Source organism: Andrographis paniculata, unplaced genomic scaffold (genome assembly GCF_009805555.1).
Source record: "Andrographis paniculata isolate CXL003 unplaced genomic scaffold, ASM980555v1 Contig9END, whole genome shotgun sequence".
Taxonomy (NCBI): Eukaryota; Viridiplantae; Streptophyta; class Magnoliopsida; order Lamiales; family Acanthaceae; genus Andrographis; species Andrographis paniculata.
The window spans coordinates 2,380,031-2,452,119 of record NW_026137639.1 but is presented as its reverse complement, the minus strand read 5'-3'; the positions used below and the strand labels follow the sequence as shown (position 1 = coordinate 2,452,119).

The 72,089-nt window shown below is 28.9% G+C and overlaps 3 protein-coding genes and 2 long non-coding RNA genes across 12 annotated transcripts in view; all 5 read right to left on the bottom strand.

Moving 5' to 3' along the window:
* The window catches only part of LOC127244430 (uncharacterized), a 1,675-nt gene extending 1,205 nt beyond the window's left edge, over positions 1 to 470 (bottom strand). The window contains exon 1 of the long non-coding RNA XR_007837193.1: positions 181 to 470. This is a non-coding gene — a long non-coding RNA (uncharacterized LOC127244430). The remainder of the gene's footprint in view (positions 1 to 180) is intronic.
* Positions 471 to 6,687: 6,217 nt separating this feature from the next.
* LOC127244429 (homeobox-leucine zipper protein REVOLUTA-like) lies at positions 6,688 to 13,864 on the bottom strand. Of its 6 annotated transcripts, none has more exons than XM_051264964.1 (19): positions 13,099 to 13,864; positions 12,657 to 13,027; positions 12,214 to 12,373; positions 11,844 to 11,929; positions 11,660 to 11,750; positions 10,355 to 10,450; positions 10,150 to 10,263; positions 9,988 to 10,071; positions 9,714 to 9,869; positions 9,557 to 9,631; positions 9,233 to 9,339; positions 8,937 to 9,111; positions 8,671 to 8,859; positions 8,469 to 8,549; positions 8,216 to 8,350; positions 7,780 to 8,108; positions 7,446 to 7,551; positions 7,152 to 7,304; positions 6,688 to 7,038 (listed from the first exon to the last, which is right to left on the bottom strand). In XM_051264964.1, the coding sequence occupies exons 2-19, from the start codon at positions 12,893 to 12,895 to the stop codon at positions 6,889 to 6,891; spliced, it is 2,526 nt and encodes an 841-aa protein (XP_051120921.1). In that variant the 5' UTR covers positions 12,896 to 13,027; positions 13,099 to 13,864; the 3' UTR covers positions 6,688 to 6,888. The 6 variants fall into 6 exon arrangements, with proteins under 6 accessions (XP_051120921.1, XP_051120920.1, XP_051120924.1 ...); XM_051264963.1 differs by having other exon boundaries at positions 12,657 to 12,924; XM_051264967.1 differs by having other exon boundaries at positions 12,657 to 12,920.
* Positions 13,865 to 34,167: 20,303 nt separating this feature from the next.
* LOC127244037 (uncharacterized) lies at positions 34,168 to 38,077 on the bottom strand. 2 transcript variants are annotated; one of them, XR_007837085.1, is made up of 3 exons: positions 37,836 to 38,077; positions 37,318 to 37,441; positions 34,168 to 36,037 (listed from the first exon to the last, which is right to left on the bottom strand). It is a non-coding gene; the product is annotated as an uncharacterized LOC127244037 (long non-coding RNA). The 2 variants fall into 2 exon arrangements; XR_007837086.1 differs by having other exon boundaries at positions 37,841 to 38,076.
* A 595-nt stretch (positions 38,078 to 38,672) lies between these two features.
* Positions 38,673 to 41,957, bottom strand: LOC127244183 (double-stranded RNA-binding protein 2). The gene is made up of 3 exons (XM_051264603.1): positions 41,559 to 41,957; positions 40,097 to 40,316; positions 38,673 to 39,550 (listed from the first exon to the last, which is right to left on the bottom strand). Exons 1-3 carry the CDS (start codon positions 41,802 to 41,804, stop codon positions 38,964 to 38,966), a joined length of 1,053 nt encoding a protein of 350 aa, XP_051120560.1. The 5' UTR covers positions 41,805 to 41,957; the 3' UTR covers positions 38,673 to 38,963.
* A 4,106-nt stretch (positions 41,958 to 46,063) lies between these two features.
* Positions 46,064 to 63,382, bottom strand: LOC127244471 (protein DETOXIFICATION 21-like). Of its 2 annotated transcripts, XM_051265029.1 has the most exons (10): positions 62,701 to 63,382; positions 51,967 to 52,263; positions 51,194 to 51,735; positions 51,027 to 51,113; positions 50,469 to 50,525; positions 50,147 to 50,385; positions 48,971 to 49,089; positions 48,802 to 48,888; positions 48,623 to 48,720; positions 46,064 to 46,209 (listed from the first exon to the last, which is right to left on the bottom strand). In XM_051265029.1, the coding sequence occupies exons 1-9, from the start codon at positions 63,124 to 63,126 to the stop codon at positions 48,640 to 48,642; spliced, it is 1,935 nt and encodes a 644-aa protein (XP_051120986.1). In that variant the 5' UTR covers positions 63,127 to 63,382; the 3' UTR covers positions 46,064 to 46,209; positions 48,623 to 48,639. The 2 variants fall into 2 exon arrangements, with proteins under 2 accessions (XP_051120986.1, XP_051120985.1); XM_051265028.1 differs by lacking the exon at positions 46,064 to 46,209 and having other exon boundaries at positions 48,520 to 48,720.
* Between the last annotated feature and the right edge of the window lie 8,707 nt (positions 63,383 to 72,089).

Below are 72,089 nucleotides of genomic sequence, written 5' to 3'. Positions count from 1 at the left end.
GCAAAGACGGGCTGTGGACAGAATATATATATATATATAACAACAAGCTAGAAAATTAGAACAAAGAACAATAAATATAATAAGACTCCGGAAAATTAGAACAAAAAAATTCTAAAATCTTACTGAACTTGTTTTTTTCTTCAAACACTAACAACCCAATTTCTAACAAATAAAGTGTACCAGTAGAAGAGAAACCAGTGACGATAAAAAGAAGCCCTAAATCAACAAAGGTGGAGAGGAAAAAGGACGACGACGGCGGCGGTGACGGACTGAACGGCGGGCGGCGAACGGCGATCACGGATGGCGATGCTCTAGTGAACAGAGGGAACGGTGGAAGAATAGCTATTTAGAGGAAATTAGAATAATGTGGATTTGGGGTCAATATGTAAAGTTTTAAAAGTTTTTTAAAATTTTTAGAAAAATAAATTAAAAAAAAATAATAAAATTAAAAGACATGCGCTTCTCCTTCCTAGTGGTAGATAGGGGCGACAACGTTTGCTTTTGGACAGGCTATCCGAAGCCCCTTTTAGTTTGATTAGTTTAATTAGATATTTGACTAGTTAATTCGCAAACTGATTAGTATTGGCTCTTCTTCTTCATAGATAAAATATAACTATATTGTATTTTTAAAATATTCAATTATATTATTTCAAGGTTCGAATTTTTTATAATTTTTATTATTGATTATAGAAAATTATAAAAATATTATTAATATATTTATTTTAGTATTTTAAGTTATTTTTATGAAAAAATATATTCTCTTCGTCCCATAAGTAAATATTCATTTGTTTTTTATACGTAATTTTAGAAATATTAGTATTATATTGGAATATTAGTAGGAATAAAGTAGAAATGACTAAAATAATATTATTAGTATGTGTGATATAAAGGTAATGACATTTGTGTAATATATTGTAAGTTGCAAGGGTATTTGTAATGTTAGGTAGATAGTACAGTTACTAAAAAAAGGAAATTGATACTTTGTTATGGGACGAACTAAAATGAAAAAAATGGATACTTTGTTATGGGACGGAGGGAGTATATATTTTTACAGAAAAATATAAAATAAATGTTTTATTAAAAAAATATAAACTATAAAAAAAATCAAATTTCTAATATATGTATTTTCATTATATTAATTATTAATTAATTTATTACTACAATTTTTGATAAATTTATTTTATTTTATTTTTTAATATAAAATATATAATAAATTAATAGTATTTATATCTTTTCTTAATTTAATAAATTAAAATATTATATATAAAATAATTAATAATTTTAATTACTTAAAAATTTAAAATTTAAAATTATAATTTATTATAAAAAATAAAAAATAAAAATATATATGTAAAGAAAATAATTAATACTAGTATTTAAGGGTAAATATGAAATTAAAATAATTCAAGTGAAAACGTTAGTGTTATAAAAGGCGTTGTATAATAATTTTTCATAAATTAGCTTTTACGGTAAAGTTACCAAATATTCAAATTAATTTTTTGACAAAGTAAAAAGATAAGCTAAAAGTTATTAAAAACCTAATTACCAAATACCCCTTCTAAAGCCATGAGACAAATTATATTGAATAATATATGACCAGTCTTAATTTTATTTATTTTTATAAAATTAATATGTTTATAAAATAGTGATATATTAATTTATAATATATTTGATTCTTGTTATATGTAGTTACTTTCTTTCAATTAAAATTATAATTCATATTTTTAAATATAAAAATAAATTTTAAAATATGATATATTTAAACATATGTGGCTTTGAAAAAAAAGTAAAAATTAATTAAAAAAAATGTTAATGTGTTATCCTATATGGCAAAAAAAATGAATATAGGTTAAAGATCGATCAAAAATTTAAATTTTTTTATTGCTATATTATTTTTTTATTGCTATATTATTTTTGTAGATATTGATTAAAATCTAAAAGTCGGTCAATTTCGTCGTTATCTTAAAAAGTCAATATTTAAAGTTGATCAAATATTACTTACAGAATAGAAGTTCGTCAAACCCGATATAAAATAATATTTAAAATTAATTTATCACCGACAACAAAAACATAATAATTTTTGTAAGTTTTGGGTGAATATAGCCCTGATTTTTTCAAATTCATCCCAAAAGAAAATGTAAAATGTTAGAATATGAAATTTAAATTCTCTATTTTAATCATAAGATATCGTACATATTTATAATGACGGACAAATCATCTAAATAATGTAAGAATCTTACAAATCTCTTAAATGGGATAACTATCATAAATATAATATATTGTTTCTAAATATATTTTAACATCTCTACTTAAACTCAAGATATGATCGAATAAACTTGAGTTTGTCAAAAGTGACCGAAAAAGATATAGTCGAGATCTTTCACGTACAAATTTGAATTCGCCAAGATTGACTGAGAGTGATGTAGTCGTCCACTAGATCAGAGTCGGAAACAGAACTCTCAACACCGTTAGAGTTGGAAACATGATTTGCTTGCTCACAACAGAACTAGAGCAAAATACAGGACTCGCTCACTCTATAAAGCTAGAGTCGAAAACAGGACTCGCTCGCTCACAACAGAGCTAGAGTCGGACACAGGACTCCCTCGCTCTCAATAGAGTTAGAGTCGAAAACAGGACTCTCAACGACGCTAGAGTCGAAAGTAGACTCTGTCAGTGGAATAGTAGAGACGGAGATGACATGAGAATAACATAATGATAATGGATAGAAGCAAATACATTAATTAAATATAAAAATATATACGGGATATAACGAGTCATGGAGGTACCCAAAGAGAATTTGACTGTGATACCATATTAGAATATAAAACTGAAATTCTCTCTTTCAATTATAAGAATTCGTACATATTTATAATGACGCACAAATCATCTAAATCATGCAAGAATCTTACAAATCTTTTAAATGATATAACTACTATAAATATAATATATTACTTCTAAATATATTTTAACATAAAAAAAAATAGAAACAATATGTATACTGTATAATAATTTATAAGTTTGTTTGTTTGGAGTCTCGATTACATCTTGCATTGTTCATCATTCATTTTTCTATCATCGAAACAATTACATAAAAAACCTATGTTTCATTATGAACATTACATCAAGAATTCAAACTTCATAATAATAATAATAATAATAATAATAATAGTAATAAATAACGTCATTTACCTATTTACATAACAATAAACAAAAAAATTCAATTCATTTTTTTATTCCTAAAATTATCCCCAAACAAACCATAGAATCTTTAAGTGATTATTTTGTTACATAGGAAGCACAAAAAAAGGTTGTAGAGCATCCATATTTCTAAGTAAATTAACAAGCTACCGATAAGAAAATGTCAATTCTCAGAATTTGAAAATATTTAAATGAAAGGTGATAATATTAATATTAGACATGTTTTTCTAGCAATTTCTATAAGCATTTTTCTCGTGTCTTTTTTGTGCAAATTGATGTGTCTTAATAATTTTGAAGTATTTCAGATACGAAAATAGACACAAATTTTACATTTCGAAAGGATGCATGTGAATTAAAAAAAATTATGTGCTAGATGGTTCATTACATAGCCGCAACGCACTGAAAGGAAAGAAGGCAAGGCCAATTGTCTCTCTATTAGAAGGAAGCCGAATTGACTAAGATTCAAATCTCAATCTGTGTCAAAAGTCATCATGACTGTTTATTACAAATTAGCATCGGTAGGATTGAGCGGTAATAAGTTAAATCATAAGCTGTCAATGACATATATTATCTTCTAAAAGTTGGGTTGGTGCCTATAAATAGAATCTAACCTAGAGTTCATTTATCAAGATCTTACAATTTCAAACTCGCATTTTGTTGGAGAAAGAGTTCAACTTGTAAGGAACTCTGGACGTTAGATGCGGCGTAGTTGACAACACTTGTGATAGAATTCGCGTGCTTGCCACCATTCCATTTCAATTATGCACTTAGGTAAATTACAAGTTTTTTTTTTTTTTTTTTTTTTTTGTTTTTTTTTTAAAGTGTAATCCGCAATTGCAATTTTTAATTCCAACAATACTTAAGTAATAAATTATCATGTTTCTCCATCACACTCTCATTCATGAATGGCATAAACTTGAGATAACAGCCGCAAAATACTTTAAGCTATTGAGACTTAAAGCGCATATAAATCACTTAACTAAATCTAATTAGATGAATTCGAAAAGAAATCACGATGGTAGGTAGACCCAAGATATTCATGAAAGAAGCTCTTTGCACGCAATTTAACTTAAAAAATATAATAAAAAAGTAGGTAGCACTATAATTAATTGATTCATCACTTGCAAGTGTCAATGAGAACGACTCGTAGGACAATGAAGTATGCATCTAATAATAGATCATCCGCTCAATAATCAATAATTAGTGTAACTCTACAGAGTACATGTAGATGGAAGAGTCCCAAAATCGCGAGGTACATTAGCAAGCAGATATCTCTCATGTTCACTCTCACGCAACACTCTAAACGCACAAAGTATATACGTACTCCCTCCGTCCCATAATAAAGTATCCATTTACTATTTACATCATTGTACTTAATATTAAAAATATCATTACATTTGTATAATTTTTTGTACAAATGTCATTATATTAGCATTATAAGACACACACAGTATATTGGATTCACCTTCACTCACATTATGAAAATTAAAATACACAATCGTGCTTATAACATGTTGTTATATTAATATAAGATTAATCAATAAAAATATTGTACACACCCAAAATTAATTGGACCGGCCCAGTACAAGTGCAGCCCAAATCATAGAGGTTCGCGCCCAGCAGATGGTCCAAATCAGCGAAGGGGCCTCCGGACCCGACTAGCCTAAGGATCCAGCTGGCCTGGTGAATTTGGAGCAGTCCAACGAAGGCAAGAATGTCACTGGTTAGAAAGTTGTTGGACCTGTTGGAAAAGATCTTATTCAAACAAATTTTAAAAAATAACTATTTAAAGAAGAGAGAGCAAAACAAAAAGAGACACCATTCACCGTGAATCTTCTTCTTCAATTTAATTTTTTCTCTGCAATTTTTTCATGGCTTTATTTTTACATTAATTTTTTATCATCGCGAGATAACCCAAATCCTTTCTTGAGGAAACCGGGGGAATCTTCAAACAAATCAATTCCAATAAGCTTTTCTGATTAAGCCGTCAGTGACAATTTTTTAACAACAACAAATATTAATTATCTCTACCGTTAATTCTTATTTTATATATTTTATATAAATATATATATATGTATGTGGCGATTTTTGTATATATATAGTATATATGTTGTGTGTTATGTATCGTGTGTGTATATATATATATATATATGGATGTATGTATGACTATTAAATGAAGTTATTGTAAATTTTTTCATTTAACTTCATATATATATATATATATATATATAAGACTACATAATTGAATAAAATAGCATACAATTTTCCATCAATTTTCCATCAATGCATCGATACTATACATATGCATTAATTAATAAAGTAGCCACGTATTGGCTACGTTTTGTATCTACACAAGCTATATAACACTTTTAAAATTGATTTTTTTTTTTGTATTTTTTATTTTTATAATAATAATTTCAATATGATGCACAATAAAAAGAAACTAATACCAAATTCTAACTCATAAACCAATTGTCGTCGCATCCCATAAGGAATAATTTAATAATATGAGAGTAAAATTATCACGATAAAATTATGAGTTTAAATCTTCGATATTTTTAAATTTTACCTGTCACACATAATTCAATTAATATAACTTATTAAGTTTACCCAGAACATAATCGACCACTAACTAAAAAAATCCCCTATTGTCCCGAGTTCTAAAATTTTCACCCAACTTGGGCCGATCCCGCCTCCATAACAGATCATCTATCAATGAGAACCTAATGTAACAAACATTAGAATAAAGCAATGTATCAGTAAATGGGCAAACAATCAATAATTAAATCTAGCAATTGAAAACCCACGAGATTATAGGGATGGCAATGGGTCGGGTCCAACCAGATCCACCCCAAATCGAACCTGATCATACCTGGATCCGATCTGAACAATATCGGACAAGACCCGATTGACCCGACAAATAATTCTTAAAATTTAACTTAAAATTTGACTCCCACCCGAACACAGACCCGACATATATTAAAATTTATATATTTTATTCAAAAATATTATAATAATAAATAAATAAATAAAACTAGAAATATATATTATTAACAATTAATTTTTTTCATATATATAATTAATATATTATATTCCTCGGATACAGTTCCATTGGATACAGATCCAAGTAAGTCCACCCTTGGACCTGAGACCCGGATCCCATAAGCGTACACAATACCCGACCCGATACCCGAATAATTAGACCTGACCCCTTGGACCCGAGATCCGGATCCTATAAGAGTATACAACACCCAACCCAGATCCGGACCCGATACCCGAATAATTAGTCCTGACCCCAATCCCAAATAAATAAGTCGAATCTCGGATCTACTGTACCCATTGCCATCCCTACATGGTCACCTTGAATAGAATTGAGTTGATTGAGGTTGGCTATACACACAATTCTGCAACTACCAACTTTTAAGGAAGAAGCATAAAGCATATCATATGCATTTGCATTTAAATAAAATAAAATAAAATAAAAATAAGTGACTACACACACACACACTCAGCTGAACAATAAATTCTTCAATAACATCATCAACACAGCAAATTTAGATTCAAACCATCAAACCTTTCACAGCAAAAACTGCAAATCTCACCCCAAGTAACAATCATACGCTAAAACTCTTACACAAACACATACACATACTCATGTAAATATATATATATATATGTATATTGCCGCAATTAGATGAAGGACCAATTCACAAACGAAAAGGCAAGGCAGTGGACAGTGGTCTCATCTGCTGCAAACACTTTCCACACGATGGCTTGCTCGAATGACACATGCCGGCCCATAGTTGATATGCAGATACCACTCGGTAGGTGCGCGAAGCCCTGTTTCACATAGGTTTTGTTTATTTTCACGTTGCACTCATTATAGAAATGCAAAATATGCTGAACTTATATGTTATATCACATGGAAATTGCGCCAACAGAGTTAGAAGTACCTGTTGCATGATCTTGGCGAACTCTGAAAACAATGCCTTACGCCCCGACTCATCAAATATCTTATCTAGCATGATGTCTTGTAGTGCAACTAGGGTAGTTTCCAGCATGTCTAAGCCTGCCTGATTTGCAAATATGAGAACCGGCATAGCCTGCTAAGGGGAATGGGCGAAAGATTAACAAAAGTTAGAAAAGGGGGGCAGCGTATAGGGAAATGACACATAGAAAACACGGGTATATAATGTGGAAGCTGATTGTGGGGCGCAATCACACAACCAATCCAAAGAACTGTGTACCTTCAATGAGCAGCATAGGATGGCATCTTGGTGATGCCAAAGTGTTTTTAACAATGATTCACTACTCTCCGAGTTTGCCTTCACCAAATCAGTTCCTGCATGATAGCTGTAAAACAATGGAGAATTAGTCCCAAAATGCAAACTCAATTGATCGAATAGGGCTGGCAAAAGCATGAATTATTTATTACTACTAAATTTGTCCATTCGCTGTTTCAGTTGCTTCCGAGTTCAACTTGATCAAGCATAAAACACTCTTGAAACACAAATCTCAACATTTCATAGAAATTCTCAATTCAGTGCAATTAAGTTTGGGGACCGTAAGTTAGAGCAGTACCTATAGCTCTGACAGATCCAATGTGCGAGAGTATGAGCTTCGGGTGATCCCTGAGATAGCTTTGGACCCATTGTAGGGCCTAATCCTGATGGGGATATGGCTGAGGCAACCCTTTGGACAGAGGAAACAACGGTGCGGACATATTGGCGTGCCATAGTTGCAACATTATCCTGTAAATTATTCTCAAAAGGGAATTGGAATGCAATTGTCAAAACTGATCGGGAATTGCAAGACAAGCCACCAGCTTCAGTGCCATTGCTGGTTTCCAGTTCAAGTGTTGATGTCAGATCTAGTGTTTTGTGTGGAGTCAATGCATTCTGCCAGTCACCCTTCACATGGATTAAATCACCATTTAGAAATTTTTTGAATTATAATGTCATCTCAGAATAGAAGCAAGAAGAGAATGTGCATATGTAATGGAGAATGGTTCCTTAACTGGTTTTGAATCAAGAGGGATTATCCGGAAACCTGAAGGGAGTAGTGGTGCGTCATCCGGAAACATCTCGTCGATTGGTGCAAAAACTAGCTCAGAGCAGGCTCCAACAGCATTCTCATCAATTCCGCTGCACATCTGCAGACAGAATATGGATTAGAAAGTGTAAATCATACATATTCAGCTTTGTTGAACGTTCATGAATTGTTCATTCTGTGAATTCACTGAATTGTGGAAGGATCCAAGAAGGAAGCACCTGTAAAAGATGAATGTCCCTTGATGCAAAGCCATCCTCATGACTAAGTGAATGTCCTTCCAATCGAACAACTTCAAGCATCTGGAGTTAAACAAATCAACCGTTAATGCAATTACATAGTTGAACTTAAAATGAAATTCAAATAATTGAACACAGAGATCACATTATTAGATTCAAGTAAAAACATATATAGATTAGTTACCTCTTCATGTTCAATTGTGTGACCAAGGGGCATGATTATCTGGCTTCCAGTAAATCTCATGGGTCTCATTCCTGGATATGAATACGTGCCTGCTTGCAAAGAAGCAGCAGCATATGCATCTATGTTGAAATCCGCCCACTCCGAGCGGTGCTCCCGCAAAAATCGAACCAACACTGCTGGAGGGACATTCTGGCAAAGAAAAACCCAACATCAGATACAAGTGTTAATCGAGGGAGAACGAACATCTGATGATCCATCAAGAGAACCTGAAGCAGCATAGATGCTTTAGCACAGAGAATGCCTCCGAGCAAAGAAAGGGCATTTAATCCAGTTGTGAGGTGCTTTGCTGAATTTATGGCAACAACTACATCTTCTGCACCATCACAGTTCAATAAGGACCACCCATCATCGTTGAATCCATTGATAGCATCATTAAAGCCTCTGTCAAAGCAGTAAATATATTAATGATCACTTGTGACACACCCTACCCACAAGCCGGCTACAAAATGCATAACAAAATTGACACTGTGGGGCCTTAGTGAGATAAACTTGAGCAAATTACCTGCTTAGTCTCTGACTAAAAGTTCGCAGAACGGCTGGTTGTCTGCCAAGGCCATACACTATCTCTCCGCTCATCTCCTGCGCAATCTGCCTGATATATCTCAGTGCCTGCACAAGTAAAGACCAGTAAAGTGTAAAGAACAAATAAGTACATCAGTGATATATCCATTGTGTTTAATTTGAAATTGTTTTAGATTCGAGTCTGGAGCCAAAAATCCGAGATATTAGAATGCACTGCGTAATGCACTCAACCATAACTGTTATAAATTTGAGTCTTTGAAACCAAAAATCCTAGACATATGAATGTGCTGTGTAAAGCACTCACTGCGATTGTGATTCTTTGTGCTACAACTTTTGATGATTTGTACAGTGGCCGTAACACCTCTGGCACACTCCATGCCTAGGAAGACAATGTAATGAATTTGTCAATCAAGCAGTATTGTATTAACTAAATTCGAGGAGTTCATAATCAACTAAGGTACCTGCAGATTAAGGTGATCTACAATGTGAATAATCGATCCTCCACCCTCACATGGACGAATTAAATATCCCGACGGAAGCATTTCAGCTCTAACAAACTGGGATGCTGCAGATTCAGTTGGCCCAGCCCCGGTACCGGAAAGTGATCTTTCGCATACCTTCACGGATTAAAGAAGATATTTTAAAATATATTGGCACTAACAAGTCTGATGGTGGGAAAAAAATCATCAGCCAAAAATCAGAAAATTAACAAGCAAAGGTTGCACATATGGTTACCACAAAACTGCCATTCTCCAGCGTGGTTGTGTATCTTATAGTCCAAAAATCCCGAGCAGGAGCCAGAGTAGTTGGCGCATATGTCTGGAAATTACAGATTTAAGTTCTGATACAAAATGTAGATGCAAACCACAAATGATAATTACGTATAACACTGTCAACCTGTGTATACAAGAGCTCGATGGTTCCTCCATTTCCAGCAGGAAACATAGTGAACACCTCAAGGCTACGGCAGTCACGGAACCAACACGGGCGATCTTTAAGGATCTCAGCAATCTGTAGAAAGATAATATATATATATATAAGGGCTTGAGAATTAGATGCCAAATTAATGATGCTGATAATGGTACCCCAACTGCTTTATCACCTTTGTAGGTTCTAAACTAACAAGACCGCAAGCTCGGGCTGCCACTCCACTACAGCTCTGTGAAATGGCAAAGATCCCAACTGAATCCGGACCAGGCTGTTCAGAAAGGAGAAGGTTTAAGATAAAATTCTAATATCTTTGCTTGATTGGATATAAAATTCTAATTATTACCTAGTTTATAGTGTACATGCAGAATATTATTACAGTGTACTTTATATGTATGTATAAATAAATTCTGGCTTTTATGCATATAATTACATTCTCATTCGATCAACAGAGTACCTTATATATATCTATATATATAAATATATATATATATATATGAACAACAAAATGTCAAAAACAGACTATAATTTTTCGCATGGCATCAAAATTATGATTATCCAATTCTTCCCCAAATATTTATCTTCAGTTCCACCTCAAAAGACTCATATTCATCCCAAAGTTGAACATTTAACTGCCAATATGTTACTACTAAGTGGCTCCTGAACTTGGACATAAAGTAGTGGATTAGTGTTTCAAACCCATTAAGCGTATTTTACGGCAGTAGGATTATTTGTGCAGTCACGAAATCAGGGATCAGATTGTGTAGAATTATTTGTCCCATCTCATCTGATAGCTAGATTTGCCTCGACTGTTTCTCTTCCTTCCACTTTTCTCATATTAAGGGATGTTACTTCAGTGGATTCATATCAGTACTCTTGACTTTGGTGATGCTGCTATTGCTTATTCCAGCCACACTGACAATCAGAGTCATTATTAAGTGACATCAAGAAATATTTTCTCAAGAATGCTCAGATTTCTCCTTCTAATACAAAGATGTTGGGATTTTCCAACAGTTTAGGTTTGAGTCCTAGATTGTGGTATTTAGGTTGAAAAGTTTCATCTTGCTCCCCATGTATATGCTAGTATTAGAATTTAATTCGAGTTGATTATCCCCCATTTCAATTGTATTTCTATGCCAGCGGAATTTGGTCAAAGAAATGCATATCTAAATATCATGTAGGCATACAGTAGTCTTGATCATCTTGCACTTTAGTCTGCTAGTTAGTATAAGTGTGACAGGAACAAAATCTAGACATGAACCTTAACCCCATGTTGGCTCATGGACACAACTAAAGACTCAAAACACTCATCAAATAATGGTATCCTAACCTCACATCTTCAGCCAAACCATGACCACTTCTCATTTAAGTTGACTTCAAACATCAAGTTCTAATTTTATTGCTCTTAGCAATAAAGATTAACAGCTGAATAGGACAAAGAATCAAATAAACATTTGATTGAAATTTATAAGAGTCAAACCTTCATCCCAGGCATCTGGACCCAATCAACAGCAGTTCCTGTAGCCTTTGAAAGGAACTCTGCCAATGTCTCCTCTGCAATAGAAAGAAGTCTGCAAAAAGCAGATACAGTTAAAATTTACAGTTAATATAATCCAGTACGTATGATACACAACAATAAAAATCGGACAGATTGGATCATGTACCCAGCAGGGTTGTTAGTGTCCCTGAGAGAATGCCGAGTTGTAGTGACAGCTGACTCACAACTTCCATCCGTAGTTGGCACAGGTGCCTAAAGAAATCCCATAAGACAAAGAAATTTCAAAAAGCTACAAGCAAAAAGAAGCCTACAACCAATCCCGCAACTTTATGATAGATTAACCAAAATGCATCTTACTACAGGAAGGAAGGTTCATTTTTTTACAACAAAAATTCATAGCATAAATCCCCAACAATGCACAAGTGTTCGTATTGCTAAAAGTGATGTTTATGCTTAACGATAGAGGAATTTGCATAGGTAAACAATATTAAACACCATGTATCCATAGTTTAGCATGTCAGGGAGGAATTGCTTACGCCGTGCAACTGCTGCCGCATGTAACCGTTCTCACACACCAGCTGCGACACCTGCTTCTGAAGGCGATCGTTTTCCTCCATTAGCAGCTTGTTCATTGCTGTCAATTTCCTGTTCACACTCTGAAGTCTAGATGATTCCTTACGCTGCTTTTCCCGACACCTACATCCATTGTAAACAGCCAATCAATTCAAGCCCATTACTGACCCACATTTGGGTTTTGTTTTGCACCCAAATCAAATCCACCTTAAAATCTGTTAATTCTAACCTAACTTACAATTTCCAAACATCCTCAAAAACATCAAGATCCTGATCAGTTAAGTCCCACAGATGTATTTGGAAAGAAACCGAAAAACCAATAACATATCAAACAACACAAACCCAAGAAAAATAATTCATCCCCAACGTAAATCATAAATATTAGAATTCAGGGACTTGAATTCACCGGCGGTTCTGAAACCAGACTTTGATCTGCTTGGGCTCAATGTTGGAGAGTATGGGGCACTCCCTAATCAGCTGCTGCCGCCGCAACGAGCTCGGCTTTGGGCACTCTGCATAGACTCTCTCCAAAGCCTCTAGCTGCTCCGCAGTGTATCGGACATACTTCCCGCCGGAATCAAGATGTTTGGTAATGCTCCCACTGCTACTCTCTCTCTCCCTGTGCTGCGGTGCCACCATAGCCATTTCTCCAACCACAATCCTTCAAACCCTTACTGACAAAGATTCCCTCAATCAGACTTTTAGAATAAAACCAATTGTTCAATGATTAGAACAATCCCACTTCCCATCCCAATCCAGTAGATGAAAATGGACGATCTGGATTGAGAAAGAAGATTCAAGAGCCCCTTCAGAAAAGCTAATAAGAAACACACTTCACCACCACTTACCTTATGGAATAAGATAAACAGCAAAAATAGCACAACGAAAGCTAAGCAGCCTTTGTTTGTATAAACCACACGCAACCCGACAAAATAATTTCTCTCTTTTTCTCTCTCTCTCTTCCTTCTGCCTTTGTTTTTCCCCCTCACAGGAAACCGCTTTCAAGTATCAATAGGTAGGAGGAATCAGAAATACTCCTACGATTAATTAATAAGCACACAATCTGAGCTTCCCGAATTTCACCCTACTTTGCTACGACGAAACCCTAATTTTTCCCACCCCAGTTTGCTCTGACTACTGTGGTCTAGAAGTCCTTCAATTTTTTTTCCCCTTTTCACCTCTGCTACTGTTGGGTTACTCCATTCAATTTACTTAGGCAATCCATCAATAGCTGCACCTAATCAATGAGATAGTATTTGATAACCAACCTGAATTGCAGAAACAAACGGTGGAAAATCAGGGTTTCTAAAAGAGGTGCGAATGGGTGTTCTCACTGAAAGTTGTCAGAGGAAGATCTAGGAGAATAAAACAGAGGAGAAGAGAACAACAGCAACAAGCCACAACCACCTTCCAGACATGGCAGTCCACGACGAAATTCCCACTGCAAATGGGGATGAGGGAAAAGGAACGCGACAAGAGAAAAAAAACACGGAGGAGAGAATTGAAGGGAAGAGTGAATGCAAACGATACACGAGCTGAGGCGCAAAAAAGGAGATCGGCGATCGCAGGAGAGGGAGACGGATTGAAGGTGGGGGAGAGAAAAAGGGGGTGGGGGTGGGTGAGGGGAGAGAGGGTGTACTGTGTACAGTGGTGGGGCGGGGAAACGCTCGGAAATCGAAAAGGACACAAGTCTTTATTTATTATGTATATATAATAAATGTAATATGTTTGCTGTAGTGTTGCTTATGTCAGTCTTTATTACTGTATCATTTTTTTTAGTAGGTTAAACTATTTTTTTTAATTCACTCACATGTCCTAAGATAAAAAAAAAAAAAATTATCTAAGTTCAAATAATAAAATTTAGGAAAAAATAGTTAAAAAACATACCCATTAATTTATTTTCTATAGAAAATTTGAAATGAAAAAAATAAAAATAAAAATGTTGTATGGTGTGTTTTCTTTTAAAAATATTATTATATTTTTTAAAAAAAATTAATATATTATTATATTTTTTTACTTTTTCTGTGTCATTAATTTCCTTTTTTACGTAATTTTAGAAATATTAATATTATATTAGGATATAGTAAAAATAAAGTAAAAATATTAAAATAACCTCATTAGTACGTGTGGTATAAAAGTAATGACATTTGTGTAATATATTGTAAGTTGTAAGGGTATTTTTAATGTTCGTAGAAAGTACAATTACTAAAAAAGAAAATAGATATTTTGTTATGAGACGAACCAAAATAGAAAAATGAATAGATTGTTAAGAGACGGATGCAGTATATCTATGTTTATTTAATGGTATTACAAAGTAATTTTAAAAAATCATAGAATATTAATTATACAAAACTCATTTTTAGTACAATCACTAAAAAAAAAAAATTGATATTTTGTTATAGGACGGACCAAAATAGAAAAATGAATATATTGTTAAGAGAGGATGTAGTATATCTATGTTTATTTAATGGTATTACAAAGTAATTTTAAAAACTCATAGAATATTAATTATACAAAAGAATATAGGGTGTGTTTGTTTGGGGGATTGGATTTAATTTCCACTATTCATTCCATTTTCTCCCAAAAACATCAAATCAAACACCTATTTTTTTTATCTTTTATATTATACTAAAAATCAATTTCACATTCAAAACATCACAACAACACCTATTTATATCACATCATACAACTATTTAAATTCAAAATTTTTACTATTTAAATCCCAACTCAAAATCCAAACCCCCAAACAAACACACCCCAAATAAGTTTTAAATATCATAAAAACGAGCATATTTTATTTGAAACACATATAACTGTATACAAAATAGTTCACAATAATTCATTTTTTAACTAAAACATTTTCTAATTCTTTTATGTCCTTTTCCACCGTCGTCTTTCTTGTTGTATCTCCTGTAAAACTTATGGTTATTACTGGCCCTAATTCTCAACGACCGGTAGGGCTGACCAGGTCATGCATGTGCTTGAGGCTGCAAAAGTTTAAGTGCTTGCGGTGGTTATACAATCTGTACCGGTTGGTCACGTGGCACATTTTTCAAAATTTGTTGACCATGTGCAATATCGGTGATTGACTATTAGTATCCTCTTAAGGTAATGCGAAAGGTACTTGTATGATTCTATTTTAAAAAATAACTTTGTTAAATAATTATATTTTGATATGTCCATGCATATCGATATATTAAAATTTTGTGCTAATAAAAATAATGAATTTAATCAATTATCCTTACTCTGGCAATTCATAATCTGCTAGCGGGTCTTCTGTAATTAAAGTAAAATATACTATTATCCATTCATATTTGTACACAAGTATAAAATTCGAATATTTAATAAGTTACAACTTACATGTTGATCATCGGTGATTTCTTGAAATACTCCTGTATACAATAAAAATTTTGTATTACATACCACAAAAATACATACTCCTGTATACAATAAAAATTTTGTATTACATACCACAAAAATACATACTCCCTTCGTCCCAATAAAGTTGTCTTGTTTTTCTATTTTTGTTCGTCCAGAAACAATTGTTTTATTTATTTATTTAGTAATTGTGGTCACCATTTTATAACAAAATTATTCATGCTTTTCCAAACTACCATATTTATTACTATAACCTATTTTTTAAAATCATTCAAAAAGCAAGAATATTTTAGTATTTACCTTCTATTTTATACCCACTTTCAATTAAATAATATTATTGTTTAATTCTCGTGTCCATTCTCAATAAAACTTCTTTTCTGGGACAGAGGAAGTATATTACAATAGTTTTCATAGGTAAAAAATTAGATCTTATCATAAAATTATGAACAGAGGTACAATTACACCATAAGAATAAAAAAAAAGAATAAAATAATATTACTAGCAATTATTATCTTTCTTTATAAATCTTTGAAAAAAATAATAAAGAAATTCTTCGAAAATTTACTAAAAGAAAAAATTACCTCTTCCAATCTTGTTATTCATATTTAAATAAGAAAATTGAAATTCTGCATAATAATAATCAATAATATAGTCAATATATATATACTTTATTGAATAAATTGATATATATACTTCTCATGAAAATAAGAACAATAAAAAAAACTAAAATTTTCACAATACCTACCAAAGACTATTGTATACAAGAAAATTAGAAAATAATTTTATTAATTTACAATTCACACAAACCTGTATATTTATAATCATACAATGCATTTTACCTTTTACTATTACAGATTACATAAAAGTGAATTCAGATTTTTTGAGATAACAAAGCATATCTCTTTCTAGTAACGGATAAAAGAAAAATAAATTACAGTTACTTTGTTTTTATCTCGATATTACATAATATTTGATCAATTGCATTGATTTTGGATTTGTGATTTTTACTATTCATAAAATAATTTCTCAAAAAATTATTAAATTAAATATTTTTTTATTACACTATAACTTAATTTACTTTCAAAATATCATGTTAGTATCTATTTACAGCACACATCAAACAATTATTTTCATTAAAAAATTTATGATTTTAACACTAAAAACTTAACCCTCAAACTTACAACCAAACAACCAATTGGAAAAAAAATAAATATTATTATCAAACAATAATTTACTTTATTTAAGATACTCCCTCCCTCGGTCTCATATCTATATATCTATTTATTTTTTGTACGAATTTTTAGAAATATTATTATTATATTATGATGTAGTATAAATAAAGTAAAAAAACTAAACTAATCTTATTAATATTGTATGATATAAAGGTAATGACATTTGTGTAATATATTATAAATGCGAATAGTATTTATAATGTTAAGTAAATAGTAGAATTGCTAAAAAATAAAATTGATAGATTGTTAAGGGACAAGCAAATAGAAAAATAATAGATTCTTAACGGACAGAGAGAGTATAAATTAATTTTATAAAAGTGGTTGAGTTTTAAATATAGATAAATATATTTAGATTTTTAGAAAATAGACGGAAGTAAAAGGGTTTGAGTGTGTCTACATAATGTGGTTTCATAGGTTATCTAGTTAATTAAGTTAGATTTATATTCGTTAAATATATTTTAATTTAGTAAATTTTACGTAATAGAAATGTGTTCAGTAAAGTAGGATGGACAAAAGTGAAAAATATGCATGAGACGGATGAAATATTTTAGTTTTAAATAGTAATATTTTGCATTGAAATAATTATTTGATCAAGTTGGATAGCATGCTGAATTTCATCATTTAGCATTGCTGAAATAAATTTTAGCTTTTGATAGCTTAATTACATAAATTACTTTTTATTTAATTAAGATAATTAGATTGTTAAGAATAATTCAGTTTTATGTTGAATTAATTAACATATCAGCATAGGATTTTAAACTCTTATTTGATGTAATATATTGATGTGGTATTTTAAATATAATATTAAATTTTAATGTACTATAAGAAATAAAAAAATATATTTAATTTTATATATATATTTTTTTAAATTAAGAATAGTAAAATCAAAATTAAAAATAAACACATAATGTTTAATTTTTTTTAGAAAAATATAATTTAGTTTTAATAAAAATTATATTAAGATTATTATTCACAAAAAAAAAGTAAAAATAAAAATTCACTAACTAAATAAGGTAATAGATTTTCTTACTATTTTAATTGAATTCTCTATTTTATGAAAAAGAAAAATAAAATTTCATTATCTAATTATAGAGAAATCTGCAAAAATAACCTCATATTTACTAAATTATTATTTTTTATTTTTTATTTATCTCGCTGCCAAAACATATTCTAAACATTTACTAAAGTCGCCAGCCATTTCTGTCCGCCGCACATAATGTTTACACAATTGTTGTCTCATGTGCGGCCAAAGGACGGAAATGACAAATTTTTTTTTTAAATTTATATAATATATTTTGTCAGTAAAATAAATAAAAGACAAAAATTATAATTTAATACATATGGAGGATAATTTTGACATTTTTCCTTCTAATTACATTTTAGGAAAAATGTTGAAGTATTTATTAATAATTAAATTAACTTCTGTTTACAGGTCTTATACAGAAGGATAAATTTAAATAATAATGATTTAATTAATAGATATGACTAAATAATATTCATTCCGTTCCACATAAAATATATTTTTTTTTTTCATTTCGGTTTTACATAATTTGTTATTTTCTTTTTTCAAAATATAATTATACACGTTAATTTATATATATTAAATTTTATAATTTATAATTTTCTTAATCTTAATTAGATTATTTAGTTATTTTAATATTAATTTATCATTATTTTTATTATACAACAATAATTTTTATTAATACACTTCACAATTACTTATTAATTATAATTTGTCAATTCCCGTATGTACATTAATATAGACATATTATCCCAAATGGGGGGAGTAATAATTTAATTTATTAAATATGTTTAAATAATATTATAAATAATATTAACCAAAATATATATCTAACTATTTCAACCATCTGTCTCAGGCTCAAGTTGGTAATGTGGAAACCAACTTAAGAAAGTAAATCCTAACAGGCAGAAACTCCGGATAGAAAATTTAAACCAAACCATTAAAAAAAAATTTGAAAACAACTTGACAGATGAATTGAAAACAATTTTCTGAAAATTATTGGGCACTAGACACACTTGCACAGGTGGCAAAAGTCGACAATAACAATATTGTTTGATTGGAGTTGACCGATGCATGTACGACAACAAAAATGTTGATCGCTGTTGACAAATTGTCGACCAATACAAGTTACTCACACATATTGTTACCGACGATGATATTTAGTGGCAAGTGTCGTATCATAATTAAGAATACGGTGGTGGTGGTGACGCAAGTCAGATGCATTCCAAAATTGACAACGAGTGGTACCAAAATGACATATATATTTTTGAAGTGACAGTCAATCTCAAATTCAAAAAGTAGTCTTCCAAGTGCATTGCCTATTATAGGGACGAATATGGAGAAAACATGGCTTTGATAACATATTATATCTTAGGAGAAATTCTAAGATATTTATTATTAATAAAATTATAATCTATTTATAGTTCTTATACAAAATGATAAATTCAAATAATAATAACATAACATAGTAGAGATTGCCAAATAATACTAACTTATTTAATAGGTATGCTTAAATAATAATTACTTCCCTGTCACTTAAATTTGTGTTTAGCTTCTTTTTTTTTTTTTTTTTTTTTCATCTAAAAATATTTTATTTTTTTATTTAATAAAAATTATACTAATTTTTTTTTATATTTTTTTACCATAAAAAGCAAAAAATCCACACTATACTTAAATTGAGCATATTTTTTTGACGAAATAAATATTAGATCTAAATTTGTGATGGAATAAATATTAAATCTAAATAATATGAACAAATATAACTATTTGAAATATATGCCGATGATGACGATGATGATGATGATGATGATGATAATAATAATAATAATAATAATATGTTAGATGACAGAATATTCTATATAGTGTCGTTACTACTTTAAATATTGATAGACAATACATAAAATATAAAATACATAAGATATAAACAAATATAGTGTTTGTTTGAGGGATTGGATTTTAAATAGACTATTCATTCTATTTTTTTTCTTTAAAAACATCAAATCAAACACCTACTTTTTATTTTTTTATATTATAATAAAAATCAATTTTACATTCAAAATATTACATCAACACTTATTTATATCACATTATACAACTATTCAAATTCAAAATTTTTACTATTCAAATCTCAACTCAAAATCCAAACACTCAAACAAACACGCCATAAGTAATATAAGTAATAAACATATTCTTACGAGCGCGTAATTTTAATTAATATAATATATATTGACCTGTACAAATAAATACTATACTAATTCGACATACTCAGTGACCTAAACCTCCCCTAATAATAATAATAATAATAATATAATGGGTCTCATTGTATTGAAGTAAACTTGTGATCGTGAGGTCATTAATTTAAATTCCTGGTCCTTCAAGTCCACATGTCACACATTTGTCTAATATAATTTATATTATCGGACCTAATTTGTAGGATATTAGATTCGACCGGAGATTTACCCAGAACACATTCGTCAAGTAGCGAGTAGCGACTGCGGATTCTATATTATAAAAAAATATAATAATAATAATAATAATAGTAGGATGGAATTGAAAAGAATTAGGACAGCAGTAGCAGCAGAGAAGAAATGAAGATGATTGGTTAATTTGTAGTAAGTTTGTTTGTTAGTACTTACTCGACTAGTCCATTTCCAACCAAGTTTTACCTTTCATTTCATTTCCTGCTCTTTTGCTTCCTAACTAATTCAAATTCCTTCTGTCCCTCCTTCCCTTTAGTCACAATCACACTACAATTTGTTTTTTTTTTTCTTTTTTAAATCCAATTTCACTTTTGGTTCATTTCCACTATCATTTAATCAAATTTATTCTTATTAATTTTTTTATTTATTTATCTTATTTTTTTTATTATTATTTTTATTATTTTTACATGTGAACATGTCTGTGTTTACATACAAGAATTGAAATAACTGTATTTTGTAGCTGATTAGACCAACACGAACTTCTTATACCAAGGGGTGTGTTTACATGTCAGATTATGATTTTTTTGTTTTGGTTTTGAACAGTAAAATTTTGAATTGAAATAATTGTTTAATATGATGTAAATATGTATTGATGTGATGTTTTGAATATAATTTTAAATTTTAGTGTAATAAAATAAATAAAAAATAAACATTTGATTTAATGTTTTTAAAAGGAAGAGAAAATTAAAATAGTAAAATCAGATATAAAATTCCACGACTAAACACAACTTTTTACTAGGTCCGTATTAACATATTCCTTCAAATCTCAATAGATATACCAAAAGTGATAAAAATAAATACAAACAAATAATTGGAATCAATTATAATAAATTCTTTTTTTTCAATAAGATTGAAATTGATTAAATAATATGATAAAATAAAACAAAAAATAAAATTTGCTCTTTTTATTTATTTTTATTTTTTATTTTTATTTTGTTTTTAATTGCAGCTACTGCCCCACCTCCACCATCCACTCTCTCTTATCTCAATCAACCCACCCCACCCCTCATATATCTGTTCATATAGTTTGTCTAAAAAAATTTGTCTCATTTTTTCCTTTTTGAAAAAAAATAATTGTGGGGCCCACCACCAAATCAAATATTATTATTATTATTATTATTATTATTATTATTATTATTGTTGTTATTATTATTTGTGAACTTATACAAATTTTTTTTAGAATACTTTGAATCAAAATCCAATAAAAATGATTGGTTCATTCAAAATTAACATCACTTTTGTTTTTTAGTATTAACATCACCTTTTTAAAATTGTATTAACGTCAAATTTTTTATTTTTTTTTAAGTATTAACATATTTTCGTATAACTATAAGAGGAATGCTTAAAAATAAGATTTCTCGTAGGTAACTATGCATAGAACAAAAATATAGAATATGTAAATTCTAACCGTGGGAGTGGTGTTGATCGGTAATTTCACACGTGCCGTCGTTTGTCGTGAAATTTCCGTGGCCAATCGGTTTTAGGCCGAAGAATTCAATGATGGGGTGGCGTTGATCGGTAATGACCAAAAAAGTGAGAAATAGTGGACAATGATGTTGATTTTTTGTAGGAAGAAATACCATATATATTAAAATTTGTAGAACTATATTAATAATGAAATTCATGGATTATAAATAAATTTGATATAAATTTGATAAACTCAAATAATAACAACATAACTCAAATAATAGAAATCTAATACTCCCTCCGTCCCATTGAAAGGTTATCATTTTTCATTTTCGTCCGTTCCAAAATAAAGTTACGATTTCCTAATTTAGTAATTGTACTATCTACTTCACATAATAAATACCATTTCAACTTACAATATATTACACAAATGCCATTACTTTATATACATGATACTAATAGGGGTGTTTTTGTCTTTTTTACTACAATCCAATATAATATTAATATGCAAAAATCTACGTGCAAAAAGCAAACGTCATCTTCCAATGGGATGGAGGGAGTATAAATCATAAAACAAAATAATCAAACAATATATATATATATATCCAAACAATTTTTAGGTACATTTAGGGGTTTTTACTATCTTTTCTAACACAAAAATATTATTTTTGTTAGATTCATGAAAATATAAGACAACACATATTGTATACAATGCTAGTATGTATTGTTAATTTTATTTTATGTGTTTTGTGTCAAATAAATATTATGTGTTGAAATCAATTATACATATATATTGTATGTACTATTGTCATATACTAGTAGTTCATATATTGTATTCATATTATACAAATATATTCTCCCTCCGTCCCAACTCTATTTATTCTTTTTTATCATTTTCGTTAATCCAACTCAAAAATATTAATTTTTAATTATAATAAAAGTAATCATATTTAAGTACCATAATATCCTAAATTTTTACAAAAAAGAAAATATTTATTTTATTTGTACTGTCAACTAGATATCAATTATTATTATTTTTTTATAATTGTAAATATATCGTGTTTCAATTAGATAAATAGGAATTTTATCTCTTATATTGTAATTTCTAAACCAAGATCGACAACATGACATTCTCAAAAAACATTCAATCATCTAAAAGAACTTAAAGAGTCTTTTTATTTATCACAAAAGTAATCGTTCGGACTTAATTCACCCTATTATCAACAGAATCACCAACGGACACACATCAAAGACCCAAACCACAAATGACATGTCTAGAAAATGCAACATACACGCAAACCCGAACCCTAATATAAGAAAACATCGCCGAATGAAAGCCTAACAACATTCAGACAAAGTTACACCGTGAACACACAAAAAAGACATAAATCGAACAATCAAACCGTAGAAGAAAAATAATCTTTCAACTCGCCGGACAAACTCACTAGAAAATGTAGGCTCAATCGTTGGAATCGTATTAGAATCGCGTTGGGAGAGTTTAGGGGTTTTTAGAGTGAGAAAAAGTATATCGAGTGAACCCATATGTTCTCATTCCAGTTCAAAACAGTTACCAACAATATATGTATCAGAACTGGTAAGTAGATACAAAGGGCAAGATTATTAAAGACCTCGATCTGACGGCAAACAACGATTCTCACAGAGATGGATCGGGTCACGGGTTGTGAGTCCAGGCTTCAATTGGACGGGTTGGTTGTGTGTGTATTAGGCCTCATAAATTACTGGCCCAAAATTCATCACAAATTTCCACCTTTTTTTGCATAGAGATTATGAGCTACCAGGTGTCACCACTGTCCTAACCGACATTGCTTCCAATATTTATACCTGCGAACTTATTAACAAAGTTTAGTAATCAAAAGTTTAAAGTAACATATAAAAAAATTTAAACTTTTAGTATTAAAATAGTATTTAAATAAGATTCCAATTTTTTACAATTTCAAAAACAAATTTTCTAATCAAAAGTATCAATGTATACTGTTTTCTTACACAATTCAAATTCCGTAACTAAAAAATTGTTGTTCCTATGTCCACAGGGTTATATTTGAAATGTATCTTTTCAAATTTTACTAGGCCTTTAGACATTACATCGCGTATAAAATAAAAACAAACATCTATGTGTTTAGTATGATCATGATAAATTGGATTTTTACATAGTTGTATACCTAATTAACTATCCAAAAGAACCGTTATGTTATTATGCAAGTATTTTAATTCATTGAAAAGACCTTTTAGTCATAGAGCTTCTTTTAAGGCTTAAGTTATAGCAATATATTCCGACTCCATCATAGGAAGAGCCACAATATGTTGTAGTTGAGATTTCCAACTAATGCAAGATCTACATAACGTAAACAAGTATGAAGTAGTAGACTTTCTAGTATCCCTATCATTTGTATTGTTAGAATCAACATAACCAATTAGTTTTATGTTGTTTACATTTCTATCAAACACACACTTAAGTGCATTCCAATGATCAATGCCGGGGTTAGACATATATCGACTTAAACTACTCGCCGCGTAAGCTAAGTCTGGCCTAGTACATACTATCAAGTACATGATTGACCCTTTAGCGTTAGAATATGAGACATCTTTCATATAGTTTAACTCACTTTCAGATTTTTTGAACATTGACTTTTAGAAAAAAACTATTTCGACGCTAAAGGCACATTAGAAAATTTTGCATCACTCATAGAATTTTTTTTTTAAGATTTTCCTAATGTAAGAGGATTGATTTCAAATATAGTGCATAGTCCTTTCTATCTTTATTTATTTTCATGCCTAATATAGTACTTTCGCATCCCCTAAATTCTTTATTTCATTTTTTCCTATGGCATTTAATCACATTGTTGATTGTATCCAAGTTAGGATTCATAAAAAATGTCATCAACTTAAATAAATAAGAAAATAGGACAATCATAAACCTATTTTAAAATAAATGCAAGAATCAAATTGGCTTCGAACAAACTTCAATGAATTCATACACTCGTCAAACTTAATGTTCCATTGTGTAGGGGATTGTTTCAAGCTATCAAGTGATATTTTTCAAAATAAATACATGATTTTTTTTTTTTCATCTATAAAACATTTCAGTTGTCGCATGTAAATCTTTTCATACAAGAAAACAGTTTTAACGTCCAATTGATTTAATTTTCAATCAAAGTATGCAACTAGAGCTTGCATGAACCTAATCATAGTGTACTTAACTACCGGTGCAAATATTTCATTGTAATCTATTCTCTTTTTTTTAGTGTATCCCTTAGCAACTAGTTTGGCTTTAAACCTAATCTCATTATCTTATTGTTTTATTTTGTAAAACAACTTACATTCAACTATGGATCCATTAGGAAATCTATGGACTAATTCTCAAGTTTCTTATCATCTCTTTAAACTTAATTTATTCATTTATTGCTTTAACCCGTTCATCTTTATATTTTGATTTTATTGCCTCACTATATGTTTTTTGTTCATTTCCATTTAAAGAATCAAAAACACCAAATGTAAATGAAGTAATATCAAAATCATCAAACCTAGACGGTTGTCTAATTATCCTTCCAATCTTATCTCTAGTCAATTAATAGTTTTCTATGCTTGAAGGCTACCTTCATTTAGATCTGAATCTGAAAAATCAAAATTTATACCTAAATCAGATTGATTTTTCTAACTTTCAGAATCTAAAACAATTTTGGTTAGATTTTGAAAGTTTTCAGAATTTAAATCTGGTCTGGATAGATTTTGGAAATTTTTGCAATTTGTTTCCCAAATCAAATTCAGATTCTGGACAGCTCGGAGCATTATCGGATTCAAAAATGAAGTTTTCAATATGAGTATAATGTTGCTCCACCTCATTTGAGGTTTTATCCAAATCACTAGGTATTTCACTAGTTTCATTTGACACATTATTCTTCAATTAAGGCATTTCATTTTTATTAAATATAACATCCCAATTTACAAACTTTTTAAAAATCTGGTTAAGTAGTTAGCCACAACCTATACCCCTTAATTCCCTCGGGATATCCTAAGAAAATGCATTTTATGACTCTAGATTCCAACTTATTATTAGAAATAGGAATAAATGCGGAACATCCAAAAAATCTAAGATTGGACAAATCTACATCTCTACCATACCAAATCGATTTGGAGAAGCTCCTTCAAGGGGACAGACTGTGACCTATTGATTAATAGGCTGCCGTGACCATAATTTCTCATTTAAATTGTTTGCAACCCGAAGGAAGCAAATGCTTTTAACCCTCTCTAATAGGGTCCTGTTCATCCGTTTGACAACTTCATTTTGTTGGAGTGTATAAAAAACGTTTCTATGACGTTTTATTATATTTTATATACAAAAGTTGTCAAACTAAGTATTACAAAATTTTAAACCATTGTCGGTCACAAACATTTAATCTATTTGTCCATTTGATTTTCAAGTAAAATCTTTTAATTTTTGAATATTTCAAAATATCGAATTTTTGCTTCATCAAGAAAATCAACATTTTTTTAGAAAAATCATCAATTATAAAAAAAAATATCTACTCCCACAACGTGTAGGTTCGCTAGAAGGACCCCACACATCAGCATATAAATACTATAAAATATCTTTTCAAAGTATTTGGTTTTTCAACGGTTTTTGATAAAGTAGCACCTTATGATGGTTACCATACACACAATTATCACAAAAGAGAATAGTTGATAATTTTTCATTACCAGAATAACCCGATTTATGCAATATTTCATGACTTCTATTACTAAGATGTCCTAGCCTCTTATGCCAAAGTTCGAGATCATCGATAGATGAATTTACTATATTTTCAGATTTATTAATTGGCAAAGCCGAGGTAACATATAAGTTAGTTTTTAGATCCGCTTTGAAAATAACTAAAGCACCTTTTGTAATTTTCATGCAATTTTTCCCTCAATTCCCTTCTAACCTCATAGAAGATAAACCGCTGTATGATAGCAAATTATTAGACAAATTAAAGACATGTCTAAAATTCAAAAGTTTAAGCACATAATCGGAATTCAATTTCATTATAACGGTTCATATTCCTTCAACATTGTACGTTCATCTGCCATAGACACATTACAATTTAACAAAATTTTATATTTCAAAAAAATATTTTTAAATACTATCATATGATACGTATGTGCAAACGGAATCTAAAAGCCATTCATTTTTATCAAAAGAAGTCACATTGGAAGGACAACAAATACATCCCTTAACATTTATCAGTTAAAGTCATATTGGCATGGTCATTAGTAGAAGTGTTAGCCGGATTACTCACATTATTATTATTATTATTATTATTATTATTATTAGAGTTATGATTTTTCTTAGGACATTTTCTAATTAAATGAGAATGACCGTCTCAATTAAAACAACGTTTTACATACTTAGAGAGGGTTTGAGATCTATTCTTTGACTTGCTTCTAGACTTCTTATTATGTTAACTATTGTGAAAATTATTCCTTTACTTATTGTTATTGGAAGAAGATTCATTCTTTTTAAGTTTAAATGAAGATCTACTCCTAACATGCATCACCTCTCAATGATTTCATTATTATTATTATTAACTTTATAAAATTGTAAGTCTACTTCTTTACTCTTTAAGTCATTTATCACTACATCTAGTGTTATTGCATCACTCCCATACTTAATAGCCGATTTTACATCCGAGTAATTTTATGTCTTGTATAAGTTTGGTAAAAACATCGTGATTTTCATCTATAAATTTTGAAAGATCCAATCTAAAATTTAAAACATTTTCTAACAAATGAATAGGATTTGGAAGAGAAATTTCAGTGTGCATTTGATTTAGCTTATCCCATAAGTCTTTGGCCGATTCATAAACTCCAATTTTTCTAATCACATGGTCCGCAAGATTAATATAATGCATGATGAAGCTAATTCAACCATCTTCGCAAGAGAAATATCAATTGTATGATCGACTTCAACAACTTTAATCAATCTTTGCAACACTAGGACACTATGCATTTTCTGTTTTCAAATAGCAAAATCTATTTTACCATCAAAATATTGAATATTGTAATACACTGGACTTACCACTTTTTCTACATCTGAATTTGAAGAAATTTCTCTATGAAATCAGATTTTAACAAGAAAACACCTCAAATATTAAGAATATGGACACAAACACTCCAAATAAACAACTAACATTTTGAACAAATAGAATGCTTAGCTACCACAACAACAAAACAAGACGAATGCAAGTAGAAATCAATTTTCAAGAGCTATAGAATATTAACTAAATCACGAGTTAGTTTCTTAAGAAACTAAATCACGAGTTAGTTTCTTAAGAAACTAACTCATCAGACTATTCATATTCTACCAAATTCCCAACAGATTCAGCTAAAAATTGCTAAAAATTAATCTAAAAAACATAAACATCCACTGCCCAATTTTGGAATTTAATCGGAATGAAATTTATTACCGACTCTAAGCTCCGCAACAAGTTTTGTCAATCTTTTAGGATTCATTTCGATGTCAACCTATAAAACCTTTTAAACTATGCAGTTAATACACGAGTTAGTATAGTTTGGATGACAATGAACTATTTAAAGCGTGAATAACCAAATTGAACCTAACTTGAAACTTATTTACAAAAAACTTTATGGATTTTACAAATAAGAAACAAGTTGTTCAAAAAATACCGAACACGATTTCAAAATTATCAATATATATATATATATATATAGAACAGGAACTCGGTTTCAAACTTTCAAAAAAAAAAAGAACAATAAAAAACGGTTTCAATATTTCAAAAAATGGAGAAGAAAAACTCGTTTCAAGTTTTCGCAAAAAAATAGAACAAACCACCCAATGAACTCTGATACCACTTGTAATTCCTATATCAAGATCGAAAACATAACGTTCTCACAAAACATTTAGTCATCTAAAAGAAACTTAAATAATTTTTCTATTTATGACATAAGCAATCGTCAAACTCAATTTACCATATTAGCAACAAAACAACCAACAAACACACATTCAAGACCCAAATCACAAATGACATGCCTTGGAAATGCAACATACATGCAAAGCCGAACCTAATCTAAAGAAACATCGCCGAATTTAAACCCAACAACATCGAAAACAAAGTTACACCGTGAACACACACAAAAGACATAAATCGAACAGTCAGACCGTATTAAAGAAGAAGGAGAATCTCCCAACTTGCCGAAAAAAATCACTGGAAAATGCATGCCCAATCGTCGGAATCATGTTTGAATCTTGTCAGGAGAGGGTAAGGGATTTTAGAGTGAGAAAGAGTGTGTATCGAGTGAACTAATCTGTTCTCATTCCGGTTCAAAGCAAAACTCAGCAATATATATCAAAACCGGTAAGTAGATCCAAGGGGCAAGATTAAAGCCTTATATCTGACGGCAGACAACGATTCTCACAGAGATGGGTCGGGTCGGGTCGCGGGCTTCAATTGGGCGGGTCGTTTGTATGTATTAGGCCTCATAAATCACTGACCCAAAATTCATAACATATATACAGGTAAGTGATTTTATCCAAAAAAAAAAAAATTCAAAAAATCTTTAATTGGATTGGTATGACCTCTCAAATTATACCATCAATTTTTGTCGCTTTGTTACCTCGAACATTTATCAAGGTTATAAGTAGAGTAAGACTATCTAAAAAAGACATAATTGTTTATAATTTGTTTGTAATATGAAAACTATGCATTATTTTATTTTATCTTTTTATGGTTTAGAAATTGAGCAATTCTTCCTCGTGTTTTTTAAAATACTGGATAGAATCTGTAAAACTCTTATGCTCGAACAACATCGCCAATCCATTAAATTTAGATGTTTAAGGGATTTTTTATAATATAAACTTTAAATACAAAAGAATATTGCACAATTTCTAAATCACGATGAATGAAGCAAACTTTTTAAATTACAAGTTAATATGTTATAAATAATTTCATCTAAAGAAAATGTAATATGTAAAATTTTATTTCACTGCAGTCGTATACACACTTTCTTTAGAAGAAGTAGGAATTGAAAAACTAAAGCTCTGTTTAAATAGAAGTTTTGAAAAAAATTTATAAACAATTAAAATTAGATTGTTAAGATAATATTTTGTGAAAAGAAATATATTTAATATAAAAATTTTGGAAAAATTACTATTTATAAATAGTACAAAAAATTTCAAAAGTATAATATATTATATTCCTTCAAATCAATGTAGTTATATCGTGCTTCCTCCGTCCCGAAACAATAATCCTATTTGCGTTTGGCATAAGATTTAAATAATAATAATAATATATTGAAAATTGGTATAAAATAGATAGTAAAAGACTAAAATATACTTGTGAGTGTATTTGTGTTAAAAATAATAATATTTGTGTAATAATAATGAGAAAATAGGAATATTTTTACGAAGATATTATTATTTATAAAAATAAGACTACTATTTTAGAACGAACAAAAATAAAAAAAATAATACTATTATTTTGAAAAAAAAAAGTATAAGAACAATAATAATAATAATAACAACAACAACAACAACAATAATAATAATAATAATAATAATAATAATAATAATAATATTTATAATTGAGGGTTAGACAGGGAGGGAGGAGTCTTTGTTCAATTGAAAATGTGTGCATAAATTTCTTTGGATCATCCTTTTTTATATTTATATTGGATGTAGATAAAAGAGTATATTGAAAATATCAAAATATATCATAATACCATATTAAATTTTTAAGCATCTATAAATAAATAGTAATCATTATTAATTCAAAAAATTTGACATATATATCGAAATGCTGCCTACTTCGAAAATAAAAATTAAGAACTTGTTTATAAAGAGATACATAGTAGTGTGAGGAGAGAATTTGTAGTTGAAAAAATGCTCATTTTTTAAAAATATTTCATTTTTCAAAAAGTTAGAAATGCAATTTACAGAAGAAAGTTAATCAAACACACAATAATTGAGGGTGTTTTCCCTTTCTTTACTTTATACAATACACAATTAAATATTTATTCTGGAAAAAAGTTTATTTTGTATTTTTTTGGTATAGATATGTTATTTTATGTTATGTACAAAGAAAAAGTATGTAAGATAATATAAAAAATAAAATTTTATATTGAATTATTAATTTTTTACAAATTGATATAATACATACATATATTATATATTTTGCACTATGCTATATATTAATTTTTTAAAAAGTATTAATTAAAAAATATATCATTTTTTTTATTATTTTTTATCGTATGAACCCGCTCATAGCTATACCAATTTTTTATTAGAATATTATACTAACAAAATTAAATAGAAATCACAATGAAATATATTTGGAAATAAAAATTATAAAAAATTAAAAACTCAGAATATTGAAAAGACAAATAAACAGTCCGTTAGAAAAAGCATACAAAAGATTGATAAGGAAGAGCATGAAAGCAGACAACATAAGTGCTGGATGAATGTATTTTAGTACAAATCAATGGTGAATGATGATTGTCATTGTTATTTTTTTTTTATTAAATGTTACATTTAAATTATTTAAATTTTAAAATCCAAAAATGGTGGGGGGGGGGGGGGGGGTTGGGGGTTGGAGGGTGGCCATCCCTGTTATTTTCTTGACCCAATGCTATTTTTTGTTATTAATTATTCCCTCCGTCCTATATACCATCTCCACGTTGCTATTTTTCTCCGTCTCACATTTCATGTCATTTTTTTTTAAAATAATTGCACACTTTAATTTCATTTTAAATCTTTTAATTTATTTTTTTTAATTTTAATTAAACTAATTAGTTATTTTAATATTAATTTATAATTATTTATATTATAGGATAATTATTTTCACTAATATATTTTTAATTATCTACTAATTACACTCCTTACCGTGTAGCATACAAAGTATATAAGACGGAAGAAGTATTATATTTCTTGCATCGGGCCCACGTGGCTGTATGGATGGGCCCTCATGAATGTATTGATAATAATATAATATTATTATTATTATATTTCTTGCATCGGGCCCACGTGGCTGTATGGGTGGGCCCTCATGAATGTATTGTTTGCTTCAGACAATAGACGGATGACGTGGACAATGGTTGGTGTCTTTGTAATGGAGACTTTTGCCCCACAAATTTTCGGCTCATTCACACATCCCAATATCGCCTTTGCTTTCAAATACTAGTATTTTTTATTTTTTATTTTTTATTTTTTTTATCGGAGCTTTCATATACTATTTGCTTCAAAGTATTATGGGTGTATTCGATTTCAATTAATTATTTTGATTTTTTTTTTTATAAATTTGTGTTGAGTTTAATAAATTTTAATAATTGATTCAGATTAATTTTTATAGATTTAGGTGAATTTTTTTTAAAAAAATTATATATATTTTGTAGTATTACTGAATAATTCTTTTCTTGACATATATAATTATATATATTTATATCAAACTCAAAGTTTTATAAATATAATATATTTAAAATTAAATTTATTATATTTTCATAAAATAAAATAAATATTAAGAAATTAATGATACTCCCTCCGTCCTATAACAAAGTATCTATTTTTTTATTTTAGTCCGTTTCATAACAAATTATTCATTTCCATTTTTAAGTAACTGTACTATCTACCTAACATTATAAATACCCTTACAACTTACAATATATTACACAAATGTCATTACATTTATATCACACGTACTAACAAGATTATTTTAGTCATTTTTACTTTATTCCTGCTATATCTCAATATAATACTAATATTTCTAAAACTACGTGCAATAAACAAATGGATACTTCTTTCTGGGACGGAGGAAGTATATAAGTATGGATAATGTAAAAGTATTGTAATATATAATATTATTATAATGTATATTAATATTTTTAATTTTATAATTTTTAGTATTATATTATCATTTAATATATCAAATTATTTTTATATATTTTTATTAATTATTATTATTATTATTTATAACTTTTTTACATAAAAAAAATAAATATATAACTAAAATAAAAAAACATAACTTATGATTTTTGAAAAAAATATTAAAATTAAAAAGTAAATAAATATAATCTAATCGTTCAACGAAATATATATATAAGTATCTATTTGACTTTTACTGAAATAACAATATAGTGTATTCTATAATTGAAAATAAAGAACAACTGCATAATGATAATATGTTGGATTTGATAATTTTTTTTAAAAAAAGACGATAGTATTAAATATTTATTATAATAATAATTTTTTTAATATTATATTTATAATATAAAAATATATATTTTAAAAAAATTGATAATAATTTACTAATATATTTTAGTTTCAAATTATTATTTTTATTCAAATTATAACTTATACAACAACAATAATAATAATAATAATAATAATAATAATCTATCGAAATCTCTACTTATCCGGACAAATTTTATACTATACAAATTTTTCATAATTTTTCATCAAAATTCAATAAAATTCATAAATTAGAGTTTTAAGTTCAAGGATTGTTAAATATCTTGAGATTTTAAAAGATTAAAAGAAATAAGTCAATATTTTGAAAGACTTTTAAAAGTTTGGACTTAATACCTTCAATTTTAAAAACTTTTTTAGAAATCTTGATTGAATACACTCAAATTTTAAAAGTTCAACAAAATCGAAGACTTTTTCCACGGCGGAGTCCTCTCGATGATGGCAGGGGCTGGCGGCTCCTCGGTGAACCAGCATCGAACACCGGCGGACAATAGCAACTCCGACAGTTGAACAATGACTTCCTCCGGCGACTCTCAGATGATTCGACAAGAACGATTTGGAAAATTTTTTGTTGGCTCAGTCTACAATCTAATGACTCACTTAGGGACTAATTCAACTACTTCCAAACCAAACCTACGTATTTGATCTAGAACCCTAACTTTAATCGACCAATTTTCCCAATAACTTATAAAGAATATGCAAATGAACAACTTACCTGAAGGAATCAAACGAGAACGATTGCAATTTTGGCATAGAAGATAACCCCCAAAACCCACCAAGAAGAATCGCAAAGAAGAAGATGAAAGCCACAAAGAACCGTAATTCTATTTTTCAACCCCTGAACCGAAAAGAGAGGAGGAGAGATATAAGGTGCGGGTCGGGTCGAGGTTATTGAACCGGACCGGGTTGTAGGGTTTGGGTTGCAGGTCGGGTTTGGATAATGGGCCAAGTTTCAACATTCTCCACCAATTTTGCTCTCGTATGAATGCATCATAGCCAAGTGATCATTTTCGCCTAGTCGAGTCGCATGAGAATTGCCCTTAAAGATTCACCAATACACTATGAACCTACACTCACAACAAATGTTAAGTAAACTTTGTACTCGCAAACAAACATTTGTCCTACATAAAGTAATAGTTCATTAAAAAAAAAAAAAACAATTTAACGCTAAAATAGGCAATAGCTCTGCTAAAATTATCATTGGATCGAATCTACATCACATCTATTTCACCATTTTTCTGAAGATTATAAGTAAAGAAAATTTTTGGTAAAATATTTTTCATTCTATCTCATTTAATATATCCTCATATAAGTTGCGTTATGCAAGTTGTATTGTTTTCATTTCGTATAAGACAGTAGAAGGATCATCATTTTCAAATTTCAAACCATAATTTTTTAAAGTGTGGTGAGTCATTGATTTCAACTAGACACATTCTCATCTAGCTTCATGTATTGCTATTATTTCAGAATATTCAAAGATGTTGCGGTTAAAGTTTGTTTTTAGTGGATATCCAGATACCATTGTACAGTCTGAGACTTGCCTTTATGTGGGTCAGAAAGATATCCATCATATGTATATCCAATCAATTCATGTCGAATGTTCTTAAAATATAATAACCGAGCTCATCATTCCTTGGAGATAACAAAAAATATGTGTAATTACTTTCCAATATCGTTGTGTTGACATTGCACTAAATTCTACTAATAAATTTACAGAAAATGTTATATCTGATCTTGTAAGAGGTTGAACAATGTTTTCTATTAGAGTAGCGTATGTTAGGGTGTGCCTCAGATATCTCATGGGTTGTTTATGTGAGGTGTTCGGGTTCACAAACTGCATTTGTGTTGCTATCATTGGTAATACTCGGTTGTTGATTCAAGCAAGATTCTTGAAGATCATCCAGAAGTGTTGCCACACGATTGCCTTCACAAGTGTCACAGAAATCATCATACACGCTATTGGTAGGGCCAAACTTAGGCAGGGGCATATGTAAGTCAGTTATGGAGCCAATAGAATAAAAGGGAAACACAAACTCATAGAAGGTAACTTCAAATGAGACGAAAAAGATTGAGAATGTTTTAAGGTAAGGACCTTACAACCTTTTTTATTCTCAGCATAACCAATAAAACAATGAGTCGCCTTTGGATGGAACTTATCTGAAGTATTTAAATTAGTCACATAGCAAAGGCATCCAAAGACCTTTAAACTTTTTAGATCTGGTTTTCAGTTATAGATAACTTGAAAGGGACTCAGTTTATCAAGGAGAGGAGTAGGTAACCTATTTATTATATAAACAGCTGCAAGGACACAATCCTCACAAATTTTGGCAGGACAACAGCTTTAAAACATGAGGGCTCTAGCAACGTTTAGAATGTGCCTATATTTACGCTCAACAACACTACTTTTCTAAGGACTATAGGTACATGAAGTTTGATGCACTATTCCAAAATTACCAAACAGATCAGCAAGACGAGAATTCACAAACTTTGTTCTATTGTCGACATAAAAATCTTGATAATTTTATCAAACTGATTTTCAATCAAAGAAACTGTTTCAGGCACGTAAAAACTTCAGACTTACTCTCCATGAAGAAGACCCAAGTAGCACGTAAAAATTATCTACAAGTGTTAAAAAGTACTTGAAACCATACCTGGTTTGAATGTGATACGGATCCCAAACATCACCATGCACAAGGTCAAATAGAACTTTTGACTTATGTGAACTGAGAGGAAATGGTGTTCTAAATTGTTTTTCCACGTGGAAAATGTCACAAACTAGTTCTGAAGGGTTAAAAAAGATCAAGATCTGAATTAAGCATACCAAATACCTCAAAGAGGGGATGTCTAAGGTGAAGATGACACAAGATATAGTTGTTGCCCACTTCAGCATTGGAGTTGAACAGGCCATAGAGGAAACTTATGGAGCTATGTATTCTGTACAAACCCCCCACAATATTTTGCAGAACTTAAGACACTTCCATCTACAAACAGCCTTTAAAAAATTTACAGCTGCAACACCTAGTGAAACAATTATTCCAACAGACAACAGATTCAAAGTGAAATAAGGGACAACAAAGACATCTTCTAGCATGATATTGTTGTTCAAATATATTTTTCCAGACTCAACTATTGTTGCTTATTTTTCTGTAGGAAAATTGAGACGTATAGGCCTATTCTTGACAGGTCTAACATCAAACAATAAGTGTTTGTTTGCTACCATATGATTTGTAGCCCTTTAATCTACAATCCAATCCCTAGAAAAAAATGAATTAAACAAATGAGCAACTGACATACTTGATATATTGAGCCGGGGCGAGTCAAAACCATTTTTTTTTTCTGTAACAACTTGATCAATTTATCACAAAACTCAGAAGTTAGAGACATCTTTGAAGAAGTTAAAACAGGTTCAGCATTTACACCTTTAACAGATAAGGCATTAGCAACAGCAGAGGCAGTTTTAATAGTTTTTGAAATCTATTTTTATTTGGATAAACCTATTAGCTAATAACATCTTTCAATCAAGTGACCAGGGCGACCACAATGTGAGCATTTAAGAGTTGAATTTTTTGTATTAGATTTTATAGCTCTTTTAACAGCAAAGACTGTTGTATTTTTAGACAAAGGTATTTCACCACATATTTGTTTATGAGATTCTTCTTGACTTACTGTGTTAAAAGCTTTCATAACATTTAAAGGTGGATTCATAGCAAGTATGGTGCTCCTAACAATTGAAAATCTATCACTTAAGTTCATGAGAAATTGAGCCAAATAAAGTTTGCTCATATCTATCTAAAGATGATTTAGCATTACACACACAAGGATCAACTGCCTTAGTAACAGCGGTATGATCTCATAGTTGTTTCAGTTTTGTATAGTATGTGTCAATATTGTCATTCATTTTCTTATAATTTGTTATTATTTTAAAACTATATATATTGGTACTACTATTCTTTTCATAAGTGTTGTTAAGCTGCCTTCACATATCCAAGGCATTGGTACAAAAGATAAGAGAAGTATATATTGATTTATCAACAAAGTTTAGCAACCAAGACATGAGAATAGCATCACACATGTACCATTTTTCAGCAAGTTTAGCGTAGGAACATGAACATTGCCTTCTACAAATTTAAGCTTGTTTTTTCCTTTCAAAGCAATCGTTATAGCTCTATTTCAAATAACGTAATTCTCACAGCCAGTGCGTACACAGAAAATTAAAGACGTATTAGATAATTGTGATTGATGCAAATATAGAGAATCAAGGTAGTTTGAGCGAATAAGCAAAGGATTAAAAGACATACCGGAGGCATGATTGGTGAGTTCAACCATGGTGAGCAAGGAGAACACAAGGCAATCGAAGCAGTTAGAAACTTGCCTTAGGACTTCTACTTACCACAAACAGGGAAAAGGATCGAAGAACAACACCTGAAAATAAAAGCGAAGGTGTTAGCAAAGCTTTAATACCATGATAGAAATTGAAAAACCAAAAATACACACTAAAAATAGTTTTGAGTGAGCAACAGCTACGCTTATTCAAGTATTTATTTGAAATTATTGGTGTACAAGGAGGCGAGATAAGTAGAGCTCATCTACAATCTAAAATGATCTAAAGTGAATTGCAGCACATGAATTAACCAAAAGAAAACACTATGTTCACAAGGGGATATTATTAACCAAAAATAGATTTAATCAAGTCACAAAATAGTTAGAGAATTTGAACGATGCAACCATGGGTGATTACAGAATCAACAAACAGACCATCAACTGTGCTTTCTTTAACCTTGGACACTAGGTGTAAGAGATTAAGTTATGCAATCACCTTACCAGCAACACTTAATCTTTGTAAGGAAAGAAAATTGAGAAAACATAGCAGAATAAAAGAGAGAAGATGATAGTGAGTGAAAGTGGGAGAATATCCACTCGAAGATCGATTAAGATAAAATAGAAGCGTAATAGAGTGTTGCGATTCAAATACACTAGAAGAACAAGTGTTAAGTGTGAGTATGAAATGTATGAATGAGAGTGAAGATAATGGCAAAAAGTGTGCAGTGCGTGGTGATGGAGGTGTGTGGAAGACGTCGATGATGAAGATGATAGAATCAGTTAGGACACACAATCTATATATAGATATATGTATACATATTTGGTCCAACCCACAAGTAAGAGCATATAAATATATTTGGTCCAATAACCCTTAGGCCCAAGCGTGAATTTTGTCCAATTGTTAATACCAATAGAACATAATTTAGGTTATAGTTGAGCCCATGATCTTAGGATAGTAAAACGTGGGTATGCGTGAAACAGGTTTGAATATCTACCTACTATACTAAACTAAACTATGTTGTTTGTGGTCATGTGCACGTCATGTGCTCAAAGAAAGAAAGGAAATAAGTCATCCAGCCAGCCAATTACAGTACAGAACATTCCATTGCAATAACCTCACCTCAATCTGCGAGTAATATTCCATCCTTCACGTTGTATTTAATATTAAAAATATTTTTATATTTATATAATTTTTTGCACAAATATTATTGTATTAGTATTATAAGACACGTATTTTTGCAATTTTTTTTTTAATTTATACTACATTTTAATATAATAATTAATATTTAAATATCAACACGTAAAAAATAAATAGAACTCTTAGAGCCAGACATAGGCAGTATAATCTTTAATAATAAGAAGAGTAGAACTGAGAACTTGAGTTTTGGGCAAAGACAACAACAATAACAAGAACGATGACGATACAGACACCCACACACACAAGATTACAAAACAAAACATCATCGATCGATCCATCAGACTCACTCGCTCACTCCTGTAATAATCTACTGCTACATACCACTACTACAACATTTCAAACGATGGAAGAAGAATCGAAGCCAAGCCAATCCAAGCAACGCCGGACAATTGGTTGTTTACAATACATATTGCATTACCATCATCATCATATCTCGAGCTGTTCCAGGCACCTCACGGCAGTCGATTCATCCACATCATCCACACACTCGTGGTTATCCTTTTCCAAACTACGTCGTGGTGGTGGTGGTGGCGGGCGAGCAGAGAAAACCGGGACAGCCTGCCGGACGGTGATTGGAGGAGCAACCTGCTGCTGGTGCTGCTGCATTACTCTACCGGAGAAAACAGGGACGGATGTTCGCAGAGTGACAGGCGGAGCAAGTCCACGGTAAGCCGGCCTACACAGTCTGCTGCTGTTGCTGTTGTTGTTGTGATGGGGGTGGATCATATTGTTCGTTGTAGACGACAATTGGATGCGGGAAGGAGGGGGCTTCTGGGAGAACAATGGGAGGATTTTCGAGGTGTGCATCGCCGGACGTTGTGGGCTGGACGGGCGCGGATTCATGCTGTGGAATGGTAGCAAGAGGGTGCTTAAGTCTGCTGTTCCTGAGTTTTGCTTTGCTCGGTAGCTCTGCAATGCCCTCGCGATTCTGATCTGTTCTTGCTCGTCGTTGTTGTTGTTGCTGTTGCTGTTCTCGTGTTCTGATGATGAAAAACTTGAATCTTGCTGTGCCACTGCTCGAAAGAATAAGAATAAAGCAAACCGTTATGACAAACTTGCTCGGGTTAGAATCATCATGATATGCAAGAAAATGATCAAATATGGGAATATAAGATTAGGGAATAAATATTCTTTCCGTCTATCAAATTTATTTCACTTATCAAAACCAACAGCGACTCATGCTAATAATCAACCTAAATGCATTCAAAGTAGTTTTATTTCGAAATATTTTAATCAATAATATTACGGTTGCATATTACCGCAAGCTTAACATATCATATAAAATGGCCACATTTCGTATACGGTACACAAAGAGTTGAAGAATTTAAACTGCTAACACAAACTCCGCTCAGGTTAAAATTAAAGCTATTATCGCTTAAGCCCAAAACTTTACAACTTCTTGTATATACAACTATCTAAGTTTATTGCTTAAGCCTAAATTTTACGGGGGGGCCTTGTAAAAACAAGTATCTAAGGATCTAACGAACTCCTGAATATTGCAAGACTAATTCCAAACTTAAGATCAATTTCAAAATCTGCGAAAAAGCAACTTAGCTTACATTGTTTTAAAGACAACCAAGCTGCTAGCGCTGCATTCTTCTCGGCTTGCTTCTTGTTCTTTGCCGGCTCTCCCCTGAACGTGATTCCGGCTAATTCAACAGTCCCTGTAAATACCGGCAAGTGCCCTAAACCGGACCTGATTGTCGTGTAATAAGGCAGAGGAGAGCCAACTCTCTGAGCAATCTCCTGCAACAGGTTTTTGTACACTCCGGTCTCATCCTAAATGCAAAATGTACAACCAACAATCAAACTAAGAAACAAACTTCAACAACCCAGCCCATAATTCATTATAACGGCCAAGAATGCAGATCACAGAAAGATCAGATGAGGATCAATGTAATAAATACAAGCACATGGAAGGAGCAGCATCACATTAAATTGAAGGAGACAAGACTTAAATTGTACCATTTTTCTTCTGGGGAAAAAAAAAAAATTGGTTAAAAAATTCACACTGAACAGAGAGCCGACAATTAATTTAAAGCTCCATCTCTACCACTGCCTGCTTGCATTCATTAAATGAAAAAGAAGCATATATAGATATGTATGTAGTCAACAATTTCAATTGTGGACATCTATATCACATTTCAGCAATCATACAACCAACCAGTATTTATTGTAATTTAAATACTAATTGTCTTTTTTATGAGATGTTAGGTATACATCACTTGCAATTTTCAGAGTGTTCATACTTGATTAATGTCAGACATTTATTAACAGTAGTAAGTATGGATTAAGCTTTGCTAGAATGGATACACCTAATCAGGCGGTCTTCTTCTTCATCACCCCTTCAACATAACCGATTGACAAGAAGATTTAAATTCAGAAATTATCCGCAGTCGGTTCTTGCTTTTTTATCATTTGACTGCTTCATCTTCAAGTTCAACTTAAGTTTTCTAAATAGAGTAGAACTAAAATCGGAGCTACAGTTTGATTAAGACTAGAAACTAATTTCTAGAAGAGGGATTGTAGACATGGTTAGGTAAAGGTGAAATGAGTTAGTGGAAAATGGAGGTAGCACGTAGATTTCGTTTCTGCACTAATCTATGGTTCCTTCTCACCATCAACCCTCAATCTAAAACCTATACTTTGCTATGTCGTTCCTCTTTCTTCGTGATTCTACTGCAACCAAAAACTCACCTCCATTAAAGCAAGAAAGCTTTTCCTGGTAATTCCTCTACAGACAGGGGCATTATCGTCATTTGACAAATGCCACAACCAGAAGACGACTGTTCCGCGCAGTTACCGCGCACGTTAGCCGTCATCCTCCCATCAAGGACGATGACACGAGAGACAACGACGCGATTTTGAGAGAAATCGTCGAGAAATCGAATTCGATCTCCGCAACCACTTTTCTAACGTTTTTTCCACACCAACAGTATTTCTAATCTAAATCTGAAGAGTAAAATAGCCGCCGGCGACGGAATAAACACGAAAGGGAGAGGAGAACAGTAAAAACCGTACCAGAATACGGGCGGCGAGAGAATGCGAGGGGCCGCGGGACGAGAGCGAGGCGAGGGCGGCCTCGGCGGCGGAGTGCTCCGCCTGGCGCAGAGTGGAACAGTACTGCGGACTCTCAAAGTTCTCGCCGTTGAAATTGACGACCGCCTTGAACCGCGGCGCGTGGTCGGGACCCTCCCTGACGCACGTGTACGACGGCAGATTGAAGCAGCTCCTCTGCGCCAGCTCCTGCAGCTGGTTCTTATACATCTCTCCACACCTCCGATCGATCCTCTCCTCACCTCTCCTCTCCGACGCTTACACCGCTGCTCTTTCCGATCGGCGTTGCGCCGCAGCTCTCCGCCTTCTTCTTCCGGTGAGGTTTGTGAGAATGCGAAAATGAGGCGAATAATAATGGCGGTTTCTATATACTGTGTATATATATATATTATATAAATATTAATATATCTGTACGTATAGTGTATGTATACGTAGCGAGTCAACTCAAATCAGAGTATTGAAATAAATGAGATTCTGAAATTATAATTTCGTTCTTATCGATTTTCCATTTGTTTCTTTTATATATATATATATATATAGACAAAAGTGTCATATCTCCTTCATGGTTTTTAAATTCAGCATAAATTTTTCCTTTATTTTAAAAATTGCATGACGCTATTTTATATTTTAAAAAATATTGCAGGAAATTACTATGTAGTTTCGAAACTTAGCATAAATCTCCACTTTACTTTTAAAAAAAATCTATAACGCTCCCTTATATTTTAAAAAATATTGCATGAAATCCCTTGTCATGCAAAACATATAGATAGGAAATCATCTATTTATCACATGAGGAAATTTTCATGATGGCGGAGTTTCATGCAATGTTTTTTAAAGTAGAAAAAGGTACCATGCAATTTTTAAAGTATAAGAATATTTTACGCTGAATTTCGAAATTGACTTATAAGCAATTTTACAGATATATATATATAATTATTTTTTATTTGTACAAATTAATAATAAAATTGTATTCAAAATTAATTCAAAACATATAATTCTGCTATTTTTGTTTATTTAATTCACAATTTTATTTAAAGATATTTCAAAATTGTAAATGCGGTTAGGTCTCAAAAGACTGGGAATTAATTAGTGGTGAGGTTAATGGCAATGATGGTGATTAAACATCAGGCAGAGGAGGGCAAAAAGGTAAAAACGAAAGTCAATGAGAGAAGGTTAGTGGGGAACAGCTATAATAATCACCTCCGCGTTTAATCGACTTTGACTCCCCAATTCCCCAAAATGCCCCTCCCTTCCCATGCAATTAATTATATATATACTCTATAACTTTTAAATTTATCAATTCTTGTCCACATATTTTTAATATATCTGGAGATTTTTTATTTTTTATTTTTTTTTATTTATTTTTTTTTTTACATAAAAATTCGCAATGGCGGGATATTTTGATTTCACCAACTCTTGTTTGGATGACTTTTGAGGTTATAATTTTGTATTTACTAGTAAGATTTTGATTTGGATTTTGATTTTAAATAGTAAATTTTGAATAGAAGTAATTGTTTGATGTGATATAAATATATATTGATGTGATGTTTTGAATGTAAAATTTAATTTTAATCAATATACTCTCTTTGTCCTTTATTTATGTATCCGTTTGTTTTTTGCACGGAGTTTTAAGAATATTAATATTCTATTGGGATGTAGTATGAATAAAGTAAAAAAGACCAAAATAACCTTATTAGTATTGTATGATATAAAAGTAATGACATTTGTGTAATACTCCCTCCGTCCCATAAATATAGTCTTAGGGTGTGTTTGTTTGGGGGTTTGGATTTTGAGTTGGGATTTGAACAGTATAAATTTTGAATTTGAATAGTTGTATGATGTGATATAAATAGGTGTTGATGTGATGTTTAGAATGTAAAATTGATTTTTAGTATAATATAAAAAATAAAAAATAGGTGTTTGATTTGATGTTTTTGGGGGAAAAAAATTGGATGAATAGTATAAATACAATCCAATCCCCCAAACAAACACACCCTTAATTGAGTTGGACACGGGATTTAAAAAAATATTAATATTATATTGATAGTGGGTAAAAAGTATAGATAAAAGACTTTTTTTTACCTTTGTGAGTGTATTAGTGTAAAAAATAGTGACAATTGTGTAATAAAAATGAAAACGTAGGGATAGTTTTACGGTGATATGATTATTTATGAAAATAAAACTATTGTTTTGGGAGGACAAAAATGATAAACAAGACTATTGTATTTGGACGAAGAGAATATATTGTAAGTTGTAAGAGTATTTTTAATATTAGTAGAAAGTACAACACTAAAAAGAGGAAATGAATACTTGGGGCGGAGCAAAATAAAAAAAAAAAAAAAATTGATAAATTGTTAAGGGACGGAGAGAGTAATAAATAAAAGTAGGAATTTGATTTAACGTTTTGGAGGAAAATAAAATTTGAATAGTAAAATCGAAAATCAAATGTGACGAGTAAACAAACCTGAGATTTAGTGGTATTTTGGAATTTGAAGTAATTTAGAATATGATTTGTGAAATGGTGTTTGAATAAATACTAAAAGGTGTATTATTATAAAATTCTACTCCCCTCCCTCACATAATTTGTCTCTATTTTTTTTTCGTCCGTCTCACATAATTTGTCCTTTCTATTTTTAAAAATATAATTATACACTTTAATCGCATTTTAAATTTTAAATTTTATAATTTTTTAATTTTAATTAAACTATTTATTTATCTTAAACTTAATATATAATTATTTTTACTAAATAATAATTATTTTTACTAATATACTTCTTAATTACTTACTAATTATGCTTTACCTAAATTCTTGTGTCTACATTAATACACTCATATTACATGGGACGGAGGGAGTATTTAGTAGTTATAATATGTATGGATAAGGGAATGTTTGATTGTAAGTTGAACAGATCCTACATTCTCATTTAATTTAATATTTTTAACTATTTATCAAAAAATGTTTGAAGTAAAATTCATTTATCATTTTTATCCATTTCTATCTTGTCTGATTTATCAAACAAAATTTTTAGTTTAAATTTTTTAAATATATCGACAAAAATATAAATTATTTCTTTAAATTAACAAACTTTGTTTTTTCTTTAATAAAAAAGTATGCAAAATATATGAATTTGAAATGGGCCGTGATAGTCCAACACAAAAATAAGCAAGTATATATATATATATTATAAATTGTTTTATATTAATTATTTGTAAATGTATTTTTATTTATTTATATCATAAAAAATTTAATCTTCTAAAAAATAAAATTCAGATTGAATATCTTTTATTTACATATAATTCTTAAGAAATTTAAAATATATTATATATATATTTATTTTTAATTAAATATATATATATATATATATATTACATTATAATTTAATTTATAACCAAACAACCGCCATTATAGTAATATTTCATAACGTACTACTGCCAAATCAAATGGAATATAAAAAACTATGAAAAGAATTAATGAAACATTAACAAAATATATGAAATTTTATATTAAAGTCTCTACAATGATATTGCATGCTAGTAGACTAGTATTTTTATTTCTATTTTTATTTTTTCTTTTAACTATAGTCTCCACATTCACCATTTTCGGTGACAAATTTTTGTATAAAAAATCATGCAAATGAGATTATGTGTTTGTTTGGGAGTTTGGATTTTGAGTTGGGATTTGAATAGTAAAAATTTTGAATTTATATAGTTGTATAATGTGATATAAATAGGTGTTGACGTGATGTTTTAAATGTAAAATTAATTTTTAGTATAATATAAAAATGAAAAATAGGTGTTTGATTTGATGTTTTTTTAGGAAAACATTGGATGACCAGAGTAAATCCAATCCAATCCCCCAAACAAACACACCCCTTAGGACCATTTTGTTAACTCTATAAAGAGATAGATTAAACACTGTCAAAATAATGGTCATTTTAAGCGAATTTTTATCCATAATAATTTTATTTTTTTTGTAAAAATTAATTTTTGTATCAGATATTTTTGTAACAAGTTGTTTTTGTTTTTTTTTTTTTGGCCAACCCTTTTTTATTTGATTAATAATGTTTTTTTTTTTGTTTCTTAACTAGTCTATTGTAACAAATTTTATACCATAATAAAAATCGTTACAAATGTTAGAATAATTATTGTTACGATTTTTTTATTTAAAGAAATGTTTGCTATAAATAAATCGAAAATACATTATTAGCGTTACAAAAACCATTACAATAAGATTTTTCACGAACTTTATAAGTGTGTTGACCGTTCAATTTATTAAAAAAATATTGGTACAGAGAATTTCGATAGTTCGAGTATATGCACCGGTTAAAATCCGGTACAAAATTACTACAGATAATTTTTTATAACGAAAAATACCTATTTGTAACAGTTTTTAGAATGTTACAAATAAGCATTTTTTTTTATTTTTGCATCGAGAATATTTATCTGACGAATTGTGAGTTAATTATTGATAAATACGGATTATTTACATTAACAAACTAGAACTAAAGTGTTTAGCAAGTGTAAAAATACAAACGCGAGCTTCGCATTTTGCGACCACTCATTGCAGCTCGCAAATAGCAACAAATCAAATATTTTCGAAATGGCAGGTTGCGACCTGAAATACAAAATAAATACCGAGGTATATCAATTGATATAAAATAGATTAAAGCACTTCTTTTCTAGAAACTTTGGCACAATTAATGTATTGTTTGTCGGGTCTAGTTTGCAGGGTATTAGGTTCAACCGAGAGTTTACCCAATGCGCACTTTCGGGTAGCAGCTGCGGATTCTCACGTCATCAAACAAAAAAGAAAAGCTAGAAATAATGATTGGTAGAGATTAATCTTCGTCAAAGTAGGCATATTTAAGGTGGTCGGATAGTTTCTTCGGCTCGCATTTGGGTTTTCTTTCACTACTCGTGGGTGGTGGTTCATTCGGAATAGATTCGAATGGAGGTTCGCAATCATCTTCGTGATTAGCAAGCTTCTAATAAGATGATTTTTCATCACATAATTTATAAAATTAGAGTTAATTGCGAGGTGATTCCTCCTCAAACAAACCACAAATTAAATCATGATTGAAAGTGTTAATATCAATGATTTCAAATGATTTTGGATCAAGTATGCAATATTGCTTCTTTCATAAGGTAAATAACGTTGTCTTCGCCAAATTGTAATATTAGTTCTCCTTTGGCGATATTGATGTTATCTTATACAGAGAAAAAGGTCTCCCTAAAATTAGTGAAGTATTCTTATTCTCATTTATTTTGATAACTATGAAATAGGAAAAATAAATTTATGAATAATTCCTTTGAAATTTTAACCAAATTTTTTTATACTTTAGTAATATGAATTTGTTGAATTAACTTTGTTAGAAAATATCGTCGACTTATGGTCAAATAGTATTGGGTTTGTATATAAGAAAATATATATGTAAGTATATATGAGTTTCTATTTTCTTACATATATAGGTAAGAAAATAGTATTTGGATTTGATATATTTCTAATATGAGTTTGTTGAAGTAACTTTGTTAAAAAATATCAATGACTTATTTTCATATATTCAAATATTTTCGATACTAACGTATATATCAATTATATATTTAACTATGAAACATACTTGAATGTATGAAAATATCAATAACTTACACTTTAATAATATGAGTTTGTTGAAATAACTTTATTAGAAAAATAAGTGTTTGTAATAATTTATTTGATAAAAATTATGGTAAAAAAAAAAAAATTAGAATTATTTTATATGAATATAATAATAATATTTTTGTTTAATATCTATTTAAAATTTATTTTGAATTACTTTGAAAAGTAATTATATACATATTATCTTAATCAACCAAATATAAAGTAATAAGAATTAGATATGCTATTGCTAAAAACTAATTTATAATTTTAAAAATAAAACTAAATATATATATATATATATATATAATTTATAATAAAATAACATTATATGAAATTATATACATATTATAATGAAATCACAATTAAATTTTAATGGATTATTATATATTATATTCATATACTTAGAAAGAAAAAAATCTATAAAACAAATTATATAATTTATAATGTGATTATAAAGGATATTTTGGGTTTAAAAAAAGTAATAATATCGTATAATCTAACAAAGTAAACATAATACGATAATTTGATCTATTGTTTAATCTATCAAAACATTATATTCATTAATCTTTTGATTATTTAATCTATTAAAACAATATTTAGTATTATAATACAATTATTCGAAGTAAAAGCCCATAGTATTATAGTTGTGGGTCCACAAGTATTAGAATTGGGCGGAAACATTCAAGTGCTAAGTCATCGAAATAGAATTTATATTGTTTTGTACCGTAACAAAAATTATAAAAATATATATGTAAGCATAGAGTTTGTTCATAGGGATTGTTTGTTTGGAGTTCGAATTTTGAATTTCGGATTTGAATAGCAAAAAGATTGAATTGAAATAATGTAATATAAATAAGTTGTTAATATTATATTTTGAATGTAAATTAAATTTTTTAGTATAATATATAAAATAAAAGATAGATGTTTGATTTTTTTGGGATGAATAGTAAAATCCAAAACAAAAATTAGGTATAGTATCGGTAATATACAACATAATATTTTGTGTTGAATAAATAATTTTTACGAATGTATAAAATATATGTGTTATATATATATGTTTTTATTTTATATTACCTCCGTCCGGCTCAATGCGTCTCATTTATTTTTTGCATGTTGATATTCGAATATTAATTATTACATGAAAATATAATACAAATTAAGGAAAAATGATAAATAATATTTTTAATGTTAAATACAATGATACAAAAAGTAAACGAGACTTTTAGAGCAAGACGGATGAAGTATTAATATATGTATATTATTTATTTTTTTACTAATATTTATGAAAAATTGTAGTACCAAAATCACTATATAAGTGAACAATAATGTAACAAAAGTAATACTCTTAAACATAGTGATGATTTAATAAAAGTTGTAGGCTTACTCTTACCTCTTGGATTCTCTCCATCACATTATTGTGTTTTCTGCTATTTCAGCAGATTCATCTTCAACAAACCACTTGTTCACTCTTATTTTAGCAATGGCTGCCTAAAAGACACAATTCAGGATTCAGAAAATAACCACATTTCTATATCTAAAATTCGACAATTTTCTCGAAGAGCCGCGCACCTGTTTATCCCAATCGGTTCTCCGGGTTATAATGAGTAAGGCGATAGTTTGGACCAACGTTCCGACAAGCATTCCAATCCAAACTCCCTGCAAAAACTCAAGGTCCGGCGATCAAGCACGTGCAATGCATAAGATGGACTGTGAGATTGCGCGAATGAACATGACAGACCTCGACTTGCAATCCAATGGTGTAACCAAGTACGAAGCCGAGAGGTATTCCTAGCAAATAATACGACGCGAGGTTCACATAAACAACAGTGGACTGCCAACCGGCTCCGATAGCCACACCTGCGCCGTGTTTGATGATTTCATCGAAAGCCAACAAAGAATGGATCACTTCAAAATATATAAATAAATAAATAAATGATGCACATCCCTTTAAGTTTAAATTTTATTGGGTAAATTATATAACACTTATATAAATAAAAGACCTAAAATATTTTAAATAACTTTTTAAAAATAAATAAATAATTGATCAATAATTTATTTTATAATTTTGTGTAAATTATATAATATCCCCTTGTGTTTTTAGTAAAATGTACAAAACACCTGTGTTTTATTTATTGTGTGAAATCCCTTGTGTTAATGTAAAGTTTATACGAAACACTCTTCTTGTCCAAAACTGATATTTAGTTCTAAATAAATACCTAAATTACGCAAATTTTATACAAATAAAAAGCGCAAAATATCTTAAATAATTTTTTTGCATTAAATAAATAATTTATTAATCCTTTATTTTATAGTTTTTGAGAAAAATTGTTGTCTATTTTTATAATAATTTTAAAAATAAATGATTGATCAATTATTTATTTATTTATTTTATTAAAAAAATTATTTAAGATATTTTACGTTTTTTATTTGTATAAAACTTACGTAATTTAGGTCTTTATTTCGAACCAAATATCAATTTTGGACAAGAAGGGTATTTAATGCAAACTTTTCGTTAACATAAGAGAGTTTCACGTAATAAATAAATAAAAACAAGGTGGTTTATGCATTTTCAGTAAAACACAAAAATGTGTTATATAATTTACCCTATAATTTTTATAAAAATCATATAACAATGTTTCTAAAAAAAACTATAAAATGAAAGATTAATCAATTATTTATTTATTTATTTTATTCAAAATAATTATTTAAGATATTTAAATATAAAACTTGTATGATTCAATACATATTTACAATCAAATATCAGTTTTTTTTTTAAAAACAAAATAGACAGGAGTTTGACACAATAAATAAAATTATAATATTTTATATAGTTTTACTAAAACACGTTATATAATTTATTCAATTTCATTCAACAACAACGATATTGGAAATTACGAAGGGGCATCGATCTTACCAGACAGAACGGGCTGAACGCTGTTCAGGAGTATGGAAAATGCAAGAAGAGGCGATAATCGAGCAACTTCTGCTGCTACAGCTTTGTCCTCGGTGAATATATAAGCTACGCGTTCGCGGAGGAAGAGGAAGATCACAAACAGCACAAAACCAATTGCAAATGAAGTAAGCACAATGTTCACAACAGAGAACTTTGCAGCTTTCGAATCTCCCATGCCAAGTTCATTCGCAACACGAACACTGCAAATATGGATCGCAATCGACAAAGTTATTACATGATTATCGGCTACGAGAATATGCAATCACAACAATATTACAAATACCTAGCCGCAGACAAGAATCCGAGTGATATCATCATCTCCCAGCCATTGATATTAAGGCTGAAATGAATGCAAGTCTTAGATTCCATTTCTATATATAAAAAACCCAAAGGAGAATAAAAACTTAGGTAAATTATACAGTATTTCCTTGTATTTTTAATATAAAATTTGCACAAAATACTCTATTACAGCTAAGTTTTATAAAGATAAATAACTTAAAGTGTTTTAAATAATACTTTTTTTGAATAAAATAAATATTTATTTTTATAATTTTTGTAAAAAATCAGATAAAAATTTGTCTTAAAAAAATTATAAAATAAAGAATTAATCAATTTTTTTTATTTATTTTATTCAAAAAAAGATTATTTTAAGATATTTTACCTTTTTTTTATTTGTATAAAACTTGTATAAACAATGAGAGTATTTCGAACAAATTTTACATTAACACAAAGAGATTTCACGCAATAAAATAAAATATATAGTTTTTTTTGTATAGTTTTACTAAAAAGACAAAGGACCTCTTATATAATTTGCCCTAAGATAAAAGGGAAGCAATTCTACCAAATCGAAAGGGCATCGATTTCGACCTCTGCATTTTTCAAGTTTCCTGTGAGAAGAATCAATATAGCATTGTACCATAGTTCAAGACTGCACCAATATAACAAAAAACCCATTAGTATCGAGCATTTAATCGAGCCTTTTAACAAGAACAAGCCTGCCTTTCTTACCAGAGCATTGCACCAGAGGACAAAGACAGCTTGATGGCCGGAAAAAGATCTTCGAATGCTAATGTCGAAAAGCCTTTCCATGTTTTTCGACATCCTCCAGAGATAACAAACAAAAGCTGTCCCAAATTCGGAATCCAGTATGCCAAAATAGTCGAAATTAGAGCGCCTGTTAGTCCATACCCAAGCTTGAAAGTCAAAAGCCAAGAGAGGATCATGTGGATTGTTAATGACGCAGCTGCCAAGTATGAAATGATCCTGTTCTTGCTCTGCGCTTGCAAGAACATTTGGCAGCTATACGACACCATGAATGAATACACAACTGGAATAAACCACAGAGCAATTTTTCCAGCAACTTCACTGATAATTTCATCCTGCCCTAATGATTTCAATATAGGAGTTGAGAAAACATAAATAGGTACGATTAGAGTTGCAGTAATGGTTAGAACAATCCACGATCTCTGTAGATATATCCCCAGCATATGGTATTGCTTGGCGCCGTACGCCTGTCCGCATAGGGTTTCGAATCCACTGGCAACCCCAAGCTGCACAATCAAAATCGGCAAGTAAATCACAAAGCTCTGTTCGTCAATTTGACAATTTCCACTACCGAATCTGAATCGTTTCAATTATTACTTTCAAACACAGATGCTCAATTTCATTTTTGTTGATTTTAGTGGAAATAGTTGCCAAAAACATCGTGAATCGTGATGGATTTGAAACAACCAGGTTAAGAACAAACGCGAGAGCTCGAATCACAAAGCGAAACACCATACCGTTAATCCATTGGCGAATCTGGTGAGAAGAGTCGCGACGAGAGAATAGGCTGCAAGCTCGGTAGCACCAACGTGGCCGACGAACGCTTGGCTGATGACATTTATTCCAAAGGTTGAAAATCGGGTGAAAATTGCAGGTCCAGCGACGATCCACATCTTCTTCGACTCCGACCATACCTTGCTGGCGAGACTTGTCGTCTCCTCGCCGTCTTCGCCTCCATTTTCTAGTGTCGACGCCAACAGCTTTTCCTCAATTTCACTGCGTTCCATATCCCAACCACCTCCTTTTATCTCCTTCTGAACGAAGAACACAGAATCAATGGCACAATATATTCCATAAAGAGAAAATGAAAAACAGTTACTATATGGCTATGTGCCACGCATACACAATGTTTTGAAATTGGCGCCAAAAAATACAACAAAGGGTTGTTTAGCACGAGGTTTTTGAAAATTTAAAAGTTTGAAAAAAAAAATTAAAATTATTACATAATTTGATATTTTGTAAAAGAAAAATGCATTCAATATGATATTTTTTAAAAAATAAATAATATGAAATAAATAAAAATTTATTATGTAAACAGAATGCAAATATATAAAAAAATATGGACTTACAAGAAATAAAATTGTACTCCAAAAGGCATAACACTGACAGCATATATATATATATATATATATAAAATGTCAACACTTTTGATACACAAATCAATGTACAATTACATTTTATACTCATGTGATTATTTTAAATAATAAAAATTAATAAATTATTAATAACAACTGTTCGACGGAACGTTATTTTAAATTCTATAAATTAATAAATTATTAAAAATAAATAAAGATGTTATTTTATTATTTTTATTTAAGTATGATATCATACTTTAATATAATAGGGATATAATTGTATAGATAATAAAAATTTTATAATTAAATAAAAAAATATTTATTTATTTATAATTAATTTAACACTAATTTTATAAAAAATAAATAATTTTAAATAATAATAAAAATTTTATAATTAAATAAAAAAAAAATTATTTATTTATAATTAATTTAACACTAATTTTATAAAAAATAAATAATTTTAAATAAAAATAAAAATATTTTCCCGTCTCATAAGAATGATATCATTTTTTATTTTGTCCCTCCAAAAAAAAAAATATCATTTATTAATTTAGTAATTGTACTTAATATAATTAATACCCTTACAACTTTCAATATATTACAGAAATGTTATTATTTTTTATCACAAAATTTAATAGGGGCATTTTTATTTTTTTCACTATAAACCAATATAATACTAATATTAAAAAATTTATGTAAAAAAACAAATATTACTCCTTTTGCGATACGGAGATAATATCTTTTTATTAAAAAGACGTTAAAAAATTATTTAAATTAATTAATATTTATTAAATATATTTAAGATAAATAAATTTACTATTTAATATAAAAAAAAAAAAGAGTATATCAATGTGACCTCCCATTTGGAGAAATATTTTTGTATTGCATTTAAAATAGATTTAGACTGTGTTTATTTAACAATTCTTTTTTAAACTTGAATACAAAAATTTAATGATAAATTATATAATAACATCTTATAATTTAGTAAAAATATATAAAATATTCTATTTTTATGTATTGCATAAAATTTTTTTATATTAATGTAAAATTCGTTTAAAACAACTAATATTTATTTGAATCTGAACAAATAATAATAATAAAGAAGGTATATTTTTTTTAGTCACGTAATTGGACCATTTATTATTTTAGTCCTGTAAGTGGAGCCTGTCGCAAACTAGTCACATAAGTGAAAATTTTTCGCTATTTTAGTCCTCCGGCGCCGGAGATGCCCGCGTGGCTCGCCGGAGGTGACGTGTCCGCCAGGTGTCCCGCCAGGTCAACGACACCTGGCGGACACGTGAATTTTTTTTTTTTTTTAAATTGTTTTTTTTTAAATTGGACCAAATAAAAAAAAATTTAAAAAATACAAATAAAATTAAAAATGAATTAAAAATAAGTTTTAAAAAAATTTAAAAAAATAAAATAAAAAATCCACGTGTCCGCCAGGTCCTGGCGGACACGTCACATTCGGCGAGCCACGCGGACATCTCCGATGCCAGAGGACTAAAACAACGAAAATTTTTCACTTATGAAACTAATTTGCGACATGCTCCACTTACGAAACTAAAATGATAAAGCCTTCAGTTACGATAATAAAAAAAAAACAGTTTACCCTAATAATAATAATAATAATAATAATAATAATAATGATATGAGTGGAGGATGCTGCATCCAACGTCCAGGGGCACACTCTTCAAGCTGTGGTGCATAAGATTCGGATGATGTCGGTTCTACCAAGTCAAAATTACTTAGTATGGCAATCCGCTAATAATTATTTAGTTGTTAGTTGATTTAATTGGTTGTTAGCGTTTAATTAATTTAATTAGTTATTTGTATTAAATTATTTGGTAAAATAATTGTTGAATATTATCTATTTAGATGTAAAATGACAATCGAAAACATTTATATATTAATTTTTAAAATTATGTAATTGTGTTTTAAAAATTTTAAAATTTTTGTTATTAGTTATTTGAAATTATAAATGTATTATAAAATATTTTTTATTAATTTTAGATGTGAGAAAAATAATACTCCTATATGTTTTTATTACGAAATATGAATATTTTTTATTAACAATGATGTAAGATATAAAATAATAATTTTGTAAATATATTTATTATATTATATTATTGATTAATTTATTATATTTATAATTTTTAATAAATTTATTCTATTTTATTTACTTTTAATATAAAAATAAATTAATAATATTTATGTTTTTATTTTTATTTTATTTTAATAAATATATATAGTTTACAAATAAAATTAATTATATATAAAAATTAATCAATTTAAAATTATAATTTAATAAATAATATATTAAAATAATTTATATTACTGAAGTAGAAAATATATCTATATGTATGTGAAATAAATAATAGTAACATTTTAAAGGCAAATAAGGAATAAAGAAAACTAAATTGAAAAAGTTCTTCCAAACTTTGTGTTATATAAATTTTCAGAAATTAGCTTTTTAAAGTTAATAATCTATTTTAAAAAATTAATTTACCAAACACTTAAATTAACTTTTTAATTGATAAAACAATTAAAAACTATTAAATAAACTAAAAACTCTTAAAAAATGTGTTTTTGACAAACATCGCCTTAATAGGAGTAACATGAGTGTGTTTATTTTGATGCATTGATTTTGAATTTTGAATTGAATGAATAAATTTTGAATATAAAATTATTTTTAATATAATATTAAAAGAATAAAAAATAAATATTTAAATAGATATTTTTAAAGAAAAAAATTATGAATAATAAACAACCTTAAGAAATACTAGTATAATAGTAACCTGTCTCATTTGAATTGTTTTTCTTTTTTAGTAAATATTAAATTATTTTATGATATAATTGTATAATCAATTAGAATAACACATATATTATCAATTAGTATATGTATATAATATGTATGGTTATATATGTGTGGGATGATGTGATTAATATATGATGTAGAGAGTTGGGAGAGAGACGGTTAGGACATCTCCAATCCATCAACTCCATTTATAGGGTTTTAACTCTAAATATCAAGTTGCTACAGTAATTTTACTTCAATCATAACTCTATTTTTCACTATTATTCTTCAAATATTTAATTTTTTATATTATTTAAACAAATTTTTATTTTTATAATTTAAAATAATTTTTAAAAAATTTTAAAAAAAATTTAAATTTTAAAAAAAAATTTAAAAAAAAAAAAGAGAAAAAGGGAAGCAACACCATTTTTTAGCATTGCTACAGTGCAACACCAAAGCAACGTAAAAAAATAGCGTTGGATTTGACATAAGTTGGGGACAACCAGCGCCAAATCATCCAACCCAGCGCCATTAATGATACTGAGTTGGAGATGCCTTGTATGTTAGTGAGTTATGAATCGCATTTATGCGTAAGTCAACAAACACAGACATACATTACTTATATTAATAGAAAATGCACTAGGATAATCATGGTTACAACATAATTTATAAATTCAGCACAAATACCGACAATTAAAACTTAATTATTTATAATTATATTAATTATATAATTTAATAATATAAATTAACATAATTTATTTTCACATTCAGCATATGTGCTGAAATTATTATTTCAGCATTTGATTTTCTACCTGGTTATAATATATCTACATCTTCTATGCATAGTATAAATGTGTACTCTACGTGAATACTTCGTAACAACTAACAATTTATTTGAAGAATTTGGAAATTTTTTATTGTTCTTTCAAAATTTTCATCCTAAAACTATTATTAGGGGATGTGTATTTTATTTTGATAAACCATATGTAATTTTAAGTAGTTAATGATTTTATATATTTAGTTGTCTTGTATTGAGAGTTATTTGTGGGTAGGATTAATTTCCTTTTTGCAGCCTATGTATTTTGGATGTACATATATGTTTTGGTACTGAAAGTTACACAAAGAAAATATTTTTCCTCTCGTTTTTTGTTGCATTCTTAGGCCATCTCCAATTATGGTGTTTTCTTATTTCCTCGTTTCGTTTCAATACAATAGTCTTATTTATGGTTTTTGTATGTCCCAAAACAATAGTCTTATTTCCATAAATAATCATTATCACCATAAAACTACCTCTACTTTTTCATTTTTATTACACAATTGCCATTATTTTTTACACTAATACATTCACAAGAACAAAAGAGTATTTTATCCATATTTTTTACCCACTACCAATATAATATCAATATTCTTTTAAATATTCGTGTCCAACCAATTAAGACTATGTTTATGGGATGGGGGAAGTATTTTTTTATTTTTTAAATTTTTACAAATTATAAGTTGGTCCCAACAAGGACCAATTTGTAATTTTTTGTATATATTTGTATTTTTAATATAAAAAATTGTTTAAAATAATATATAAAATAAAATATTTAGAGAATATTTTTTTGAAGTCGAAAATAGAATTGTGAATTGGAATTAAATTATTGTAACAATTGCACTTTTAGAGTTATAACTGCATAAATAAAATTGCACGATTTAGACGAAACTCAAGACAAAAGAGAGTAATTATCTTTATTTATATCTATATTTATGTAATCTCTTCAATAATAATTGATATATATATATAAATAATGTTAATATTTTAATCATATTAATATTATTAAAATATTTATTTATATAATAATATTATTTTATACGCTCGAAATTGAGCATTACATTGTTACATTTTTTCTTTCTTGTTTTCTTTTATTTTATTTAAATCATTTTTTTTTAGAGTAAACTATTTTTTTAATCTCGTAAACTCACTTTATTATTTTAGAATTTTAAGTGGACTCTGTTTGAAAATAATCCAGTAAGTAAAAATTTTCTGCTAAAATGATCATACGTAGCATCTACGTAGCGATGACATGTCAGCAACGGCTGCCAGCATGGCAAGTCCGGCTCCGGATGACCATTTTAGCAAAAAAATTTACTTACGAGACTATTTTCAGATAAAATTCTCTTAAAGTTCTAAAATGATAAAATGGATTAGATAAGAGACTAAAAAAAAAATTTATCTTTATTTTTTTAATGTATCTATCCTACATTTGATTAGTCTGAAGAGTTTTTTGACTGAATTGGAGAACCCAAGATTTTCTGGCTTCCGACGGGTCTAATATAGGGGTGTCAATTCGTGTTTTTGGATCATGTTCGTGTCGGGTTGAGCCATGGGGATAACAAAAAAACTGTCAATCCGAACCCGACCTGAACCCGAAATCTGACTTGAAACCCTCGACCTGAATACGACACGAATTCTTTCAGATCGGGTTCAGGTTGACCTGAATTAGTTTTAGGTCACCCGAAACCTAAGCAAACCCGATACGAACCCGACACGAATAATATAAATATTATTAGTTTAGTTTTAGTCTTAGTTTTATTTTAATATTAGTTTTAGTCTTAGTTTTATTTTAATTTTTATATTATTTTATATTTAGAGAATAATATCAATATTATAAATTAAAATAATAATAATAAAAATTTCAGGTCAACCCGAAACACGAAATCCAAAATCTAACTTGATTTTTATATTTCAGGTTATCAGGTCAACTCGAAACACGATCCGAACACGACACGAATTTTTTTCGTTTCAGGTTCGGATCGACCCGATTTTTTTTAAATCCGAAATACCCAAACCCAAACCTAAAAAATTTCAGGTCGAACGGGTTCGATTTTTCGAGTCGGGTTTACTTTTGACACCCCTAGTCTAATATGATCTTATCGTCAGAACATCAAATTCCAGCAACAACAATATTCTTTCAATTTCTTGCATTATTATAGCACTTCATATTGGTAGTTTTAGCCTTTCTTTTAAAGCAATTCCTATCATCTTCTTCCAGAAATTTTGCCCAGCCTCACCAAGAATTCATCATATATTGATTACTTTGATTTTATTGTCGTCTAATTTAAATTAGCAACGGATAGATCGAATCCGAATATATATATATATATATATTTAAGGTGGATCGAAAATCCACTAAGATCATCGGTGAAACCAGCCTCCAACTCTGGGAGTTGACCGTCAATTTACTATTATCTTACGTCGTTATTTTCATTTCTTTTTTACATGGATGAATAAAAAAAGAAAAAAAAAAAGAATAATAAATTTATAATTAAGAGCAATTTAATATAATTATACACGTAACATTAGAAGATATAATATAAAACAGTCCTCTTGTCCTACAGTAAGTTCGTTACTGTCAAATTCTTGTAGATCAAAAAGTGAGATATATATTCCTTAAAAGCTAGATTTAATGTTTCATCCCTGATAGATACGAGTGTGTTTAGGTTGAGTGAAATTTCCAAGCCAAAGATTTTGAGTAACAACAATTTTATTTTACTATAATTATTATTTTACCATCTCATTTGGTTAGGGACACGGTTATTTAGGTATCGTAGATTAAAATTAAAGTAATATAGATTAGTAAGTTATTAATAATAAATTGTGATATTATTTTATATTTAAGTAGTACTATTGGTATTGTAAAAATAAAAATAAATATTTATGATTAAAAACTTAAAATATATGTAAATATTTTTAGCATTATATCTTAATAAAATATACTTCATCTATCCCACAAAAGATGTCTTGTTGTGAGCTGGTGCGAGAATTAAATAATATTAATATTTAATTGAAAATAAATATAAAGTATAATGTAAAAGACTAAATTACCATTGTTTTTTTTTGAAGGGTTTTTAAAAATAGGTTAGAGTAATAATTAGAAGTAGTTGTGGAAAAGTAAGAATAATTTTGTTGTAAAGTGGGACCACGATTTTTAAATAATAAGGAAATATGACCATTGTTTTGGGACAAACGAAAATAGAAAAAACAAGACAACTCTTTTGGGACGGAGGGAGCATACAATATATACATTTTATTATAAATAATAAAATTTTATATAATATAAATAAAAATTATATATGTATTTATAATTAACTTAAAAATTAGTTTATGAAAAAATAAAAAATTTTAAATGTCTCGAATGCTTTACCGAAGCAATAGGGAATTGTCGAAAGCATCCGTGGCATGCAAATGAACAATAAATGGATTGCAATAAAAATATTTGTTTATTGAGAAGAAAGATATAAATAAAAAAGTTTTGAATGAATCTTATGCGTAAGAAAATTAACAATTTATTATATTTTGTTAAGTAAATTTAAAATAAATAAATTTACAAAAATATAATACTTCCTCCATCCCCTCTAAAGCTCATATTTACATTTTGCATCATTCTACTTAATATTAAAAATATCATTATATTTGTATAATTTTGTGTGCAAATGTTCTTCTATTAGTATTATAATACATAAATAGCCGGACGGAGGTAGTATGTAATATTTCAAAAATCATTGGCAATAGTAAATGATTGATATTTAATTGGGCCAATTCCACCAATTGTGTTTTGGAATTTTAATGTGGTCCATTTCAAAGTTATATGGTAATTCTATACTCTTCATCTTTGTTACAAGGACTATAAATAAATAAATAAGTTATAGATATATATTTTTTATTTTATTTTTTGAAATATAGATATATATTTTTTTGAAAGTTGTATAGTGGTGCTAAAAACCAATTTATAAAACTTTACAACTTATTTGATGAACTAACATAAAGTAGAATACTAAAATTACTAATAATTATTCATAGAGTATTTTTTAGTATATCAATAATTGTTTTTTTTTTTTATTATTATCTTTTTATATCAATAAATTGATATATATATATATTATATTTTTATTTTAATTGTTTTTATTCATTTATGTTAGTGAGTATGTTTAAATAATTACTATTCAAATTATGGTTTTGAATACAATTTGATTAGCTTTATAGTTTCCAAACCATTGATTCCGGTTTCAAGACTATTGATTTATATTAATGATTTGTTTGCCCAAAAATAAAAGAATTCGATATAATTTAATTTTCTATATATATATATATATTATCTTTTTTAAAAAATCAATATTTACTATTCCCCGTCTCATAACAAAATATTCATTTTTTAATTTTAGTTCGTCCTATAACAAAGTATCTATTTCCTTTTTAGTAACTGTACTGTCTACCTAACATTATAAATATCCTTACAACTTACAATATATTACACAAATGTCATTACCTTTATACCACACATACTAATAAGGTTATTTTAGTCATTTTTACTTTATTCCTATTATATACATCCGAATATAATATTAATATTTTTAAAACTACGTGCAAAAAGCAAATGAATATTTAATTATAAGACGGATGGAGTACATGCTGCTATGTGTTTAACATAAAAAATTTTCATATCAAACCAATAAACAAACCAACCCTAATCTTTTTTCAATTTTTTTAATTTTAATTTTTACAATTAACTTTTTGTTAATTCCGGTTTAAAAACAATTTTATAATAATCTTTTATTTTCTTAATTGTAATTTTTACAATTAATTTTCCCATATTAATTCTATAAATCTATGTATTATTGTAAAAAATATTTTAATACTCTCTTAGTTCAAGAGTAAAATTTTTATTTGTCATTTGAATGCATGTCTAAATCAAATTTTTTTATTTTTTTTTCTAAAATAGTAAATCTCAATTAACTATGAAAATATTTTTACTTTTTAATTTTTACATTACTTTTACTTTAAGGTAAGAGATAAATAAATATTATATTATTTTATTACAATACATATCTATAAAATACTAACTTGTGCAAAAATCATATAAATATTGACCATATAAATAATATTTAAATTTTATAAAATAATTAGTTATCACTAATTAAAAATTAAAATTAAAATTAATTAATATTATGTATTACTTCCCCGTCCCAACTTAAAATAGTTTTTTTAAGTCCAAAGTATCTCTTTAAATAATCATACATTAATATTATAATATTTTTAATTTTTATTTAAATTATAAATATATCATTGCATATACAATTATTTTACTTCTATAAAAATATCATCTCTTATACATTTTTATTAATAAAATATTATTATTTTTAATTTACTATAGTTCAAATCAATATTGCTACCTCCGTCAGGTTCGAAGAGTCTCTTTTGTTTTTTGTATATTTAAAATTAATTATTATATCAAATTGTAATACAAATTAAGAAAAAATTAAAAAAATATTTTCATTAGTGTCGTAGAATACTAATAGAATAAAATTTGTAAAAAAAAATTATAAAAATATAAAGATATTTTTAAGGGTGTGTTTGTTTGGGGGATTGGATTAGATTTCTATTATTCATCCCACTTTTTTTCCCCAAAAATATCAAATCAAACACCTATTTTTCATTTTTATATTATACTAAAAATCAATTTTACATTCAAAATATCACATCAACACCTATTTATATCACATCATACAACTATTCAAATTCAAAATTTTTACTATTCAAATCCCAACTCAAAATCCAAACTCCCAAACAAACACACGACGAGGGAGTATAATTTAACGAATAAAGAATTAATATGAGTTTGTTCAATTTTAACAAACCCATTAAAATTAATGTATATTATGATTCTAAAAACAACTAAATCGTCGGTCCACAGTTCGGTAAAAATCTGAACCGAAATGAAACCGCTGAAACTTCAGTTCGGTTCAAAAAAACCGCCGAACTGACCGCCGGTATGATCAGGCCGTTGGGAACCAGATGCGCAAGTCTACTAGCTCCCTCCACCATCCCTCTATGGTTATTTTTCTTTCACTTTTTTTCAAAAAATATACAAATTTCATTTTTTTTTTTAAAAAAAAACCTCAATTCACTTTTTAATTTAAACTTTTCAATATTACAATTATGTATAAATATATTAAAAAAAAGTTTGTTTAGTTAACTCAGTCGTATCCTTGAGTCAGAGAAACTAATAAAAATGATGAGAGGTATTTAACAGATTGATATACTGCTTGATAGTTATTGACAACAGAATCAGAATAGATGCATATGGTGTTTTGCTTAATTGATTCAGAAAGTTTTTTAGAGGTGTTGTTTTTCATCATGCTCGAGTGTGTTCTTATCTCAATTTCAAAAGCAGCACTTAATTATGAAGACTCTCTGCAAAAAGGAAAAGAGGATGAGGAAAGAGGAAAGTGAAAACTCAATCCTGAAATCCAATTTTTTGCCAAATTGCGTTTCTCACCGTGCTCAGATCTCTGCCTTTCAGAGTCCGCCCGATGCCTTCGTGCACAGACAATGACGCGATTCGAGTCCTCGCCAAAAACTCGTGCGGCGGAGTGCGGTTACCGTTTCCGTCGCTGTACACATCGTCGTCGCACTCCTTCCGCCGATTCTCTCTGTACTCGTGCTTCAGTATCTTCGACCAGTCCGGCACGTTCACTGGCGTCGAAGCCGGTGCATTCGATCCTCTCCTCGCGTCCGCCGTCGCCGGCGATGGATTTTTCTTAAAGCTCTGCTTCCGAAACTCCGGCGACTGCGAGCGAGCGGCGGAATTCCAGATCTCTGACTCGTCGAGCTCGGAAATCGCCGAGTCGGTGGTGAGGCGGCGATGATCCGTAGGGAGGAATTTGTAGCTCGCTCCGGCGAAGTTGCGCCTCCACGCCGCCATGCAATACACGACAGAATGAATATGAATCGATCAAGGTTTGCTTCAAACAACAACTATCTATCGCTCTCCTCACGATCGATCGATCGTTCTCGCTGCTCCTTTTACGTTTACTGATTTTCTCTGCGTTGTTGAAATTGGTAACTGTTTGATCTGCTTTTATAGAGGTTGCAGACTTGGAATCGGTAACTCCTCCCACTCTCTCTCTCTCTCTCTCTCCCCCACAGTCAGCTGCATAATCTGCGTGCGCATCTGTTCTCTGCAGTTCGGTTGCATAAGGAGATGTACAATTTTGACTACGATTATACAAATAATAATAATAATAATAATAATAATAATAAAATAATTACAAATTAGTTTCAGGTAAATGCTTAATTATTTTTTTACCAACTCTTTTTTATATCACAAAATTATAAACATGCAGAAAAAACAAATACTAGTACTCCGGCCGTATATAACTTACCATCTCCATTTTTTTCATTTATTTATTTTTCGAAAAAAGTTATATATTCCTCTGTCTCGTATAAAGAGTAATATTTTTTTTGTATGTATATTTTTGAATATTTTTATTATATTAGATTGTAGTAAAAAAAGAGATAAAAATATTTTTATTAGTATTGTGTAATATAAAGATGATGTTATTTGTGTAATATATTGTAAGTTAAAAAGATATTTATTAAGTAGTATATTTACTAAATTAGAAAATGATTCTTTTATTTTGGTAGGAACACATAAAAAATAAAACCTTCTTATGGGACAAAAAATATACATTTTAATTTTTTTAATTATAATTAAATTAATTAGTTATTTTAATTTTAATATAAAATTATTTTTATTATATAATATATTTTTTAATTATTTATTAATTATATCTCTTAAAATTTCGTGTATAAGTAAGAGGTACACTATAGCCGACATCGAACCAGTAATAAATATGTGTATATATACACTGCGGGAGATGGGACATAAAATGACATGACGCATTAACGGTTCGCCACTGAAGGAGGGGCAATTTGGTAAAATCAGCTTACAGAGTGCAGATAAATGCTACTCATTCGTCCCACTTACAGTATCTGCTACACTGTAGACACTGTATTTTATAAAAAGTGTAATTAGTAGATAATTTAAAAAAGTAAAATTTAAAAAATTTAAAATAAAATTAAAGTACGTAATTATTTTCCAAAAAGGGAAAGTGATATGGTACGTGAAATGGAGATAAACGGTAATTTGGACATGAGACGACGGAGGGAGAACTGCTCAGTTGATTTCATTTGGGAAGCAGGATGATGACACGTGTCTGATGGTTCTGGCATCTACTGCCACGTGTACTTGTTTTGGACAGATCAACGGCGACAAAATTGTGAGTTCTACCCCCGTCTGACTCGGTCCTCGGGATTTTGTTTTACATCTCGCCTCGGGAACAAATCTTTACGTCATAACTTCAAGTCACGCTTTTAAATACTTCGTTTCTCAGCTAATTTGTCTTTTTTACTTTAAATACGAAATTTTAGGTATGGTAAAATTAATAATAATTAAAAATATATTAATAAATATAATTATGATTTAATAAAAATAATTATAAATTAATATTAATATGACTAAATAATCTAACTAAAATAAAAAATTACAAATTATAAATTTTAAAATGTGATTAAAGTGTATAATTATATCTCCATAAAAAAAAATAATAAATTATGTAAAACGGACAAAAAAATAAAATAATAAACAAATTAAGTGAGCTGAAATGAATAATTATTAACAAAGACGTGTTTCTACTATTATAATTATAAGGACGTTTTTTGTTTGCAGATTATGTGAATCATAATAGATAACGGATTTGGAATTTAGCCAATTAAATTTATCGTATTATTAATTTTGATAAAATTAATAAATTAACGTTTGATTATTATTTTACATTTGATATTTATTTAAACCAAATGTTACTATTTCTATTATCTTTTTTTTTTAATTTTTAATTAAATTTTTAAAAATATCCTTAATTATTTTTAATTTTTATTATTTTTTAATAAAATATTCATTTCTTTTTAATTTCGGTTCTTGGACGAAAAAAGTATTTTTCTGGAAAGAATATACATATTTTAATTTAAATTTATTTTAAAACTTTATTTTATAAGTTTTAAAATTAAAAAGATTTAATTAGACATATTAGTTATCTAAATTTAATTATAATTATTTATATTATAAAATAAATATTTTCACTAATATATTTTCAATAATTTATTAATCATATCTTTCTAAATTTTCGTATTTAAAGTAACTTGAATACGATAATCAGAATATAGGGAGTAACATATAGGATCTTATTATAAAGATATTTTCGAACTTAATCATTATTTATCACTAATATTTTTTTAAAAAAATATATTATATTAAAATATATTTTTACAAAATATTACATTAATATTAAAAAATTTACTACTATTATTTTAAAAAAAATTATACAAACATTTTATTATATTATATTTTTACAAAATATTACATCAGTATTAATTTTTCTAAATTCAGTATTCAAAATTTTATATTGAAGTGGAACCGTATTCTTTGACTACTATTTTAAAAACATTTGCAAAAACTTGTGATTATAAACGACGGTTTTAGCATAAATAAATATACTACCTTACTCTTATATCTATATATCCATTTGTTTTTCACTCGAAGTTTTAAAAATATTAGTATTATATTAAAATAAAGTAAAAATAAAAGTAAAAAAACTAAATTAATTCTATTAGTATTGTATGATATAAAGACAATGACATTTGTGTAATATATTGTAAATTGGAAGGGTATTTGTAATATTAAGTAGATAGTACAATTACTTAAAAAAAATGAATACTTTGTTAGGGGACAGACCAAAATAAAAAAATAGATATATTGTTAAGAGACGGATGAAGTATAAATTAAAGGGTTTTTTTTTTTTTTTTTTTTTTACTTGACTTTAAAATTTTGATTTAAATAATATTTTAATATATATTTTATATAATAAACTTATATAAGTTTTACTAAAAATACAAATTAATAATGATATTTGCCTTTAAAAGAAAAAAACCAAGCACATCATAAGGTTTTGAAAGATAAGAAGAAAAGTTGAAAATTCATGGATTTGTTGGTTTGTGTCACACCTTATTTGTTCAGTTTTTCCGGTAGATACAATCATTCAAGAAAATTATAATTAATAAATAATTAAAAACTATATTAATAAATATAATTATTATATAATATAAATAATTAAAATTAAATTTATTTATTTTAATTTAAGTAACAAATAATTATCATTAAAATTATGAAATTAAATACTCCTTCATTCCTACCAGAATTGAACCTTTTGGTTAGGGATACGGTATTTAAGGTGAGAATGTTTAATTAGTTAATAATAATTAGTTATGATATAGTAATTAAAAAATATGTTTAAATATTTAAAAATTATATAGCAATTAAAAATATATGCAATATAGATATCATTTTATAGATAATAAAATTTTCTATAATACAAGTAAATAAAAAAATATTTTTATTTATTTATAATTAACATAAATCAATTTATAAAAGATGTGTAGTTTTAAATATAGATAAAAATATTTACTTTTTTGAAGATAGAGGTAAAAATAAAGGGGTTTTGAGTGGGTCCTACGTCATTAATGATATTGTATGTTACGTAGTTAATTAAGTTGATTTATATTTGTTAAATATGTTTTGATTTAATAATTTTTACCGAAAATAAAAAAGGTGTCAATTGTTACTGGACAGACAAAAATGAAAATAGCGTCAATTGTGGTGGGACGGAGGGAGTAAAATATTATCATGTATATAAAATATATTATAAAAAATACTTATAATAATAAAATTTTTTATTAAATAAAATAATAAATTTATTGATATGGATTAAATTTTTTTTGAAGAATATAAAATTCGGTTATGCAATATGAGTAAATAATTGAACAAAATTTTTAATAGGTTCTTAATGTGACGTGACAGATAAAGAATACTCGGGAACTCAAAAATGAGTTATGCATTGAACATGGTCTTATCCTTCATTTTGAGAATGAATTTGCTATGCCACACCGCCAACGTGTGTGCCTTCGTGGCAATTTCAGATCCAGATCATTGAGTCCAAGTAGGTCACTTCTTAAAACATTTTTATATAAACGCTGTGAGTTGCGGTCATTTGCCTGACTTTCAGACAATATCGGCCAAAATTTTTTAATACCAACATTTATCGATGTATTAAGTAAGGCTTTGTTTATTGTATTATTAATTAATCATCTTAAGACTGTAGTTCCAAGGTTAAAAACAGACCACTTTTTAGTGTTTTAGTATGATGTATATATATATATTTTATTTTTTTATGTGAAGTAGAAAACAATTGTATAGGTAATATAAAATTAATATCTTATATTGAATGTTGATATTTTTTAAAGATAAAATATATTATATATATATTGAATATCGTATTAAAAAAAAATTGTCGAAACAACAAACCCCAAATTAAAGTGTAATTCAAGATTTATACAAGTATGTTGTGTCGTTAGCTCATTTATAGGCTTGATCTTTTCTCATTAATTCCCTATAACGTATATGTATGTGTTGGATCCATTCGGAAGTTCCAAAAATATTCGTCAATTTGTCTGTGTGGGTTCCGGAAGTACTCCAAAGAGTCTGTCCGTCGTCGAATTGGAGGCAGCTCCTACGATGGAGCCTGCACAGCTTCGATCTTACACGAGGCTTCGAGCCTAAATGACCGATTTCGATGAAGTTAAACTAACATCTACTAAAAATCGGATAAATCTACTGAAAAGCGGATAAAAATATGCTAGAAACATAAAACCATGTAATTCGAATTAAAATGCCTAAAAACGAAACTAGAACATGAAAAGAAAATAGAGAAAAATACGAATTGATCTTCTTGTGCATGTGTGTGATGTGTTTTTTCCTAATTTTAATCGTAAGATAGACTAACCGCCTTTTCCACTAAAAGGGGCAGTTCTACTTATTCCTCCACCACTCTCAACCGCCTGGTAACCTCCCATTACTACCTCCAACTGCCTGGTAACCTCCTTCTACTACCTCCAACTGTCTGTTAACCTCCTTCCATCAGCTCCTAACCACCTGGTAACCTCATTCCATCAGCTCCTAACCACTTGGTAATTTTTTTCCATCAGTTCCCAACCGCTTCCATTGTCCCTGGACCAAGTTCCACTTGCTCTGAATATCTTCCATTGCCTCTGGACCAGATCTGCCGCTTACTCCGACTTGTTTCCATCGTACTCATAGCCGGTCCACGGGGATGTATCCCCAACAACCTTGAGTTAAATGGAATCTTCGGTTTTCCTCTTGTTGGCTTGTTCCATGGAGCTTTTTGAATAAAGTATGAAAGTGCATAGGCCCTCCACTAATGTTAAGTACGAAATTATTAACCTAGGGCCAACGGAGGTAGTTATCTCATGATCTGTGGAAGCTGTTGTTTTCTATCTTGTGGCGGCAACCTTCCTTTGCTTTGTGGAAGCACCGCAATCCAATGAAGGTAGTTGTTTTTAACCCAATGGAGACATCATTTTCTGACCTTATGGTCTATGGAGGCTACTGCTTTCGGCCCTGTGGAAGCGCCACAATGCAATAAAAACTGTTGCCTTAAGCTCTGTGGAGGCAGTCTTTGGCTCCGAGGCTTGAAGCTCCATTGCTGTTGAGCGGCTCCGTAGCCAATGAGCTTTGACACAACTTTTGTCTTTGAGTCTCCTTCTTGTTTAGGTGCTTTTGGACCCATGTCCATGTGTGAAACTTAACTTACACACCATAAGTTAATTACTTTTTTCGTTCCAAATATAACATAGTGGTTATTGTAGATACATAAATTTAAAAGAGATATAATTAATAAATAATTAAAAATATATTAGTAAAATTAATTACTATATAATATAACTAATTATAAATTAAGATTAAAATAATTAATTAAATAATTAAAATTAAATAAAAAATTATAAATTATACTCCCTCCGTCCCAGAACTATAGTCTTAATTGGGTTGGCCACGAGATTTAAGGAATATTGATATTATATTGATAGTTGGTAAAAAGTATAGATAAAAGACTTTTTTACCCTTGTGAGTGTATTAGTGTAAAAAGTAGTGACAATTGTGTAATAAAAATGAAAAAATAGGGGTAGTTTTATGGTGATATGGTTATTTATAGAAATAAGACTATTGTTTTGGGACAGACAAAAATGGTAAACAAGACTATTGTATTGGGACGAAAGGAGTAAAATATAAAATATAAAATGTGATTAAAGTGTTTAATCGTTTTCTAAAAAAGGAAAAATTGCATAATATGTGAGATGAAAAAAAAATAAAATAAATAGTATAACTACATTTAGTAAATAAATTCAACTGCTAAATAAATGTTTGATATCAAAATTCACTAATGTTTAAAGAAATGAGTGGTTTTTTTTTTTATTATTTTTATTTTTTAACTACATTTCAGATTTTATTTGAAATTTTAAAGATGTCGATGCGAAAATAAGGGATGCATGTGAATTTTTTAAATAATAAATATAAATATATATGAGATGTTATATAATGCTAGACTAGCATTACAAATGAATATGAGTATCTAGAAAGTCACATATTTATATATATTTAAAAAAATTACTTGAACTTTTCAATTATTTCTACTGAATTCTTGAAAGAGAATATATGTATTATTGACATGAATATTTTAATTTATTAAATTATACTCTGTACAAATTCAAATCCAAGTGTCACAAAATATGATATTTTTAAGTATTCTTAGTGTTTTTTTTTTTAATTTATACTGCATATAAGTCCGTATATCACAAAAATATGATATTTTTTTAAAAGAAAAAAAGTATTTCGAATTAATTAAAAATAGAAAACAAATACAACAATGCATACATATATTATTTTTGTAAAAAATAAAAGATTTATTATTACAATTTTCTATTTATTTAAATGCTTTCTAAAAAGTATTTTAATTTTACAATTACGTTGATTTATTCTTCTTATCACATACAGTACACATATTCTAGATTTCGTATAAATGTATATGTACAAAAATAAATTGATATTTTCCATTTTTACGTATTTGTTGTGTAATTTTAGAAAGATATCTACGTTGATATCCTCGTTATTATCCTAGTTAAGCGAAAAATTATTACAAACCATATTTTTGGAAAAATACAACAGACAAAATTTATTAACATTACGTAATAAGCTTTATTCTTTACGAAGCCAAATTTGCGTAAACTAAAAGTAGAATTAGGACGTCAATTTTCTTTTCCTACAAAAAACTTAATCCAAAACCTCTAAACTATTATATATATTGAGATATCCGTGCATAAAAATAAACAAACAGACCAATATTATCAATACATTCTTTTTATATGTTCATTTCCTATCTAAATTCTTATAAACCTATCTTCTTCTTCATCCTCATAATCATGAGTACTTTTGGGGATCAAGCCAAATCTTCAACTCAGCGAAAGCTTAACAATCGCGAGATCTCTGTGGAAAAGATGGAGAAGGAGAGTAGCAATCAAGTGATCTCACCGAGAGACAAAGATCATCTGTTTGAAAACTCGAGTGTTGACTCTGTCACCAACAACTCACTCACCTCGGTGAGCAATGGTGGTCGTAATCAATATAGAGGGGGTCAAGGCTCTAGCCGGATGCGGAAACATGAGCTCGATGAATTGGCTCGACTAGAGGCAGAGATAGCCGCCGAGAAAGCACGGGGTGAAGAGCTAGAGAAGATAAGGAGGGAGACTATGATACCATTTGGAGGCCCGAATATGGAGGGGCTCGGATACGAGCAACTCAATTGGTTGAGAGGAGCTATGATTGAGTTTGGGAAAGCAATGGAATCCCATGTGAAAAATACAAGTGAAGAAATGTATGTGGTTCCTCCACCGGCACCAAAAGTGGACGTGGATTATCCACATGGAGTGGAGCCCAAAAAAGATGGTACCATATGATCGATGAGCAAGGTCAAGTGGCAGTGGTGACATAAATAAAAATAAAAATAATAGAGAATATTAAAGTGGTTTATAATGTGTCAATTGTGCTAGTGGAATTGATGTTGTCATGCATGTTTGTGTGGTTAATTAATGAATGAAATGTTGGTGTTGGTTTGTGTTTTAAATTTTGCAGTTTCAAGTTTTATTATTTTCTTATATATATAAATATATATATAGAGGGGCGGACCAAAGTGGGGGCAAGGGTGGGCTGCAAAAAGAAATGAAATGGTTTTTTATTTTAAAAAAATGAGAATATTTTTCGATGACAATTTAAAAAGGAAAGTGAACATAAATTTGAATGACGGAGGGAGTATTATTTCATAAATTTCAAAATTAGCCCCCTCAAATATGATCCTAGTTCCGCCACTATATATATACTTGAGTCCAATGAGGAGGATTAAAAATAAGAGTGCCGTGTGGATCAAAGATCACTCAATGTGAGACTAATATGGGCCTTGCTATCCTTCATAATAAAGAGAATTAATTAAGGTCAAAAATTGCTTATCCAATCAATATTAAGGAGATTGGACAAATTTTTATTTCTCTTCTCAATAGGAAGCGCATTAAGTAAAATGTGAGCCAAGATATTCCCTCATCCAAGGAATTAAAATGTCAATCCAACTTTCGGACATAAAAAAGACAGCTACAAAAGATAAGGCTAGCTTAAAGATTCTAGGATGAACAAGAAATAAAAAAGAAGCCTAAAACAAACATACCACAACCTATATATTAAGTCCAAAAACATGTAAACCAATAGGCTTAAGGCTAGAAGGCCAAGTAAGATATTGGTTGTCAAGCCTAAGCAGTTGGGATAACATCGAAAATTAATCAAATATTTTTGTTTGATTCGATATTCATTTTAAAATTTTGATATTTGTATAGTATTCATTATTTTATGATTCAAATTTAAGTATAGATATTCGA

Excerpts from the sequence above, each read along its gene's own strand:
- LOC127244429 (XM_051264964.1), bottom strand. The coding sequence starts at position 12,895 with ATGGCTATGGTGGCACCGCAGCACAGGGAGAGAGAGAGTAGCAGTGGG. Across the intron at positions 12,374-12,656 it reads GTCTGGTTTCAGAACCGCCG|GTGTCGGGAAAAGCAGCGTA; the intron begins GTGAATTCAAGT and ends CAATGGATGTAG. Across the intron at positions 8,860-8,936 it reads AAGCATCTATGCTGCTTCAG|AATGTCCCTCCAGCAGTGTT; the intron begins GTTCTCTTGATG and ends TTTCTTTGCCAG.
- LOC127244183 (XM_051264603.1), bottom strand. The coding sequence starts at position 41,804 with ATGTATAAGAACCAGCTGCAGGAGCTGGCGCAGAGGAGCTGCTTCAAT. Across the intron at positions 40,317-41,558 it reads CTCTCGCCGCCCGTATTCTG|GATGAGACCGGAGTGTACAA; the intron begins GTACGGTTTTTA and ends TTTTGCATTTAG. Across the intron at positions 39,551-40,096 it reads TTGGTTGTCTTTAAAACAAT|TGGCACAGCAAGATTCAAGT; the intron begins GTAAGCTAAGTT and ends TCTTTCGAGCAG.
- LOC127244471 (XM_051265029.1), bottom strand. The coding sequence starts at position 63,126 with ATGGCGGCGTGGAGGCGCAACTTCGCCGGAGCGAGCTACAAATTCCTC. Across the intron at positions 52,264-62,700 it reads AAGGCAGAGATCTGAGCACG|AAGGAGATAAAAGGAGGTGG; the intron begins GTGAGAAACGCA and ends TTCTTCGTTCAG. Across the intron at positions 51,736-51,966 it reads GATTCGCCAATGGATTAACG|CTTGGGGTTGCCAGTGGATT; the intron begins GTATGGTGTTTC and ends TTGATTGTGCAG.